General features: G+C 50.4%; 2 protein-coding genes across 8 annotated transcripts in view; one reads left to right on the forward strand and one right to left on the reverse strand.

The window, feature by feature from the left end:
* The first annotated feature begins 21014 nt into the window (after nt 1-21014).
* On the forward strand, nt 21015-60267 carry Dglucy (D-glutamate cyclase). Its single transcript, XM_048799528.1, is given in 12 exon segments — nt 21015-21218; nt 24381-24534; nt 28210-28408; nt 31412-31562; nt 32644-32766; nt 35174-35367; nt 44020-44347; nt 44688-44700; nt 46863-46903; nt 46906-46995; nt 47144-47244; nt 59758-60267. Coding segments are annotated over 12 exon segments (1743 nt in total). The 5' UTR covers nt 21015-21016; the 3' UTR covers nt 59905-60267.
* A 3872-nt stretch (nt 60268-64139) lies between these two features.
* The window catches only part of Gpr68 (G protein-coupled receptor 68), a 21076-nt gene continuing 14205 nt past the window's right edge, over nt 64140-71010 (reverse strand). For 5 of the 7 annotated variants that reach the window (XM_048799202.1, XM_048799200.1, XM_048799201.1 and 2 more), the window contains exon 2: nt 64140-67954. In XM_048799202.1, the coding sequence (XP_048655159.1) occupies nt 66726-67853 (1128 nt within the window). In that variant the 5' untranslated portion in view covers nt 67854-67954 and the 3' untranslated portion in view covers nt 64140-66725. Of the gene's footprint in view, nt 67955-70869 lie in introns of all 7 variants that reach the window. The other 2 variants (XM_015494771.2, XM_048799204.1) reach the window with 2 other exon arrangements.

Raw genomic sequence — 71010 nt, forward strand, 5'->3', positions numbered from 1 at the left:
TCTTTTCTATTATCTTCTAAAAGTTTCTAATTTTGGAGCTGGGGTTGTGGCTCAGTGGGAGAGCACTTGCCTAGCATGTGTGAGGCACTGAGTTCGATCTTCAGCACCACAAATAAATAAATAAAAGTCCACAAATAACAAAAACAACAAAATTTCTAATTTTGTCCTTCATATCTAAATATTTAATCTTTCATGTTTAAGTATCTAATCAACCTATATTTGATTTTTGTGACTGTTGTAATTGGCTTCCAATTTTTACTTTTTCACTCACCTGCAATGTATTCTCTATCAGATATCAAGTTTTAATACGCTAGTTTGGAGACTTTTTTCCTGAGCTCTCAAATTTTCTGTGATTTTTCCCAAAATCCATTGTAGACCAAAATTTTTGTAAAAGCAACAAAAATTACTTGGAAAATAAAATGAAAAAAAAAAAGATACCCAAAGGCCCTAGTATTTTGTTAGATTCCATAATAGTAGAACAGACATAAACTGACTCTGTCAAGTTGCTTTCAAAGTTCCTAAAAGCTTTACCTTGACTGCTATACTTATGGTGTTTTTTTGTTTGTTTGTTTTGTTTTAAATTTTTTTTTAGTTGTACATGGACACAATACCTTTGTTTTATTTATTCACTTTTATATGGTGCTGAGGATCAAACCCAGGGCCTCACATGCACTAGGCGAGCACTCTACCTCTAGCCACAACCCCAGCCCCTTATGGTGGGTTCTTGACAAACAATTTAAAGATGGCACCAGAGTATGGGCCACGCCATGGATCTATACTGCTCTGCTGATAAGATTGTGGTAAAATATAAATAACATAAAATTTACCACGTTAGCCATTTGGTGGTGTGAAGTTCAGTGGCATTGAATACATGCTTATTGTTTTGCAACCCTTACTACCACTCACCGCTGGAACATTTTTATTATCCCCAAATGAAGCTTTCTACCCATCCCCAGCACCTGGTAACCACCATTCTCCATCTTTATGAACTTCACTATTCCAGGTACTTCATACAAATGCAATCATACAGTATGTGTCTTTCTGTGTCTGGCTTCTTTGACTTACAGTGTTTCTCCTCGTGTCTTTGGGGTACATCCACATTGAGCATGGATCATCATTTTATTACTGTTTTTTTTCAGTACTGGGGATGGAAGCCAGGCGTGATTTACTGGGCTAATCCCCAGGCTTTTTATTTTATTTTGAGATAGGGTCTTGCTTAGTTGTCCACGTTGGACTCAAACTTGTGATTCTCCTGCCTCAGGTTCCCACACCTGACTGAATTCCATTACTTTTTACATCTGAACATTCCATTGTATGTGTATACAAAATGTGTTTATTCATCAATCAGGGGACAGTTGGGCTGTTTCCACCTCTTGGCTATTGTGAAAAACGCGGCTTCCTCCGCTTGTGTACACAGATCTGTTCAAATCTCTGCTTTCCATTCCTTTGGGCACCTGCCCAGAAGTAGCATTGCTGAGTCATCTGGTTGTTTAGTTCTTTAAGGAAGTGCCATTCTGTCTCAGCTGGGACTGTACCATTTTACGTTCGCAGCAGCAACGCATGAAAGTTTCAACTTCTCCACATCCTGGCTGACGCTCATTTTCTGATTTGTTTGGGGTTTGATAATAGATATCCTCCTGTGTGTCCAGGGGTGGTTCACTGTGACTTCGACCTGCGTTTCTGTGATGGCTTGTAACCTCCATCACCCTTTTGCGTGCTTACTGGTCCTTTGCAGGTCTACTTTGGAGAAAGGTCTGTTCAAGTTCTTTGCCCATTTTTTCGTTGTTTCTGGTGTTGAGAGTTTAGCTTCACCCCTTCCTGATCTCTATGGCTCTGTGTCTTGAATCTGGCAGAGGATATGCCCGCCTTCCAATACACACCCTTTTTGTCTGTTGTTTTTCATTAAAAGGGATCTGGCGTCATTGGCCCTTTATTCTTCCCTATCAATTCTGGAATCAGCTTGTTGAGTTTCATTTTTTAAAAACCCTGGTTGGGTCTGGGGTTGGGGCTCAGTGACAGCACTTGCCTAGCACAGGGGAGGCTCTGGGTTCAATCCTCGGCACCACATAACAATAAATAAGACATTGTGTCCATCTACAACTAAAATAACACTAATAATAATAAACCCTTATTAGGATTTTTTTGGAATATCTGTATCAATTTGGAGAGAACTGAGATCTGTATGACGTTGACTCCTTCTGTTATGAACCTACTGTCTCTACATTTATTAGTTCTTTAACATCTTCCAATAAAGTTCTCCATGAAGGGATTTCATGTGTTTTGTTAGATTTTCTTCTGGGTATTTAATATTTGCTCAGGCTTTTATAGACTATATATTTTAGAATTATATTTTCTGGAACTGGTGAATAGAAATTCAATTGACTTTTTCTTTTCTTTCTATTTTTTTTTTCTTTTTTTGGTTACCAGGCATTGAACCCAGGGGTGCTTAACCACTGAGCCACATCCCCAGCCTTTTAAAAAATATTTTATTAGAGACAGGGTCTTGCTGAGTTGCTCAGGACCTTGCTAAGTTGCTGAGGCTGGCTTTGAACTTGTGATCCTCCTGCTTCAGCCTTCCAAGTTGCTGGGATTACAGACATGCAGCACTGTGCCCGGCCGGCTCAATGGACTTTTAAATATTGTTATTAAGGAAATGCCATTCTGTCTCAAAGAAAACTTCCTGAACTCTACTGCTAATTTTAATTAATTATTTGTTGATGGTGTTGTGTTGGGGTTTTCATAGAATCATAACATTTTTCTTTTTCTTGGTGAACTGTTCAGGCTGGTATAATGTGGGGATAATAGGAATTTTTAGGCCTTGCTCTTAAAGGGAAGGCTTTCAACATTTCACCAATAAGTATGGTATAGATTTTTGTTCTTTTTGTTTTTTTCTTAATATATGTCCTTTATCCAGTTCTAGTTCAAATTAATTAAGAGTTTTGTTAATAGATGTTAAATACTATATATATATATACATATATATATATATATATATATATATACACACACACACACACACACATATATATATGGGCATCCTGTGACCCAGTCAAGTTGATTTTATATATGTATATGCTTATATATACATATATATGTATATATATATTTATATGTATATACCTTTTTGCCTTTAGTCAGGTAATACGATGAATTATTGTATTGCCTTTTTCTTGTTGAACCTGTCTTTGATTCCTGAGATGATCATAGCTTGTTCATGATATATTATTTTTTTATATACACAGCTGGATTCAGTTTGCGAATGTTCTGGGATTTTTGCAGCAATGATCATGAAATTGATTGGCCTGTCAACCTTCCTGTCTTTTTCTGTCCTTTTATTTTGGTCTCAGAGGTTTATTTTGACTGACTAAATCTTCCCCGAACTAAGGCAGCTTCTGCTGTCAGACTGAGCGCAGCAAGCCTGTGGCATTTGGTAATAAAAAGGCAAATGAACCTTCTTGTTTATTTGTTGGTTGGTTGGGTGCTTGGTGTTTTGTGGGGAACAGGGTCTCACTATAGTGTTGAGGCTGGTTTCAAACTCTTGGAATCAAACAATCCTCCCACTTCAGCCTCCTGAGAACTGGCACCGTAGATGCACGCACCGTGCCCGGCTTGCAAATGAACACTCCAACAGGGAATGGACTTGATGTAGAGACCGTGTGCTAAGTGAACAGCCAGTTCTGTGTAGTCTGGACGAGGACTCAGCAAACTTTTATGTAAAGCACAAGATTCATATGGGCTATGTGTGTCTCTGTTTATATCAGTCCCTGCACTCCTGAGAAATAGTAACAACGGAAGATAAATATACTGAGAGTTATCATTAGGATTTTGGGGAGCTGAGAAGTTGCAGGCCCTCAACAAATTGGAGGATGCCCACCCACACTGGGGAGAACAATCTACTTTATTCAATCTACGGATGCAAATTCGAATCTAATCTCATCCAAAACACCATTGTAGACACACCCATAAATAATGTTTAACTCACATATCTGGGCATCTTGTGACCCAGTCAAGTTGATTTTTAAAAATTAGCCATCACACATATTATATACCCTCTCTTTCTCCCTCTCCTTCTCTTCCTCTTCATACTTTTTCTTCTTCACAACTCTTTAAAAATGTAAAATCTATTCTTTATACAGGCCATACAAAAAAATTCTGCCAACTGCTGGTTTATATTATCTCTCAGTGTCTATATCTCAATGAATTTTTGTTGTTTCCTACAATACAGTTGATACCCGAAATGGGAACTTTTGATCCAACAGTGGTAACAGCAAACTCTGAGTCAAGGCAGAGATTTAATCAGGGGGAAAAGTGGGGAAAGAGATTTCATCTCCAGACGCAGGGGACAGCACTGATTGAAAGAGAAGTCAAAACTGTCTGTGAACAAAAGAAGGGCCCGAACTTTTATTGAGTGGCCTGGGGAGTGGGTCTGCTGTCTTTATGATAATTTCTTTAAGAAGTTTCTTTCTTGTGGAAGAGGCTCTTCTAGTATCTCTGACTTCATCCTACACCTGATTTGATTCAGAATAGGAGGGTAAGAAAAGGCACATTTTATATATTCTAAGAGTGGAGGAGTTGAAAGACTTAGCAGGTCAAGTTTATGAATTACTGTTTGAGAGTGAAAGATTTTCAGCAGGCAATAAATTGTAATTTAAGGCCCAAGAACATATAATGTTGGGCTGGGGATGTGGCTCAAGCGGTAGCGCGCTCGCCTGGCATGCGTGCGGCCCGGGTTCGATCCTCAGCACCACATACAAAACGAAGATGTTGTATCCGCTGATAACTAAAAAATAAATATTAAAATTAAAAAAAAAAAAAACATATAATGTTTATTGGCTTCATCTTATACTGGGATTGTTTTTATCATTGTTGTTGTTGTTTTAAGAATAGGAGGTTAAGAAAAGGCACATTGCATACTTTGTAAGAGTGGGGGAGTAGGAAGACTTTTAGCAACAGATAGTGAATTAAAGGCTGAGAATTTATCTGTCCCTGTTCTTATCCCTGACTCCTTGAGATGCTTATATTATGCTAAAGTAAGTGTGAGAAATAGAAAATCCAGCCATCTATTTTCAGAATACAGTATTTAGCCTCAAATGTAAAATCAGGATGTAAGAAAGGTAGCCAGAGGGGAAATGGAGCAGAATGGAAAGTTACAGGCAGCTAACTCACACCATAGCGCTGTAGCCTGCAGATGTGGCAGATCCAAAGGCCATGCCCCTGACCAGCACCTTGACAAAGGAGGTGGGGGGGGGGCGTCTACCTGAGCGACAGAGATGGAAACCTCTCTGCTCAGAAATAGTAACTTAGGTAAAGAATGCATTCACCCCATGAAGGCTTCCCCACCACAAGAGAGCAAAGAGAGGTGGGGACAACTAAAGTAGATTCTTTAAATAACCCAATAGGACACAGCTAAACCTAGGTGATATTCAGGAAGACTGAGCACCCCATAGTACTCAGCCAATGAGGAGCCAGAGGAGGGACCTGGTGCAGTAGGGGATAAAATGCTGATTGTAACCATTCTGGGGACCCCTGACTACCAGGCACCCGATCTTGAAAGGCTGTTATTAAAGTCTTGCTTTTTTTTTTTTTTTCCTGTCCGTGGTGTCTCTGAGCCCATTCTTTGAGGCTGGTAGATGAGCATGTTTCTCACAGTGAATAATCCATACAAACCAAGAGGCTGACAAACAGCCACCACCCACTAGTAACCCATGCTGCCATACCTCTCTCCCCCAAGTTTGGAGTCTTTTGAAATGAGTGACAACCTGGACACACTGCAGCAATTGCCTACAACACCTGGGCCTCGGGATGAGAATAGCTGTGGCTATTCTCCTGCTGCCCTCTCTGGCTGGCCTACTGTTGAGGATCACATGTGAACCCTGGTGGAATTCGTATGGCTCATGAAACCTCAGTTCTGGTTGCTGGGTCTGTAAATTTGTCAAAATCTGTAGCAGTGGATAATACAGAAGAATCTTGGCGCTGGCCGCGATGGCCATGTTTATCAAGTATATCTTGTAGGGTCCTAAGATTTTTTTGAGCATAGGTGTTATATAAAAAGAAGAGTGATCATGTATTTATTGGGGCTCAGAAGGTGATAGCCCGAAAGTAGTCACCCTGGCATACTAAGTGTTTTGAACTAAAGAAGAGCCAAGCTGTCTCTGACCTTCTCCTGTGCCCCTGTTGTTTCAGAACAAGAGCCCACTGTGGAGCCAAGGCAACCGGGTGGTCCTGGGGTACTCGTTCTTGCAATCATGCTGGAAAGATTTCGGACATGTCACATAGAGTAGCAGCCATGAGTTAGTTAGAAGGTCTAGGAAAAGAGTGAAAGAGGACACTCTCAAAGGAAAGAGTAGATCCTCTCAGAGAGAAGAACAGTGGCATGCCCCTCCTGCCCTCCTGTTTTATTGGGGGTCCCAGAGAAGCTGCCACAGAGTCCCTCTCAGGTCCACCTCTTGACTTTGACTGACAGCAGGATTTCATCAGAATTTCAAGTCTCTGCTGCCTGTGGTCTTCTCCCATGGAAAGGAGACTATACTATTATAATGACATGCTAAAGATCCAAGCAACTCTAGGTCACTTTATCCCGTGCTAATCAGGTCTAATTGGAACTTGTTCTTACAGATTTTGTGGGTAGGGGGCTTTGCTTCTTCTAATTATCCTGTCTCCCTGACCCCTGGAGTCTGGTCTGTGTAAAGGTCACAAAGTCCACTCCTCAGGGTAGCTTGCATTCTTCTTATCAGCAGGGAGGAGACTTTAGTGACTGCATTTCTCCGGCAGATAATGTTCTGTTTGCTGAGGAATGTAACTTATCTATTGACTTAGGCCAGGCAGGGACCCAGGTAAATGTATTTTTAAAAGAAAGCTGGTAGGCGTCAGCCCAGTAGGCCTGGTTTATAGAATCATCCCCTCAACCCTAGGCTCCCACTGCTCACTTCTGTCTGTTCCCCGTCACTGTCTCTTGCCCCTCTGCTCCACAACCCCCTCCCCCGCTGCATTATGCAGGGAGAGACTTTCCCTAAGTTCCCTTATCTGCCCAAAGGAAGATCCTCCAAAAGGAACCCAGGAATCAAGGGAAGATTAATGCACCCAGGAGAAGGCTGAAGGTGGATGCCCAGACTTTGTCATGGGCCAGAGCCTAATGTGAGGGCTGCTTATCACTTGAGAGAAACTATCTCTTCCTATCAGGACACCATTTGTTCATCACGAACTTCTACCTTTCATCTCGCCCCCCGCCACTGAGCCACATCCCCAGCCCTGTTTTGTATTTTATTTATTTAGTTTTTTTTTTTTAATTATTTGTAGATGGACACAATACCTTTATTTTATTTTATTTATGTGTTGCAGAGGATTGAACCCAGTGCCTCACACATGCTAGGCGAGCCACACCCCAGCCCCCCCCTTTCCCTTTTGTAGTTCAGAACATTTATAATATTCCATCATCTGGCCGCTCTTTGAATCTCTTATTGTTGAGACTCCTATACATGTGCACATAATAAATTTGTGTATCTTTGCTCCTGTTAATCTGTCTGTTGTCAGTTTTATTGAGCCATTAGAGCATGGAGGGAAAGTTTTCTCCTTCCCCCGCACATTGAGCGTTGACTATGTGCCAAACGTTGCTGAACATTGATTTCATTTCTTCCTTATAACAAGCACACATGCTCCATATCCCTTGACTGCTCAGCATTCTCTTTGCACAGTTGATAAAATTGAGAGATTAAATAACCTGTCCCAAGTCTACAAGCAAAAGTAGCAGAGCTGGAGTCCGGAGTTCAATCCATACTTATCTAAGCTTGTAGGGTTTGTTTGTTTTGGTTTGGTTTTAGTTTTTTTGTGGTACTGGGGATTGGACCCAGGGCCTGGCACAGGTTAGACAAATGCTCTACCACTAAGCTACATCCCCAGACCATTTAATTTAATTTTGAGACAGAGTGAGTCTAAGTTGCCCAGGCTGGCCTTGAACTTGTGATCCTCCTGCCTAAGCCTTCTGAGTAGCTGGGATTACAAGCGTGCACCACCATATGCGGTTAAGATTCCCAATAATTTGCAGGCTACTTCAGCAGGAATGGGATGAAGGCAGAAATGAGGATTTTAAACATTTTAAACACTCTGGGATTCTGATTAAGGTGTCCTGGGGAGCCACACTTTGAGAACACCGCCTCTCAGCTTCCTGAAGAAGGATGAAACCAGTTAACAACAGAAACCTCACTCTGGGATGGAACCAAAAGCTGGGCTTACCCCCTTCTTGCAGAGGTGATTAGCAGGGGTGATTAGAAGAGGGCGATAAAATGCAAAGATATCTTATGTCTTCCTGCCCTTCAGGCCTCCCTGCCCCCACCTCAGTCTCAGAGAAGTACCGTTCAGTCAAATCTGTCGTTTTCCTTTTCTGACAGATCCCTGAGCAAATACATACTGATGATATGACAATACCCCAAATCTAGGGCAAATTTAGCTGTTCTGAGGAACAATTTCATACCTCAATTGAAAACGCATACTGAACCCTTGGAAAAATCCCTTTCCCTTTGTAAAATCAGTAAGACTTGATGCTCAGGCAGGCTGTCAGATCTACAAGTGCTCATGGTTGCTGGGCAGAGACAAAAGAGAAATGGTTTAGTCATAATCTAAACACAATGAATTTGCAATGAAACAATGTGGTCTGGGCTACAGTCGTTTCTTGGCATGCTCTGGCTTCCCAGCAGCAGATCTATGTTTGGCAAGGAATGGGATGGAAACTTCTTCCCATCTGGTGGCCAATGTTTTCTTGAACCTCTGTATCTTGCTTTGGTTCCTGGGAAGGGTTGGCCATCATCCACAGAGCAGGGGGGACGCATACTGCTCCTGTGAGGACCAGTCATGATCTTGCTCAGCAAAGGAGAAATATAGTGGACAAAGAGCAAGATGGCGCCAGGTTTTGTTCTGGGTTGTTTGAGTAACATGATGTACTCTCCCAACAACTCGGAGGTATTGGGACTGTATCTTTATTTGACAAAATTGAGATTAAAAAAAAAAACCATACACACACACAAAGGAACTTTCCCAAACTCCCAGGTAATAAGAGAATCAAGAGTTAACCCAAGGCCTTGCCCTTCCCACCCAGACACATGCTGCCCTCTGCGTTTGTTCCTCTGTATAGCTCCCCCACTCCCAATCCCAACAGGTTCCATTTGTAGGCTCTGGCAAAAAAGCCACTGGCCTTTGTAAGTACAATGAACCATTTTTGAAAAAGAGATTACATATTTCAAGTGCTTAGCCTGGTGCCTGGTGCTTCTTAAAGTACTCAGCAGAACTTTGAGCAGCTTCAGGCTCCTGGGACAGGATGTTTCTGGATGCAGGAAGTTCCATCTATCATTTAGGAACAAATGCTTATCAAGTAACTACCATGGGGGCTGAGGATGTGGCTCAGCGGTATAGTACTTGCCTCGCATGCGCAAGGCCCCAGGTTCAATCCCCAGCACTGAAAATAACAACAAAAGTAACTAGCATAGATGGCAAAATAGGAAGAAAAACCAGCCTCGTTCTGAAGAAATGCAATAACTTAATCCTTTAAGAGAAATCAAAGCTTATTAATCCCTTATATGTCAAAAGGGTCTGTTTTTCAGTTCTGACCTAGAGGAAATGATTTCCCACGTTTTGGGGTCTCAGTGTCCTCACTGGACAAATGGAGACACTACCAATCTCAGTGGGTTTTATTGTTAGGAAGAGGTTCACTCCATAAATGGCACATAGGGATTCTGAAGTACAGGAAGAAAGAATTAAGTGAAGGAACAGAAGTCCCTTCAAGAACTTAATACCGAAAGGCTGGTCCTTGTCCCTGGCTCCCATCCAAATAATGAGGACAAGATTTTTGAGAAAAAAAAGAAAATGAAGTTTTGGTTTGCTCGAAAATGAGAAGTAGAGGAAGGTCGCAAGGCTACTCTCCTGACTGCAAGGAGGAGCAAAGAGTTTTTTAAAGAGAAATTCAGGGTCGAGGTTCTGAGGGCACCGATCAGGAGACATCATTCATGTCCAGATGGTGTCCTTGAGATAGTTCAGTCCTCAAACCCATTGGCACCAGCTCCCAGGTCTGGATTTCTTCATTCTCATGCTCAGGGTGCCCAAGGACACAATAGCTCTGCCTAGGAGGGGAAAATGTTACTCCTGCTTCCCCAGCTTGGCTGTCCTGCAGCCAGAGAAGGAGAGGAAGAAAAAGGAGGAAACATATAGGATTTAAGTTAAGCAAGGATCCGACTCAAAGCATGAGTGCACCCCGTTACAAACTGACCTTGGGATTGAGCTTGAAGGTGGTGAAGACTCTCAACCTGCAGAGAGGAAGCAGCGTTCCAGCCACTGCCAACCTGACTTTACAGAAAAGCCAACTTAAATCCATTTAAACAGAAATAGAATCTGTTGATTCATAGAACTAAGAAAATCAGAGGTAGGGCAAGTTTGGGCTGTGGTCCTGTCCAGACGTTCAGAATGCCACCACAGCCCCAGCTGAGTTCTTTCAGCTGAGGCTCCTCTGTGTGCCGGTTTATGGCGCTGGCTTTGCTCATCACGGTAAGATAGCTGGACCAGCCCCAGGCTCGTCTCTCATCCCCCACGACTGGGAAGAGTCCCGAGAGTCATTCGGATTGGAACACCTCAGGTCACATCTGTCAATCCCCGTGTGCAGAGCAACAGAATTAGCTACCTGGCTTAGATTAAGTCATAACACCTGTGCAGGGCTGTTCTTTGAGTGGAGTTCGGTCCCTTGGGAGCACAGGGATCTCCCTGTGGAGGTGGGAGTTCTGATGGGAGCAGGGCCAGGCGGGGAGACAGCCGTGATGACCTCAACAGCGAAGGTGTGAGCTATGGATGAGAGCAGCCCACCGATTGTGTGGCATGAGAGTGAGAAATGGAGCCTGTGAGAGGGCCCTGGGGACACTGAAGAGGCCGTCCTGGCTCTGGGCCTGGCTTGGTGTGACCCTGGGAGTTTAATGCCCGTTCAGGAGATGGGCCTGTCTCCTCCTGTTAGCGAGGCTAATCTTCATCACGTGGAGCCTTCGCTCTGCCTTCTGCTGCGGTGGTGGGGACTAGATGAGCCTGCAGTCCTGAGAGCCCCGTGTGCGGCTGCGCGAGAGAACCTCTCTCCCAGGTTCCCTTCCAGCTCCGACCAGCCATTCGCCCCGCTTCACGGGGAAGGAAAAAGAAGTCAAGTGACTTGTTCAGAGCCACATGACAAGTAGGCAGAGGGAGGACAGAGCCCTCAGTCAGAGCTGTTGACTCCAAAGCCACAGGCAGGTCACCATGTTGGGATTTTCCCCAGGACATGTCCTTTGTCCTCTGGGTCACTCAAGTGCTTAGGCTGATGACCCTTCCCACGGAATCACCCACTTCAAAGCCTTATGCCCAGGGACACCCATGAGTGTGAGAGTCCGAAGGCAGGGGGCTACTTGTACACTAGGCCCCGTGTCACTGCCACCCCAAGACGGAGGACAGGAAGTCAGGCCTGGGGGAACATGACCGGCAGCCCCTGAGCACCCTGTGGGCCCAGCTGTCACTGCTGTCCTCCTCACAGCCGAGTCTCCAGCAGTTACTGAGCATTTGCCACATCCCAGGGGCTTCGTGTGTCTTCCCTCCTGATGCCACCGCAGAGCCACCACCAGAGACAGCTGCTATTATTATCTCTGTTTTATAGATGAGAAAACCAAGGGAGGACCAGGAAGGCCGAGGTCACAGGAAGCAGCGTGACCCCGGGAGGGGCGCACCCTTTGGCTCTCGAGGGCCCCACAGATCTCACGTGGCGAGCGAGTGGCCAAGTCGGGATTGAAGTCAAGTTCTGTCTGACTGTGGAGACGAGCTGAGTGCTTTATTAGGAAGCATAGTTGATAATTTCAGGAAGACTTTCAGGGAAGGGATTTGGCCTGTGGATCTCTCTGGGGAGTGAGTTTCCAGTGTTTTCCCAGGAAAACTCCCGACCCTCCTTGGTGAATCAGCACAGGCCTTTTCTTGAGTCATCTGTGCCCGTGGACACCACGGTCCCTCTCCTTCACTCCCTACTTCTTCCCTGTCCCCAAATCGCCTGACGTGGGGCCCTGAACAAGCCACTTCCTGTGTGAGCTCATTTGAGAAACGTCTCCCTGCAGCAAATCCAGTGGGAACTTTCTGGAACCTAAGCCACCTCACCATCACAGTGGCGCTGATGTGAATAGTGAACCCCTTGTTTTTTAAGGTCACAGACAGCAAAAACATGGACCCTCCGAACGGAAAAGGCCGGCGTGAGCAATCACAAGGTATGAGAACCACTGCCGAAGGTGACTGCAGGGAGTGTTGTCCCCCTCTTCTTCGCGTTCTGTTTTTAGCTGTGTTTTTCAGAGCAAGTAGGTGCCATGGTGATAGGAGCCATAGAAATAGATGCAGCACACCTCCCAGCCCGCCGTTCCCATGGCAACGCTCAGGGAGAGCCCAGGGACTCTGCTCCTCCTCCTGCCAGCTGCACACAGGGAAGAAGGCCCTAGAAGGCCCTGGCGGCTTCTCCCCATCTCTCTGGGATGGTCCCAGGTGCCCGAGCATGCACCTTCCTTCCTTGGCTCCTCAGACCTCCTCTCTGAGTCCTCCCGGGGAACTTGCTTAAGAAATTTTGCTTTTGCCCAGCATAGCCATCCTCTCAGCCAGTGGGGACCCTCAGACTAACCCTGCCAGTCCTCCTGTGCCCACAGTTGGAAGCATGCAGTCCCTATTGTGCCTGGATGTGGCACTGTCGCTTTGAGTGCCATGGGCAATAAAGAATTTGTGGGGCAGGGACTGAGTCCTGAACACTTGGTGCTCAAGGATGATACCTATTAAATGAAATCTCAGAAGGTCTAAGACAGGGAACCAGGTGAGGGGCTGTGGCAAACTCCCGCCTGATGGCGCAGTTTACAGTCTGTGAAGCCTCGGGCAGAACAGGTGAGGCCCAGCCTCCCTTTCTTGTGGATCAGGTTTCCTGGATTGAAAGACCTTTGGAAAGTACAAGTGCGTTGTGTGTGCGCGATCCACAGGGCCCGTGGTGCTTACGTGACACCTCTGCAGGGCTGGTGATGGCTGTATAAACGAACCTCATCAGGGCTTGCTTATTTTTATTTGGATTTATTTTGTCTTCTGAAATGCAATCCATACGTACACACACCCTTTCCATCCAATTGTCTTACGTTAGACTAAGCATGAGAGGATGAGGGTCAAGGGCTTATAATTATCACGTCTGTCCCATGGTACTGCTTCTGTAACAGTTCTGTTTTATATGTGTGTTTCCATACAGGTGTGCTCTCAGGTGGGATCGCTTCCAGGGCAGGGCAAATGCAATTCTGGACTAATGTATGGTTCTGAGACCAATAGATGTAAGCACTGGCCCATTGAAATTAGTTTTGTTTGTTTGTTTGTTGTTTTGTTTGTTTGACACCAGGGATTGAACTCAAGGGCACCCAACCACTGAGCCACATCCCCAGCCCTATTTTGTATTTTATTTAGAGACAGGTCTCACTGAGTTGCTTAGGGCCTTGCTAAGTTGCTGAGGCTGGCTTTGAACTCGCTATCCTCCTGCCTCAGCCTCCAGACCTGCTGGCATGTACCACCAAGCTGGGCTAAATTAGTTTTACTCTCAATTAATGAAACACACACACACACAACCCTAATCATGAGAGCATTCACCTTGCTGTCAGCTCGGCATGTCCTCTATGGACGCAGGCGATATCTTCAGGTCAAGCTTTCTTCTATAGACTGGGGACGCCTGGAGCTTCCAACCTCCACAATCAGGATGTGGTGCACATGATGACCTTGAAGTAGGCATGTGGGTCACTGGGAAGAGTGAAACTGGCTAGATGTCACTACAGCAACCTCCAGGGTTTATCCTAGGACTCACCCAGGGAGCCACGTGACTCAGCATCTATTGCTGGCAACCTCTACCCTCAAATACTGTGCGGATTCCCGGGTCGTATTTCGTGGTTACAGGAATTTGGCCCGACGGAAACTCTGTTAAATAAGCAAACACATGTGCTCTCGTTTCACAGGCCAAGCCAGGGATGGAACAGCCCGGTCGGCCTCCCCTGCCCACAGCAGTCATAGCCTGGAGTTTTGCCACCTGGTTGGGTTGCTTTACTTGGCTGTGGAACTAAACGCAGACTCACTTTGAAGAATGAGGCTCTCAAATATTCTAGAACTCTAAGAATGCACACTCACAGGCGTGCTGGGCAGACAAGAATAACTGCCAGACTTTCAGAGTCATAAAGTGAATGTTTGGCCCTGTGGAGCGCACACACAACGCCCCTTCCCCAGGACAGGCTCCGTCTTGTGGAGCTGGCCCAGAAACACCGGGATCAAGCACTTTTGCTCTGCCGGTCAAGTCACGCGCTGAGTCCGATGGCACTTTCACACCTATGACTTGAAACTAAACATTTTTTGTTGTTGTTGTTGTTGTTCCTTTTAGTTATACATGACAGTAGAATCTGTTTTGATATAAATATACAAGCATGAAATGTATCTTGTTCTAATTAGGAACCCATTCTTGTGGATACACGTGATGGTAGGATTCACTGTGGTGTTTTCATATATGTACACATAGGAAAATTAGGTCAGATTCATTCCACTGACTTTCTTTTCCCATCCCTCTCCCTTCCCTCCATTCACGTTGTTAATCTTCTGAATTGCTAGTCTTCCCCTCCCCGCCTGTGGATTAGCTTCCACATATCAATGAAAACATTTGATCTTTGGTTTGGGGGGATTGGCTTATTTGATTTAGCATGATAATCTCCAGATCCATCCAGTTCCTGGCATATGCCATAATCTCACTCTTCTTAATGGCTGAGTAATCTCCATTGTGTATATATACCACATTTTCTTTACCTATTCATCTGTTGAAGGGCACCTAGGCCAGCTCCATAGCTTAGCTATTGTGAATTGAGCTGCTATAAACATTAACGTGGATGTGTCACTGTAGATGCCGATTTTAAATCCTTTGGGTATATGCCGAGGAGTGGGATAACTGGGTCAAATGGTGGTTCCACTCCTAGGTATTTGAGGAATCACCATCCTAGCTTCCAAAGTGTTTTCCCCAATTTGCAGTCTCACCAATAATGTATGGGTGAACCTTTCCCCGACATCCTCACATTTATTGTTACTTGTATTCTCAATAATTGTCATTCTGACTGGAGTGACATGAAATCTCAGTGTAGTTTTAATTTGCATTTCTCTAATTGCTAGAGATATTGAACATTTTTCCATATATTTGTTAACATTTGTATTTCTTCTTCTGTGAAGTGCCTGTTCGGTTCCTTTACCCACTTATTGATTGGGTGATTGTTTGTTGTTATTATTGTTGTTGTTGTTGTTATTATTATTATTTTGGTGTTAAGTTTTTTGAGTTCTTTGTATATCCTGAAAATTAACCCTCCTACCATCTGACTGAGGTGCAGATGTCAAAGATATTCTCTCATTCTGTAGACTCTCTCCATTCATGCACTTGATTGAAGAAGCTTTTTAGTTTGATACCACCCCATTTATTGATATTTTATTTTATTTCTAGTGCTTTGGAGTCTTGTTAAGGAAGTTGGTTCCTAAGCTGATATGTTGAAGTGTTGGCCCTACATTTTCTTCTAGAGTATACAGGGTTTCTTGCCTAATTCCTAAGTTTTTGATCCACTTTGAGTTGAGTTCTGTGCAAGGTGAGAGATAGGGGTTAGTTTTCATTCTACTACATATGGATTTCCAGTTTTCCCAGCACCATTTGTTGAAGAGGCTATCTTTTCTCCAATGCATTTTTTTTAGAATGAGGAACTTTTTTGAAAATAATTTTTAGTTGTAGTTGGACATGATATCTTTATTTTATTTATTCATTTATTTTTTATGTGGTGCTGAGGACCAAACCCAACACCAGCTCATGCTAGGTGAGTACTCTACTGCTGAGCCACAGCCCTAATCCCAATCCAATGTATGTTTTTGATGCCTTTGTCTACTATAAGGTAAGTGTATTTATGTGGTTTGTCTCTGTGTCTTCTGTTCTGTTCCATTGGTCTTCATGTCTGTTTGGGTGCCAGTACATGCTGTTTTTGTTACTATAGCTCTGTAGTATAGTTTAAAGGTGTGGTATTGTGATGCCTCCTGCTTCACTTTTCTCACTAAGGTTTGCTTTGGCTATTCTGGGCCTCTTATTTTTCCAAATGAATTTCATGACTGCTTTTTCTGTTTCGATGATAAACATCATTGGAATTTTGATGGGAATTGTACTGAATCTGTTTAGAGCTTTGGGTAGTATGGCCATTTTGACAATGTTAGTTCTGCCTATCCAAGGGCATTCGAGGTCTTTCCATCTTCTAAGGTCTTCCTCAATTTCTTTCTTTACTGTTCTGTCGTTTTCACTGTACAATCCTTCACCGCTTTTGTTAAAGTGAATCCACGTATTTTTTTTTTTTGAGGCTATTATGAATGGGATGGTTTTCTTAATCTATCTTTCAGCTGATTCATCATTGGAGCATAGGCAACTGATTTATGGGGGTTAATTTTGTATTCTGCTACTTTGCTGAATCATTTATGAGTTCCAGAAGTCTTCTGGTGGAGTTTTTTGTGTCTTCTAAATATAGAATCATGTCATCAGCAAACAGAGATAGTCTTAGCTCTTTTTACCTATTTATATCCCTTTCATTTCTTTCTTTCGCCTAATTTCTCTGGCTAGAGTTTCAAGAACTATGGTGAATAGAAGTGATGGAAGTGAACATCCCTGTCTCGGTCCTGTTCTTAGAGGGAATACTTTCATTTTTTTTTCCATTTAAAATGATGTTGGCCTTGGGTTTGTTTTATATAGTTTTTACAGTGTTGAGATATGTTTCTTTTATCCCTATTTTTTTTCTAGTGTGAAATTAAACATTCAAAGTGAATGTATCTTACTCACAATTTACATCTGGGATATTTTAATTTCTTGATTTTTTATTCCAGTAGACCGTCACCCATACATGTGGACACCTTCCCCACCCTCATTGGGATGGACCACCAGGGGCAGGATCATCTCTCCTGGGTAAGGCCTACTCATGCCACTTGGGCTCTGGCACCCTGCTTTGGGCCACCACAGCTTCCTCTCCCCTGTCCCCCACCATGGACCCCTGCCTCCCTCTGTGCCTCCTAATAGTGTTAGGACTGCGTTGTTTACAAACGGGAAGGAGAAGGAGCCTCCACTTGTCTTGATTGAAAGTAGCCATCTGTTCACAACCCTTTGCATACCGAGTCCACTTGTATCTGACCTAGTCAATAAACAAACACTAATTATGACGGCCGACGTTCCCCCGATCTTTTGTCTCTGAGATTGTAATGACATTTTTTAATGAAATGTTTGCATAGCTAAATGCTTCCTTCCTTACAGCAACATTTATTTTGCAAATTTGCCGTTGTATTTAGCCTACCACCAGCAACTCTCTTGGCAAACACTGAGCAACTCCCACCACAAAAATTAATGAGTAGAGACAAGGACTCTACACCTACTCCTTCTGTTCCTCCCTTATCAAGTTGTAGGACTCTGGGGAAGTGATCCAGGGGACAGCCATGGAAACCAGAACTGGAGTTGTGGGACACCATGAGTTGTTCTCCCTGTGAATAATGTGCTCTTCTTGGCCAGATTCTGAGCTTGGAGAAAATGGACTGTGTCTCCAATTTTTTTTTTTTTTTGGTGCCCCTCAAGGTCTCAAATGCAATCCCATATATAAGATATAAGTATAAGGTGTCCCTTGTGCTTGTCAGCTGACAGGCCTGCGGTGGCTCCATCATGGTAGCAGAGGAAAAAGAACCTGGGTTACAAAGCCTACTGGGGGCCTTGGGGCTGTGTCCATCTTCACCCCTGTAGAACCTCTAACTCCTCTGAGAGACGCCTGCTGCCCCAGCCTCTGAGCCTGTGGTTCCCTCCTGCCTCCGAGGCGGCCTCGTCTCAGGAAGCTCTGTGCATTTGTCCATTTCCCCAACAGGGGACCTGGAGGGGGTGCTTTCCAAGTGCCAGGGACTGCTGAAGATTCACTGAGGGAACAGCAATGACTAAGACAGATCTCTAAAAAGTCCTGCCCCAGCGGAACCGAAAGGAAACAAGGACAATCTGTGTGTGTGTGTGTGTGTGTGTGTGTGTGTGAGAGAGAGAGAGAGAGAGAGAGAGAGAGAGAGAGAGAGATTCCTTGTCTCTGCTTCACAGAAACGACCTCCGCTGCTCCCCCAAGCCTGCCCAGCACTGTCTGGTCTTGCAGGACACACCCAGAGCTAAAGCCGGCTGTCCCCTGGCAGTCTGCTGGGTGGGAGGGAGGCTGCAGATGCTCATCTCTCAGGACCCCTGCTCAGCTGGCCTCTGCTTGCCCACCCGGCCCTCCTCCTGCCGCCTCCTACCTGCAGCACATGCTGGGAGGTCCCACGCCTCCTGCTGTCCCCTGCTCTGAGAGGGCCTTTCCCTTTGCTCCTCAGACCCCCTACTCATCCTTTTAGACTCAGCCCCTTCTCCTCCTCCACCCCTGTCCACAGGGCCCAGAGCATGCAGCGTGTGGAGTTAAAGTTCACTCCTGACTTTTCTGTCTTTGTCTGGGAGACAGACACGAGGGTCATTGTGTGTTTAATGTCTGTCTCCAGGGCTGGTAAACCCCTGTGAGTGTGGGCTGTGACTGGACTGCCTTATTAGCTGAGGGCCAGGCCAGGAGGGGTCCCAACCTGTTCGCCCTGGTCACAACTCAACGAGGCACCTCTATTGCTGGTCCTACTCTACAGATGAGGGATAAGCCTAGAGTGGCTAAAGATCTGTGCCTGAGTGTAGACCCAGGTTTAGAGCCAGACAGTCTGCTCGGAGCCTGCCCTGAGGCTCGTTGGATGGATGGATGGATGGATGGATGGATGGACAGACAGACAGACGTATGGATGAACTGTGCCTGGACACTAGTCAGGTTTCTGGATGTGACTTAGTAAGGCAGGAGAGTAGCTTGTTCATGAGGAGGAGCTTGGGAAAGCGGGACGGCTGGCTGGGGAAGAACACACAGATCTGTAGATACACAGACACAGACAGGTGCACACCAAGCAAGTGAGCATGACTTAGACCTGCGTTTGGACCTGGGCTCTACCTACCAGTCATGGGGCTTTGGGAAACTTCTTCAGCTCCCCTGAATCTCAGTTTCTTTTTCTATGTTGGTATTAATAGTGACTTTCTGGGGGACTGTGGGGAGGAACCAGCAGGTGGTATGTGGAAAGGCCCAACCTGGGTCCAACACATCATGGGGACCCATACATGGTGGCAGTTGTGTTTTTTATTACCTGGGCACTCTCTGCTTGGTGTGGTGAAGACTTGGGCAGGAGCCAAGTCTTACAGTCACCTCAAGCTTGACCCCTGCCTTGAGGGGTGACTGTAAGGCAGGGATTCTTGGCCTGTTACCCCTGTGGGCATGCGTCTTACAGGACAGGTTAATAGCTACAAGTTCAGGTCCAGAAATGAACCTGGAATTCACTTGCGATTATTCACTTACGATTTATTAAAACAATGAATAAATAAAGGAAAGACCACAACCCTAAACGTTTGTCTTCAGGGTATGATTTATCGGCCAAACAACCCCCTGCCTCCATCTGCTGCCTTCTAGAGTCTTAACAGGACAAGGGACTAGTGTGGGAGCCTCATTTTAGTGGATTTGGGTAAACTCTATGTCCTCCTCAGGTCCTAGGTGAGCACAATTACCAGAGGCTCCGACACTGTCCCCTCATAGTTTGGTTCTCTCTCTGAGCATCAGGCTGAGGTGCTAAATTCTCTGCCGTGACCCTGGGAACCACAGCATCTAGAACCTCAGATGGTGAGGGGCTGCTCAGCCAGGCCTGCAAGGCTCAGGCAGGCCGCCCTGGTCCAGCAGGCAAGCGTGGGCTTGACCTTAGTGCTGGCATCTTCCCCTGGGGTGTGGAATCCAACCTCGCCTGACCCTTCTGAGCCCCCCCACTCCCCCCAGGCGGGACTAACTGTTCCCTCTCTGTGTCACCTTTGTTCCTGCAGCTATAAAAGCACTCATGTCAGTTTTGAATACATCTCTTCCTCTGCCGGGGCAATCTTTTTGTTGTTCTGTTTGTTCCAGATTTTATGTAACCTCAAAGTCTTCATTAAAACGGACCCGGAGCGTACATGTCTTTCTATCTATGAGATTAGAATTGACAACATAAATTAGTGGTTTGGAATCCCAGTGGGTACTTCTTCTTAGATAGAAAGAGTTGTGGACAATCCGACTTATTCAGAACCCTAACTATGAAAACCACCCTTAAATCACATTCTCGCCCGTTCTGCAATCAGCCAGTCATTCACAAACACTGGCTGACTCCTGCATTTGTGTCTCTGTGCAAGACATGGGGTCTATTTGAATGAACAGGACACGGGCCACGTCTTAGAGGACAACCCAGTGTGATCTTGTGGCCTAGATTTTGCTATCACTTTGGGCCTACTCTCTATAGAGTATAAGAAGTCAACCTAGAAGATTCCTTTCTGAGCATAATTTCTCAGAGCTCTGAGACCCTCTGTATACTTAAAAAATGATTTTTTAAAAACTTTTAGCTGATATTAAAAATGCATTCTATTTTCCACTCTACATTATTTATTCACTCAACAAAAAATTCGATTAAATCACTGTTCCTAAAATAGGGTAGGGGAGCACAGGGAAGAAAACACAAAATTCCTGCCTTCAGGAACCTGACTCTAAGTCACAGGCGTCAGGAGCAGAGCGACAGTCAGCCTGTTAGTTCATCTGTGGTTGCGGGTGACATCCATTCACTCTCTCACTCCTTGAAAGTCTTTGGTGTGTGCTGTGTGCTTAGGATGGTACTCGGGGGCCTCGGGAAGAGGTCTAAGGTGGGTTCCTGCCTTCCAGGCCCAGGGGAGAGAAAGGAGTTCAGGGTCAAGTAGACTAGGAGGCCACTGAGACAGGGATTCTGAGTGCTTCTGAGGAAGGGAAAGGCCTTCAGAGAGGGAGGGAGGACATCCCAGGTCAGCCAGAGTCACCCCAAAACAGACCTGAGCAGGGGAAGAACATCACCCCAGATACCCAGGAGGAGGGAGCTAATGCTGCCGGGGCACCTCCTGGGGTGGAGGCTGTGCTTGCTAACCTGTTCCCCTCTTGCCTCCACCCAGAGTCCCCGTGGCCCAGTCACAGGAGGTTTGGCGTCCTTCATCCTCCTCCGGAGGCCCGACCTTCCCTCTGCCATAAGGAGCTTGATCCTACAGAGGAAAGCAAACATCAGAAATACATCCATCACGGCTGCGGGTAAGTGGCACCAGGTGCTTTTGAAAATTTCTGGATATTGGGGTTGTCATTATATAAATAGGCTGAATCAGAGCACGGAAGGACCAGCAAAAGCTGATGACCCCTTCTGTCACTTTGCCGTCACCCACAGGTCCGGGTCAATTTCTAGCAAGAAATATAGAAAATAGACCAATAGATTAATTAATTAACTTCCAAGGATACATGACATGAAGAGAATGAACTGAAAAGGAGTAAATAAGGGTAAATGAGGAGGACACGTAAAACATCTTCAAAGAGGTGACACCTGGCACTTGTTACAGATCCAAGCTATGGGATACGATGCAAAAGACCTGATTTTGGCTTTTAGAATATCATGATCGTTATGCACTGTATACATGTATCAAAATTTCACACTATTCCTCATAAAACTTGTGAAATTAAAATAATAATAAAATTCAAAGATATTTTAAAAATTTTCTGCAAATATCAACTGGGTAGGTTCTAGACCTCCCCCAGACTTAGAGCTTCTGCCTAGGAGCAGGATGTAAGAGCAGAGGGCGATTAGCCCTGGTCACTTCCTAGCTTCCCAGAGGTGAGGAAGCCTTGGGAGGGGTCTCAGGTCACCCACTGCTGCTTCCTCAGCTCAGCCCCAGAAGGAGAACTGCCCATGGGCTCCGATGACCAAGGGGCTGTCCCTTCTGGGAAGAGTACCCCAGGTTACACTGCAGTCCAATCAGATTTGATACAGACCAAGTCTCCCCACCTTTGACTAGCCTTATTCTCTGGGTAGCACCCATCTCCCTACCCTCTCCCAGGGGGACACCCACGGTCCTGAAGGACCCTGCAAGAGAGAACACATACCGAATTTGTCACTGACCTAAGTCCCAGAAAAATTTCACAATAAAAGCAGATTTTCCTGGTAATGGTGCAAATACCAAAGAGAAAACAGTAACACTACTTAAAGAACTCGCTAGAACAGGCAGTCTTCCTTTTGTTTATCAACACGTTTGGCCTTTGTTTCTATTTGTGGGCTAACGGTTATGTATTATTGCCTGACAAAGCACCCCAAAGCGTCGTGACTTAAAACCGTAATTCCCACAACTCTACAACCAAGGCTGGGTTGGTGGAGGGATCCCTCTGTCCATACTGTATCTGCTGGAGATGGACCAGCCAAATGGCTTCCCCCTTACGTGTCTGGTATCCACTGGGAAGGCTGGAACAGCCAGCTTCTGGCTATGAAGCCTCTCCAACAAGAGTGGCCAAACTTCTCTCCGTAGTAGCCCAGGACTCCAAGAGACAGTACTCCGTGAGGGTGAGCCCTAATGTCCTCGCAAACATCAACCCCTCGCAATCACTGACTCACATCCTGTTCCCTAAAGCAAATCTCATGGCCAAGGCCAGGGTCCACTGCAAAAGAGCTGGGAAGCATCATTTACAGAGAGCCATAGTCATTTATGCAATCAGCAAACCCTACCTTAAACCAGCTTGCAGGGGCCTCGGGGTGCCCTGGGGTGGAAGAGCTGGGCCTTAGACCCCCAGATCAGACATTGTGGTGTGGACCCCAGCTTTGCCCCTACTGGTCGAGGAGATGTGGGGGAACTGTGTGACCTCTCCAAGCCTCCTCTTCCAAAATGAAGGTAGCAATAGAATCCCCCATGTTACCTTCGGGAGGGAGATCTGCCTGAGCTAAGGTAAGTAGGGCACTCCGTTCACGTCACCTGTTGGGAAATCCTGAGGGGCCAGAGAAGCTCACCGTACCCAATGGCTGGAAAACTCCAGCCTGGACTTCTCCCTGGGGCTTTAAATCAGACGAGGATGTAAAGATGAGTTCCTCTCCGTCACTCTTATTAAGTTTTAAAATATTGATTTTTAGGTAAAAGACTCAGAGAAATCACTTCATTTCTCTCCTCAAAGACAAAGTCAGGTGGAGCCTGGGAGACCCGGGTTGCAGGGATCACACCAGGCAGGAAAGAGCCCTCACCAAACAGTGAGGCCTCTGTTCTACTTGTCACTAAGGGGGACAACTGGGGACTTTTATATTCATCTCCAGCAGGGGGGAAAAACACAAAACCTAAACATAGTACCCCCCGAAGTACATTTAATTAAAAGGGAACAAAGAAGCTTTGTGCATCTGAAGTCTCCCTGATTTGTTGTATTAAAAATCCAATTTATCCTCACAATAGGCTCGGGAGGGAAGAAGCAGTGGGTAGAGTAGGGAGACTCTGAGCTGACTGTCACCCCTCCCGCGTTGCTCCAGGTCATTTTCGTAGTCCTGAAGAGCACGGCAGCTTCCTTGGCCTTTCGGCAGCTGGTTGTCCCACACAAGACCCAACAGATTCCTTCCCCAAAAGATCAACCAATGGCCGAGGCCACAGGTGAAAAGGCACCAAGCCACACCAGGGCAATGCGTGTGACAACCACAGGGTGGCGCCACTCCGCAGCCGCCAGAATGGCAAACATGGAAGGCAGGAAGGCAGGCAATGCCAAGGACTGGGGACCAGCATGCCTTTGGCAGCAGATGGCCAGGGCCACCGTGGGAAGCTGACTATATCTATCCCACAAACCCAGGTACCTGCCAAATAGCCGCGCACACACGAACTCCCAAATGCATATGCTAAAGTGTTCACGGGGGGCACAGTGTCTAGCACCCCCAACCTGGAAACTCCTCAAATGTCCATTAGCAACAGGCCCGAATTACATACATATGCTCATCAGTAAGGGGGACGGACAGCTTTAACACAATGATATTCAAGATCGTCCCAAGTGTATTGTGGAGTGAAAGAAGTTAGACTCGGAACGCACCTAGTGTGTGGTTTCACTGCATGAAGTCCAAGAAAGGCCAAAGGAGTGTGTGGTGTGAGGAGTCAGGGGAGTGGTCACCCTGGCAGGGGGCGGTGGCTGGAGGGCAGGAGCAGGTCTTTCAGGGGTGCCGATAATGTCTGTCTCTTGATCTGGATGCTGGTTACACGCTATGTTCATTTTGTGAAAATTCACCAAGCTGGACACCTTCGGGCACCCTTCCCGATGTCTATAATGTTGTAATCAGAAGTAAAGTAAAGAGCACTGCCCAGCATGCCCAAGGCCCTGGGTTCAACCCCCAGCACTGGGGAAAAAAGTGAAATTTAAAAGCGTCTGCCAGGCAGCGACTCAGTGGGCCCTCGTCCCTCCTCCCATCCAACCCAGGGTTCCGGCCAGCCAGCTTGGTGGTCCTGCACAGGTCCCTGGTGCCAGCCTTCGAGAGGTTCTGCCAGGCCAACAGTGGTCCTCTGCCCCTGCTGGGCCAAAGTGAGCCAGAGTAGTGGATGTGGCCCACCCTGGGTGCTGTCCCAGGCATCAGGTAAAAGCCAGGGTTCCTGGGAGTCAAAGCTTGGGAGTGGCCACATGTGTCGTCCAGAGCCCTCTGTCCAGCCCTGAGGACCCCACAGTGCCTGGCACAGGGCCTCGCTCATGACTGTTGCCCAGACGGAGCTGCCCTCCCTACTGTTCCCACTTATCCCCTGTCCCTTGATCCCATCCCTTGCCTCTACATCAGGGTAAAATTTTGGGATTTCTAAGAAAGTCCAGGCCAGGAGAGATCCCTTGGGCACTGCCATCTGTCACTTCATCACTCACTCCAGAAAGCTGCCTGGGCAGGGTTAAGAAGAAAAGGATCACACCTCGCTCACTAACCTCCAGAGGCCGACATCACCCGCGTTGTGTGATTCCGCCCAGACTTTTCAACTACAGCAGTCCCCCCTCATCCAGGGTCTCAGTGTCCACGGCTTCTGTTGTCCACAGTCAACTGAGGTCTAAAATACGAGGTATAAATAAGTAAATTTATTAAAACTTTGAAATAAATAATTTTGAAAATAAATAATTCAAAGTTTTAAGCGACTGTTATTAACAGTGTGAGTTAGCTTTTCATAGTGATGACCAAAATACCTGTTAAGAACAACTTAAGGAAAGATTTGTTTGGGCTCTTAGTTTCAGAGACAGTCCATGGGTGGCTGGCTCCAAGGCCGAAACATCATGGCGGAAGGACAGAGGAAAGCTGGTCAGCTCATGGCAGCCAGAAAGCAGAGAGAGGCAGAGAGAGAGAGAGAGAGAGGAAGCGGCCAGAGACAGAGTCCCTGAACCCACGCTCCAGTGACTTCTTCCCCTAACCGTGCCCCACCTGCCTATAGGTACCACCCAGGAGTCCATTCAAATTATTAATCCATCGAACAAATTGATCCTCTGATGAGGTCTGAGCTCCCACAATCCACTCTTTTCACCACTGAACAGCACCGCAGTGCTAACTCATGAGCTTTTGGGGGAGCATTTCGAATTCAAACCACGACACAGCTAATTATTATAATTGTTCTATTTTGTTATTAGTTATTATTGTTAATCTCTTACTGTGCCTAATTGATAAATTAAACTTTATCCTAGGGGTGTGTTATGGTTTGAAACTAAAGGTTCCCCAAATCTCATGTATTGAAGGCTTGGTCCTCGGTACAGCAGTGTTTAGAAGTGGGGCTGTTGGGGTATGATTGGATCATGAGAGCTCTGACTTTATCAATGGATTAATCCATCAGTGGATGAACCCATACTGGAATGGGTTTTGAAAGAAGGGGTTTGCCACAGTCTGGCTGGGCACAAATGCCGCAGTCTGGCTGGGCACACAATCACGAGCCACCACACAGCTTGTAGATTCAAACAGCAACTCTTTATTCCCGAACTCACACCAGCCGTCTACAATCACGTTCTGGGGAAATCCACGTTCTCTACCCAAATCCACATTCTCTGGGCTTCTATCTCCAAAATATACTGTCTGAATCCCGTGAGAACTCAAGGGGAACTCAGGCAGCAGGATACGCCCTATTCCCAGCAGGAATAATCTTAAACCTTAAACCTGGAACCTAAACCGGGAATGCCCTAATCCGCCTTGGTCCTTGAGCAAGGTCACCTACATTCAATGTCACTGCAACATGGGGTACGCTGGCAAGGAAATTGTCATACCTACTTGGCTAATGGCTCCCAGCAGGGGTTTGTTATAAAAGCAAGAACTCTTTCTGCTTCCTTGCCACCATGAGGTGAGCAGCTCTGCTCTATCATGTGCTCTCCGCCATGATGTTCTGCCTCACCACAGGTGGCCCACAGCAATGGGGACAAGCCACCAAGAGCTGAAACCTCTGACACCATAAACCGGTATAAATCTTCCTCTTTGTAAGTTGATTCTCTCAGGTGTTTTGTCACAGTGACTGAAAGCTGACTAACACGGTGTATATATTTAAGAAAAAACAGCATACACACAGCTTGGTACTAGCTAGTTATAACACGTCTATGGCCTGGGGATTCTAATGGCCCTGGGGATTCTACTTCCATCATGCCTCTCCAGTGAGTCCTCATCCCCCACCTGGCTAACTGTGGCTCACATCTGCCCTCGCCTAGACCAACAGACCTCGTAACTGCCTTCCTTGCCCTAGTCTCACCTTCTCCTCCCCTTCCCATCTTCTACTCTCGCCTTTTCTAAATCTAAATATGATCACATGACTTTCCTGTTTAGAAGCTCTCCTGGTCCAATCACACCCCCACAGCCCCACTTGTAAACACTTTCTTCAGTGCCTTCCTGTGGCCCGCACCGTAGCCAGTCTCAGGACCCACGGTGATCCAGCCCCAGCTGAACTGCTCTGACCCAGATACTCTCGTCATCCCCAATCCTCTCTCCAGACAGACAGCACCCCAGGGACTTCCTGTCATTATCATTTTGTGAACTCCAGGGATGGAGACCCCAGGGCTGAGGTTGCTCCTTGAGCTTGCTCTCCTGATTCCTGCTGTACCACCAACTCAGAGACTCCTGGAGCACAGCCCCCAGTGGGCCACAGTGCTGGATGCCCCCACACTTTCCACATCCTGTTCCCTCTGCCTCCATGTGCCTTCCTCCTGTGTGACTGGAAAATTCCTATTTATGCCTAAACACCCAGCACCAACTCCTTCATGGTTACATGCTTGGCTTTCCTTTACTGTAACAAAATGCCTGACATAAACAACTTACAAGGAGGAAAGGCTTATTTGGACTTGTGGTTTCAGACCATGACTGGTGCTGTTGCTTTTGAGCCTATAGTGAGGCAGAACACGGTGGCAGAGGGTGCATGTTGGGCCAGAGCTGCTCACCTCACGGTGCCTGGAAGCAGGGGGCAGGGGAAGGGGCAGGGGTCAAATATCCTTTTAAAGGTCACACCTCCAATGACCTAACTTCCTTCTACGGGGCCACACATCCTAAAGGTTCCTCTATGTCCCAGTAGCACACAGGCTGGCAACCAAGTCTTCAATGCATGGATTTGGGGGGACAATCCAGTTCCAAATTATTATGATAAGAAAGAGTGGGTTTCTCCCTTACCTGAGTCACTCCTCTGCCTGACCTGTCAGCACTTCCTGCTGTGTATCGCAAGCACCTGTTTCCAATGCATTCTCATTGAATGACCAGCGTAGGATCAGGAGCTACTTAGGGACTGGGATGGTGTCCTGTCTATTGCTACAGCTTTGTCACCCAGCGTTGTCTAGCAAGGAGCAACAGCGTGGTGATTTGGGAGTGAGTGAAGAACAGGCTCGGGACTATAGAAGGCTCCTGATCCTACAGAGGAGTTTCTGTAAGGAGAGAGAAAGGACTCATACTCTGCCAGTTCTGAAAGCTTCCTGGAGATATTGTCCTCTGTCCTGTGTGGTCTGCTGGCCCCACCTCCATGGCAGAGAGAGCACCACTGTTTTTTCTTGCTGGCTTGGCTGGTCTTGGGTGGGGTTATAGGAAATATAATGGGTGGTGGGGGCTACTTGATATGCATGCCAATTTAGTCACCTCCAATCTGGTCATGTTTCCAGGGTGCCAACCAAGGCCTCTGCTGAAAACCGCTTTCTTGACCTTGCCACCAAGAAAGTGGGCCCAAAAATTCAACCCTGGACGACCCTTGCTCACCCCAGTCCTTTTAAAAAATCCATTGCCCAGGACCATATGGAGGGTCTGGGGCCTATGAGCTTTGCCCTGTGTCCCCAGGACAGTCTGTCCCCAGTTCCAGAAATATGAATGTGGTGACTGCGCGGGCTCCCTGATCTCGCTGGGGGAGTACTTGGAGCAGCTGAAGGACATGGTGATCTTCGTCTTAGACTGCAGCTTCTCCCTGGAAAGGGCCTTGGAGAAGGTGGGGCTCCCCGGAAGAGACCCAAAAGGTCTCAGCCACGCAGGAGCATACCAGGTAGGCACACAACCCACCAGCAGAGAGAGGCCTTGTTGTAGGGACAGGCGAGGCAAGGCACCAAAGACAGCAGGAAACAGTTTTATTTGGCTGCATCCAGGTTCAGAGGGCACAGCGTTTGCTGTAATCAATCAATCCCCCGAACCCCGAGTTCAGGGAGCTTCAGAGTTTTACACCCAGCATGTAAGGGAGGGGCTCAGAAGTTCACAGTCTGCAGAAGTTCACATAGAAGCAGCTTTTTCTTTCACTGGTTTGGGCAAGTTAACCCTTCAAGGGCAACACCTGAGAAGGGGGGAGCTTCTTCTCCCCTTTCTCTCCTCCCCCTGCCAGCTGTTACCATGGAACCCAATTGGTAACTTCTCTTATCTTAGGAATGTGGACATCTCTGTGAAGCCCAGCTCCAGGCCAGAGGCCTTGTTTGCACATTTCTTCAAAGTCCTATACTGGATACATTTGTGAACAACTAGTAAGGGGGTGTCCAGCACCTGGAGTGCTGGTATCTTCTCAGCCAGTGGCCAAGTAAACAGGGCGACACGAAAATAGGAAGTTTATCTACAATGGACTCTTTTGCAGAGACTCTTTTCCTGACAGTTCTAAAATCAGCCATGGAGAAGATTCCTGGAGAGGCCCAGTTAAGTCTTTTCTGTGGAGAAAAGGGGTGCTACTTCAGCCTGAAAATGTGGGTCAGCTTGCATTTTCCTGTGGTGGGGAGAACATTGGCACAGAAGGCAGAAAATCTAAGTTCTGTCCCCAACTCAGCCACTTTTGCAACCCAGGAAAAGTCGTTCACCTCTGAGCCAACCTCTCGCCCACCCACCTCCAGTACTGCCGTGACATCCAATGTGGTCCTTCTTGGCAGGGCATTGCGACCGTGTCCACCAAACCTGTCTGGAATGTGTCTGGGTCTTTTAATTTAGGGCCCCTCGGTGAGGTTTTTCAAACACCTCCCTGGTTCAGGTGCACATCTCTTCAAGGAAAATGTGGCTGGCTATGCTAATGCCCGGGGATTTGTGGCAGGGCCTCTGCCAGCGGCTAGCTGCTATGTTATGTCTGCACCAGGAAAACCTGGTCTTGTTCTTGGCTGGAGGTGACTGCACTGCAGTTGGCTCCCCCTGGGCTGAGCCTCTGATAGATGTTGTAACCCTTCCCTGTGCCTCTGGGCTTTCCTTCCAGCCATCACCTATCCTATCTGTGGGAGAGGATTAGCCCGGCATTCCACAGACCTCTTCCTGGACAGGAATGTCTGAGCATTCTCGCTGCTAGGTCAGTGCAGATGGTGACGTTGCAGGTTTCCTTATTCATGCAGGACTCAGATCGGAGATTTCACCCTGAGCCTGCAACGTTTATTAAAATGTCTGGTTTGGGCTCCTGCCAGAGAGGCCTGAGCTGCCTCTGGTCAGAAACAAGGGTGTCCACAGTCTGTGCTGCCATTCACAGGGAGCCATGTGCCCGACAGGTTTTCTTGAACTAGGGAAGGGCAGGGATGGTGCTGTGGCTGCTGGCTGGGCCCCAGAGCAGGGCCCAGCCCTGGAACTTACTAGCATTGGAGTAGGTGAGGGCTGGGAGGGCCTATGGCTCATCACACACAAAATCTCATTTGAGATGAGGAAACTGAGGCAGAGAGAGACAGATAGACAAACAGACACTTGCTCAAGTCCCAAAGCCAACTGGAACCTGGAACCCCTGTCTCCCATCTATATTATGTCAACGAGGCAGGTGTGATCATTGAGGGACGCCTCGCGGAGGTGCAAGTGTGTCCACATCATGTGCTTCACGTGGCCGTGGTTGCACTTGTACCATAACTCACTGTCCCCGAGGCCTGACAGCGACCCCTCTGCTCCTGGGTCCTGGGACAGGTGGTCAGGCAGCCATCTTGGATCCTGTTGTCAGCCAGGAGGAAAAGCCACCTCCAGACAGAGGCCCCTTGGCCTTGGGGAGTGCTCCTGGCTCTGCCAGTGGCCCTGGAATGGAACCTGTCCCTCTCCCAGGGCCGTTCCGCAGACACCGGGCTGACAGGCACACCCAAGTTCATCCTGCGGCTGCCAGAGTGGGAACAGCAAGCCCTTGAGGTGACGGCCAAGGCTTTCCCAGGGGATGACAGTTCTGGCCGCATCCTAAATCTTCCATAAGCCCCACTGCAGGGACCAGAAACCATTGAGGAGGGAGAATACACACACCCCGGCAGTGAAAGGCACCGGTCACCCTGGACGACTTCTATTGAGACAGGGGTGAGGCAGGGCCCCGGGAGCTCTGGACGACTCTTTCCAATGTGGAATGTGGGGTTGGAACAACAGCAGCTCCTCGTGGGATATTCTGCTCCCTTGCGTCTCTCCACCTGTGATTCTCTCAGAAGTTCCTTGTCTGTGGTCCACGGGTCCCTTGGGACCCACGGAGAAAATTCAGAGGGTCCATGAAATTGGATGGGAAAAAAATACCTTTTTTATTTTTATAACCTCAAATTGAAGCACAGGGTTTCCTTTAGTTATGAAATTACCAGCAGACCTGATGGCCAAAAGAAATCGCAGATATCTTCATCACAGCCCTTCCTGGAACGTCAAAAGTATCCCACACGGATCACTCTTCAGACTCACAGTGGTTGTAGATCGCCATTTGGTTCCTGAAGCTGTTGACGGGAAAGCACACGTACTGTGGCCTCACATTTTTTCAAGAACTAGTAACTTCATGTTGCAATAAAGCTGGTTGCCACTGGAATCCTATGAATTTTTTTTTAAGTGGTTAACAGCATGACTTTTAACCACAGGGCGTCCGTAGCTGCAGCAGGCCCCCAAAGGAATCCATAGCACATAAAAAGTTAGGATTTGCTGTTTTAAACCAGTGGTTATCAGCAAACATGCCCATCTCTATGTCACCTCCAAGTAGAGGGCGGATTTTTATAACAGCTCCTGGGACCTCCCTCTTCATTCAGCTGCCTTGAACTCTGGGTGCTCAGGGCTTGGATCTGGGCTGAGACGGTTTTCTAACATTTTTTACTTGATTTGACAGACAACAGTGCCTGGTGCCCCTGTTGCTGGTTTCTGCTGCCCTCTGGTGGCCACAATGAGGACTGTTCCCAAAGACAAGCTGGAAAGGCTGCTGCAGGCCCCTTGCTCCATGGGAGGTGACCAAGGACAACCCTTTCACATCGGTGACCCAGGTCAGTGCCCAGACTTGTTCATGATTCTCACAGTGCCTTGGAGGACTCAGGAACTTGCCTGGTTCCCAGGGCCTGGGGGGAGGGGTGGGGATTGCAGGGCCTGGAGGAGGCCCAGAGGGTCCTGGAGCGGCCCCAGGGCTGAGTGCACAGAGGCCCCCGGGTTTAAAGCTGCTGCCCTTGGCGGGTTCGCCAGCCTCACTCACTGGGATCTTTGATTATGGTGAAGCCCCTGTGAACTTCAAATGAAACTGGGGGAAGCAGAGGGTGGCAGCAGGACTCTTTGTCCCAAGATTTGAGCTCAAAGCCACCTCTAATCTGGTCAGTGGCATATGTGGGCGGAGAAGCTCTGTTCCCGATTTTCCCTGGGGCTGAAACCCACTGCTTCCCAGAGTATGAGCTCAATCTGAAAGTGAGTAAAAGGATCCAGGGGTGAAGGACTGTAGTTGGGAAGCTGCCCGGGCCTCTTGGAGCTGGCAGAAGGCCTGATAAGAGTCTGGTGTTGGCCCTGGGTGAGACCAACGTACAGAGCTTGCCCAGCTGTGTACCAAAAAGATTTTTAAAAATCATGCAAACCTTGGCTTCTGTGAAAACACAATCAGCATTTGCTGCCTTCCTCATGTAAAGACAGCTAGGACCACCCACCAGGAGGGGGTCTGCTGAGCAGGCCTAGCATCCATCTTCCCTGTCCTTGTCCACCATGATGGCCACTCAGGTTGGAGGTGCTATTGGTGGTAAGCAACAGAGGTTCTGTGAAACATGACTCAGTCTGTGTCGAGAAAAACTGGAAAACGCTGGCTTCGTTACCATCTGCAATGAAAGTAGAGCATTGGGCTCAATGCCTTCCGGAAATCACATCATGGAGTTTGAGTTTCCGGTTTCTGGAACCCTATCAGCCAAGATGGGCCACAAGTTATGGGGTATCCTGAGTTGGAAAGTCTCCTAGTCCCCTTCTCCTCCTCCTCAAATACCATTTGAGATAAACCTGAGACTAGGGTTCCTTTTGGAGAAAGAACCATACGCTACTCAATGTGGAGGGTACCTGCCAGGGGAGTGACCAATTTTTTTCTCTCTCTACCTGGAGAACTGTTGGGAATCAAAGCACTCTCTAGGCCTGACTATGGGGAGCCCGTGGAGTGGCGGCCAGGGGACATCCCAGTGTTCTGGCCTTCTCCACTGACCAGCCTCGAAGCTGTCAGCAGCTGCAGTATGTTGGGGGCACAAGGGGGCACCTACTTCTGACCTAGGGCAGAGCCAGTGGCCTGAGTTCTTGAAAGCAGAGGCTTAGAGGGCAACGATTTCCAGACCAAAGCCCGAAACAAGACTCTCTGCGTCCTTAACCCCAGGGTGGGTCTCCTCGCCAGAGCAGCTCAGAGCTCAAATACATTTCATCTCTAAAGACTCACAGCTCATCCCGACAGGAGGACTAATCTTTAGCTTCACTTTTCGAGACATCTTGGAGGTTGGTAGGGCCCTGAACACAAGATGCAAAACCAAGAAACACAACGAACCAAACCATTTCACATTGTCCAGGCATCCTTCCGTATCCATGGGAACTGACTCCAGGAAACGCCCCCATACAGGATACTAGAATCCATGGGTTCTCAAGTTCCTTATAAGTGACAATATTTTCATATCACCTGCACACACACACCCGTATACTTTGTCATCTCTAAATTGCCTCTATGAACTAATATAATGTAAATACTTACATAGTTGAACACTGTATTGTTTAGGGAATAATGACAAGAAAAAATGTCCGTACATGGTCAGTACAGACACAGTTTTTTTCCCTTTAGACTATTTTCAATTCACAATTGAAATACAGAGGCCAATTGTATTTAACCAGGTAATTGAAAACACCGTCAGTACATTTTTTCAAAGAGCACGAGTGATATTACAATGAAGAGACACTTGAGGGCACCCTCAGCAGTTCACAGCAAAATTGGAACATTACAGAAACAATAAAAATAATAATTGTTGCAACCCATTGTCTTAGAGCCAGGAAAATTCTGGCCTGGTCAGCCACACTTGCTCTAGAAGAAATAGAACTTAGTGTTACTTTAGCTTATTTTGGAAGCATTCACGAGAGTTTGGCTATCAGTACTTGTAACAAGAAAAGATTCTCTGTAATAAGGTGAAAAGATACGCCAAGATTCCCCAGGATGCTATTTATTCATTTATTTAACATGCGTTCATTGAACACCTACTAGGTTCCAGGCCTGACCCAGATCCTGGGAATATAAAGCTGCATGAGACCAGATGGAGCCCTCGGAGAGCTTGTGATCATTTGGGGGTGGGGTTTGAGGGAGCTGTGTACACAACCTCACACATGCAGTACTTGTGCCTGAGCACAGCAGTCTCTGGTCCCCTGCCATCAGACACCAGGATACCCTGCAGAACTCACCGCCACGGGCCTCCCCATACACTCCAACCCTTTGGCTCCGGTGATAATTGTGTATCTGATTGCAAATGAGAACAAACAACATCATCAGTCAGGACAAACTTGAATCATTCTTCAGCTTCGACCTTTAAACTCTGATTAGCAATTGACTGTTCTGATGGGTGATGGCTCTGGAGTGGCCATGTTCGGTGCTATCTAAAATACAGAGAAACAACGACAGCACCCTGCAGACCCGGTGGTCCTTCCCTGTATGCGTCACATCTGGAAGGTGTGTACCTAGCAGTAGGTTTTCCTTTTGAAACATGGGCTGGCTCTGACTTTCTTCACATCTAAGAAATTCTACTGTTACGTGAATCCGAGACATTGTTATTTACTCAATTCATCTCTATGTTTTTTGAACACCTATTATGTGCAAGGAATTCTGAGATGAATAAGCAATGGTTCCTCCTCCTGAGGAGCCCAGCTGGGTGAAAGCAGCCTGCCCAAGGACAATAGTAACCACTGAAGGCAGAAAGGACCAAGTAAGGACCAAGCAGCCAGGAGCCAGGAGCAAGGAGAGAAGCTGAGATACCGTGTCTGGTGCAGTAACGCCAACCAGCATTTACTGAGGGCTGACTCTGTGGCAGGCACTTGGCTAAGCACTTTTATGTGCATTTTCCAATTTAGTACTGACAACGACCCCCGGAGGTATTATCATCGTTCTATAATCGAGGAAATAAGTGTAGAGAGGAGAGAGTCACATCTCAAACTCGAGTGTGTCTGCCACGCTGAAGCTGCTCCTTGGTAACTATGCTGCAGCACCTCGCACGGCTGCGATCTAGTAGGGGAGAGTTTTCTTAAAGAACAAAATTAGCATAAGCTGAAGCAAAATATAAGTGCTACGAGAAAAATAGAAACCACGTTCCCAGTGTTCGCAGCCAATCTAACATTCCCTGGAAAGCAGACGGAGATGCCGAGATGCTCTGTAAACACTTGGTGGTCTCCATGGCTTCAGCGCTGGCCCCAGCTGTGACTGTACCTCCCTTCTTTTGTCACCCTCGACTATCTCTGCTTTCCTAGAACTCGGAAGCAGCTGTCTAAATGGGCCTTCGGTCCTAAGCTCTGGTCTTGGTGCCGCACAGGCCAAGTTGGGGCGTGGGTGCCATCTTGCCATCCACAGTGGGCAAAGGTGAGAGTGGCCGGGCCCAGTCCTTCCTGTCGAGTGTTGCAGAGGCTCCAGTGGCTTTCACCAGCACTCCAGGACGCACGGTAATGACCGCCCTGAAGGATACAAAGACTCGGACCAGCTGTCTCAGCCCTGAGGCGACCCCAGAGGTCCATCACGTTTCCCCACACCCTCTGCACTGTAGCATTGCATCAGCTTCCGCTGTTCAGAAGATCAGAGAACTGGAGGCGACATCTCCATAGACCCAGGTAAGACAGAGCAGTCACACCCAGTGACCTGGAGAGACTCATTCCCTGCTGCAGTGCTCAGGGAGAAGGGCAGGACCTGGGCGGGCTGCAGCTCGATGGTGGAACGCTTCACCATCAAGAGGCATGAGGCCTGGGTTCTATCCCCCTGCCCCCCCCCCCGTCCCCCGCACACACACACAAACTCTGCAAACTGGGTCCACAGCATGAGTTTTTTAAATGCTCATCCTGCATGTGAATCCCAAGGAGGCTGGAGGTCAATGCACCCAGACGCTAACGTTGGCCATCTCTCTAGGCGGTGGGCGGTGGGTGATCTTTTTTCTTTATGACTTTTCGCTGCTGTTCTAAATGTCAGCACTGAACACAGGAAGGGAGCCTGAGGGGAGAGAGTGCCCGCTGGGCACCTTGCTACCCAGAACCTAATGGGCCAGGCAGAAGAGAAAGAAAGGGAGAGTGGCTTTTAGGGGCAACTGCCCCCATTTAAAAGAGGCTCCCCACGTATTCATTAAGGTGCCCAATTCCCCCCTCCCCCCCCCCCCCACCCCCGTTAGTGCCGTTGCCCTGGGTTGGACACAGATTGGACTTTTACACTGGGCAGAAGGTGGAGGTGGGGGCTGGATGGCTCCCCCTTGAGGTCTGGGTGGGCTACAGCCTCACCAGCTTCCAGCCAACCTGCAGAGTGTACATGTGCCTCAGGGAAGGGACGGCAGGGACGGCTCCCCTGCGGTCTGTGAGTCATGGGCGCGGGACAGGCTCTAGGATCCTCCAGGCGGCTGCTGATTCCAAGGAGGAAGAGGTTGGCTGCGGGCCTTTGGGGGCTGTGAACTTCCCCTCCACCTACCTCCAGGAGCGGAACCCCGGACGGCCAGCAGAGGGCGCTGTTTCGCCCGCTGTCTGGGAAGGGCAGACTGGGTTCCCGGGGTCTGTGTTCTCAAGAGCGACCTACCTGAGTCAGTGGACAGGACTTCCAGCAATCGTGCTTCCCTCCTGGGCTTGGGGAAGATTCCTGGGCGTCACTCTGTGCCGAGCATCATGCTGAAAGCACTACTTGTCCCATCTTATTAAATTCTGCCAGTGCCTGCGAGACAGCTATCGTTAACTTCACTTAACACACGAGGAAACCGAGGCACACGAGTTTAGGAAACTCGTCTAAGTCCACATAACCTCCCAGTTGGTCCAGCGGAGTTTGAACCCATGTCCACCGACTCCAGTGCCCATGATTTATCCATGTTGGCTAAATTGGAGTCTGAGTCCACCTGGTACGTCACGGCATCACCTGGGCAGGTAAAGGGAGGTTCCGTCACCCCCTGGCTCACAGTCCACTCCTTCATCTGCACCTTCGTTTCCCAAGGGATTCCTGGATCAGATCCATGGTGGGCGGCCCCCACGGAGCACAGAGGGGTGAGGCCAGTCTGGGGCAGTGAATTCTTGGGCCAGACTCTCAGGACCCAGACAAAGCTGTTTCCGGTGACAGTGTAAGACGACAGCTCCTGGCAGGGCCGTGGAGCAGACAGCCTGGGACCCTGTCCCCTGCTGGCCGCACTGTAGCCCGGAATCTGACAGAGCAGACCAGCCTTAGAAATGGCGGCTTTTGTCCCCTGGGGCTGGGAGCAGAGATCATGCAGTCATGAAGCTTCCCACTGAACCACCGGGCCCAGCTGCCCGCCTAATCTCTGGTCTGCTCATTCCTTTATTCCTCCTGTAGGGGATGTGGCTTCCTTTGCGTGCAACACATGTAAGTTCAGCCCACCACAGGCAGAGCCAGGACCCTCCCATGCGGCGGGCAGGTGTGCATGGTCTCTTGGTGGATCGTGGATGGATTGTGTGTGTGTGTGTGTGTGTGTTGCTGGGGCTGGAACCCAGGGTCTAGCCCACATGCTGGGCCAGTGCTGTGCCTCTGAGCTACATCCCCAGCCCCTGGGTGGATATTTTCTAAACTTTGCACGTATTTTCTTCCACACACACATTCTTGCCCACGCTGTTGGCTCTCCCACTTAGCACAGGCTCATGAGGAAGAGGAATTATTAACTCAGCCATTCACTTAAAATTTTAAAAAAAATTAAAAGGAACTGGGAAGGGTACTGACCACAGAGGGGATGAATCCTTTGCTTAATAAGGGTGATGCGAGAGGTCAAGCCCAGCGCCGCCTGGCAGTGCCCTGGCAGACTGTGCGTGTTGGGAAAAGGAGGCTCGGAGGCAGATTAATGGCTGTCTGGACATATTGATTTCATCTTCTAAGGACCATCTTAAATCCTCAAGAACAATAGATGATTTTGATTGCCACTATATTAAATAGGCACACAGGAGATTTATGACAGCGTCCAGGGCACTCAGAATTATTCAGCAGGCATGAGAGTCACATGGTGTTTTTTTAAAAGGATCTTGCACACGAGGTCCCTGGAGAATCTGAAGGAATACCAGGGATATAGGGGGACAGTAATGATTTTTGCACTGATAATAAAATCATCATAAATGGATGCAGGGATTTTGGTTGACCAAACACCCCCCCCCCTTAGTGCTCACCATGCCCTATGGAATACAGTACTTCCTGATTGTTTCCTTTAAAAAGCTGTATTCTTCTCCCCTCTTATCAACAGTACTTCATGCTCATTATAGAAGCATCAAAAAATATATGAAAGTTAAAAAAAGCACTAAAATTTATCAGAACCACATTGCAATTAGCCAATATTGACAGTAATTTTTTTCTTCACTCTCAAACCTCTGCAGGCATGCATATGGACTAGAATTCTAGTACACTACTTTATAACTTGCTCTTTGCACTTTTGAATATATAGTAAACGTTTTCTATATCACAGTCTTCCACAACGTCCTTCTTAATGTTTGCCTAGAATTCCATTATATTTCTATGGAATGTTATCTATTTATAGAAATGTTCTGCCTTTGATTAATATCCCAGTACTTAACCCCATAAATAATACCATAGTGAACATCCTTATCACTAAATTTGTCTACACACTTGTGATTTCTTTACTAGGTATGCTGCAGACTAGAAGTGGGTAGCTGTCTCTGTGGAATGTACAAATCTAAGATATAGACAAAACTGTTTTAGTTCCCACTTGGAAAACTGAGGCTCAGAGAGGTCAAGAGGTGTGGCTAAGAACACACAGAAGTGACTTGCTAGCACCTGCACAGATCCAGCCTCTGGATCATAAGTTCAGGGCCAGGCTGGGCAACGGAGCTAGACCCTGTCTCCAAATTATGGGTGTGGTTCAGTGGTAGAGTGTCCCTGGGTTCAATCCCCAGATTCATAAAAGAAAAAAAAAAAGAAAAGAATCCGGGTCCTGGGACAGCAACATGGTGCAGGTGCTCTGTAGAGCAGTATGGCAGCTGCTTAAAACATTAAAAATAGGATTCCCCTCCATCCAGCACTAATCACAGGTGTGGTAAGAAACACATAACATAGTTGTCAAAAAATGGAAAAAACCCAATTCTCTGCAGATGAATGGATGGACACGCAAAATGTGGTGTAGACGCACAGCGGAATATTACTCAGCCTTGAAAAGGGAGGAGATTCTGACACAAGTCACAACATGTACGAACCTTGAGGACACTTTGCTAAGTAAAATAAGCCAGTCATGAGAGGACAGATACTGTATGATTCCACCTATAAAGGAGGGACCTAGAGTTGTCCAGTTCACGGTGATGGAAAGTGGAATTTGTGTTGCCAGGGGCTTGGTGGAGGGAACATGAGGGCTTGGTGTTGAATGGGTCAGAGTTTCAATTTAGGAAGATGAGAGTCCTTGAGATGGGTGGTGGTGACAGTCACACAAGGTGAACGCACTTAGTACCACCAAATTAAAAACGGTTCAGATGATGGATTTTATATCTTGTGCATTTTTCCACAGTTTTCTTATGGAGTGCAGGCTTAAAGCATGCACCTTGGGAGGCGGACATGCAGGTGAGCGCCTAGAGCTGCCTGCGCCACCAGGATGCCTTAGAGAGCCGTTGACACCCTGGGAGCCGCGGTGAAGACACTGGGGAAGTCCAGGGAATAAGTAAAGATGGAGCAAAGGACCCGGTTACCCCCAGGGACCCCTCCAGGGAAGAGGAGCAGGAGGGAGGGAGAGCAGCCAGCAGGGAGAGCAGAAGGAGCCCATGTGTGGCCATGGGCAGAGAGGGTCTCGGGGGCAGGGGATGGCCCAGGTCTGGTGCTGCTCGCGGCCAGCTCCGTTTCCGTGGGACCCTGCGCTGGAGGGCATTTTTTTTTTTTTTTTTTTTTTTTTAGCAGCGGCTCCCCCAGGAGCTGGGCTGGGCAGCTGCTCTGTGGCTGCGACTTAGAGCTGGGGATGGTTCTACTGGATTCTGCAGAACTTTCATTACATTTGAATGAAGAAAAGAATCAATCTGGCCTTTTGATGACAGTGATTTCAGTCCTTTGGTGACTGAGGCCCAGGACACATCCCAGAGGAGGAAAGGCGGGAGGCCGCCCTGTCCTGGAGACCTTCCCTGCAGCCCAGAGGGGCCGCACCTTCCCCCCTTCCTTTCAGAGGTCCCCACGTGTCCTTCCTCAGGTGCCAGCCCCTCTGGGATGCCCATGTTCTCTGCCCTGTTGGTCCCCTGGGCCCCCTGACGGGTACCTACACCCTTGATCCCCTTCTGAGGACGTGAGAAAGAGCCGCCTGTGCTTAGTGCCCCCTTTGTGCCAGGCAGTTGGCGGGCGCCACCTCAGGGAGCCATCACGGCCGTCCTGGTAGGTGGGCGTGACTTGGCAGAGGGGGACACCCAGGGCTTGGGTGGCTGGTAGGAAGTGGACGAGATTCCCACCTGCAGCCCAGGGAGGGGCTGGGGCTCTCAGCCTGTGTGACTTCCTGTCCCCTGTCCCCAGTCCCCCAGTTATGGCCCATCACTTCACAGGTGGACCTTCCTGACCAGCCTTCCCCGATGACCACCTCGTGCCTGCCCCTCAGACGGGGCGGCAGCCAGGCCCGCAGCAGGGCCTCTCGCGGTGACCCTGGTCCTCACCTCAGCCTGCCCCGCGGGCCCTCGGGGATGGCCCAGCGGCTCGCAGAGGGCCCGGGGCAGCTGAGGGATGGAGAGCCTGAAGGAGTCCCTGCCCTGAGGCTGCATTTGTGACACAAGCGTGTGGCCTTAATGTAGAGAGTAGGGAGCGAGAAGTGGCCTTACCCTTACGTGACAGTGTAGGAGCCAGTGATGGGGATTATGGAGATGGCCGAATCACCTCCAAAATACCTCCTGGTGCCCCTCCAGGAGCCCTGCAGACCCAGGAGGCCTGCAGTGTCATGCGGGAGACCCCTGCCCCCGGCTCTGTCCCCATCCAGCTCGACATGAAGAAGCCTTCATCCTGGGCCCACGAATAAACCAGATTCCACCCCAGACGGCTGTGAGATAGGCGGGCGAAAGCTGGGTTTGTGTATATTTTGCTCATGTTCTACCACAGTCGGTTTTATTTTTATAATTAGAGCAAGTGGGGTTTTTTTTCTTTTTTTCAAGACCCAAATTCATCTTGGAGATCACTCCCAAATAAGTACCTAACCCAAGGCTCGGTCTCTGGGGCTTTCTTGAATTTCCCTGAAGGTATGCAGTTGGTGGGGGGGGAGGTGGGAACTTGGGGTGAGAACTGGAGTCCTGACACTGACCCCAATACTTGGCGTTGCCCAAGCTGTTCAGTAGCTCTGAGCCTTGGTTTTCCTCTTCTATAAAATGGGAATAACAATGGTATTTATTCCACAGAACTGTGAAAGTTAAGTGAGAGTGTGACGTCCAGTGCCCAGTGGAGGGCCGCACACTGTCACCGTGGGCACGTAACTGTGTGCCCAGCGCTCTCCCTGGCTGGCACAGGCTTGGTCCGTGTGGGGTTCTGGGCGTCTTACATGCAGCGTATGTGCTTGTCCACGCTGGCCTGACTCCACGCTCCTCCGTGCCAACCTAGAGCTTCCTTAGCACCCTGTGTCCTGGCCTGGACTGACTGAACAGCGTCCTGCAGGAGGACATTGTTCCAGAGTGGTCTTGACGACCCTCCAAAGGAGCCCTTGGGGAGTGAACTTGAACTTCCAAAACCTAACACCAGGCCTGATGTGTCCACCCTTTGCCGTTTTCTTCAAGGTGCTCTGAAGACACCGATCCCAATGTTAATTACCAAGGTGAGAAGACGCTCGCAGGTCCTGTGCAGAGACGGGGACCCAAGTCACCCAGGTATGTGTGTCCGGTCCCAGATCAAGTGCCCGATGGGAAACACCCACGTGCTCCTCACTCCCCGCAAAGCCTCTGCACAGCCCCGGAAGGTGGTCTGCAGGGCCCCTCTGTCACAAGAGGCGGGGAGCTGGGGCTGTGCCAGGGCTCCGCAGAACTTCTGGAAACAGCCGGTGTGTGGCAGCAGGGAGAAGCGGCTTGTCTTCTGACAAAGGAGGGGAATAGGAGGATTTTTAAAAAATTATTAGCAGTTTCAAACCACAGGTCAGGACTCATTAGATAGAAAATCCTTTCAGCTGGGGGACCCTGGCTCCTTTGGGTAGTGGAATGATGGTGGCATTGTAAAGCTGGCATGTTAATATTGAGTCAAGCTCCTCCCTCCCCAGTCGTCTGCTTCCCAGTGGGGGCTGTGGAGTACATTCTGAGGCCGCCTTGGTGGCCCACCCCCTCAAGGCACAGGGGATGTTTGACATTCCAGCACAATCAAAGGACAGGGACAGGCATGGAGATTTTTTTTTTTTTTTAAACATTTACAGTGCGCAATGGTGCGCACCTGTCATCCCAGTGGCTCTGGAGGCTGGGGCAGGAGGATCGCAAGTTCAAAGCCAACCTCAGCAATTTAGAGAAGCCTTAAGCAACTTAGAGAGACTCTGTCTCTAGATAAAATATTTTTAAAAGGGTAGAGATGTGGCTCAGTGATTAAATGCCCCTTTTGGGTGCTGGGTTCAATCCCAGTACCAAAAGAAAAAAAAAAAGAAAAAACTTTTACAGGAAAAGGTTTTTATGTTGTGGTAAAATACAGATAACAAAAACTGTGTTGCCATATCACCCCCAGAGCCTCATGCAAGCTGCACATACAATGCTCACCACTGAGCGCCAGCCTGTTTCCCATTTCCCTCATTCTTTTTTTTTTTTTTTTTTAAGGTACTGGGATTGAACTCGGGGGCCCTCAACCACTGAGCCACACCCCCAGCTCTCTTTTGTACTTTGTTTAGAGACAGGGTCTCAGTGAGTTGCTTAGTGCCTCATTGTTGCTGAGGCTGACTTTGAACTGGGGATCCTCCTGCCTCAGCCTCCCAAGCCACTGGGATGACAGGTGAGTGCTGCTTCCTCCATTCTTCAGTGTACAGTTCCCAGTGTTCAATGCATCCACAGGTTGTGCAGTCACCACCTCATCCATCGCCAGAGCTCTGTTCCTCTCCTCAAGCTGAAGCTCTGGACAGGTTCTACACCAACTGCCATCCCCCTCCTCCCAGCCCCTGGGCACCACCATTCTACCTTCTGTCTGTATGATTTTGACTCCTCAAGAGGCCTCATAGAAGGGGGTCTTGCCTTTTTGTGAGTTGCTTGTTTCACTTAGCAAAGTGTCCAAGACTCTCCCAGGTTGCGGCATGTCTCTGAATTCCCTTCCTTTTCAAGGCTGAATAATATTCCCATGTGCGGTTAGCTGTTCATATATCAGTGGCCCATGGGCAGCCTCTCCCTGTGCCTATTGTGAGTTATGCTGCTAGGAACATAACATGGGTGGGTGTGAACCTCTTCAAGTCCCTGCTTTCAGTTGTCTTGGGTACATACCCAGACGTGGGATTGCTGGATATGATGGTAATTCTATCTTTAATTTTTTGAGGAACATCCATACTGTTTTCCATGGCAGAGTTGAGATTTTGAAGAACTGCATCGTGAGGGGACTTAGATGTAAAAACACCATCTATGTGCTTCAACTGTATGATGGGATCATCAAAACCATATTCCTGCGGTGTACTCCTGTCATCCCAGTGACTCAGGAGGCTAAGCAGGAGAATCACAAGTTCAAAGCCAGCCTCAGCAACTTAACGAGGCCCCGATCGACTCAGCGAGACCCTGTGTCTAAATCAGATACAAAAAAGGGCTGGGGCTGGGGCTCAGTGGTTGAGTGCCCCTGGGTTCAATCCCCGGCACCGAAAAAGAAAAAAAAAAAACATATTCCTGCTAAAAATACAACCAACAGCAGCAACAGCTGGCACTTACGCCTGTAGGTGTGGGGCTCTGTGCCAAGACCCTCCTGTGCCCCTCCTTGTCTAACCCTCTCGGTGCTGTGTCGGGTGGCTCTCCCACATGCTGGAGGCTGGGAAGGCCCGTGACACGCGGACCCGGCAGGGGACTCAGTGTGGCTCTGCCGGCCACGCCATCCAGGCCCCTCCTTCCCCCCCGCCCCCTCTCTCTCTCTGGAAGTTCATCTAGTGTTTGATTCTTTCGTTTTCTGTTTCAAATTCTGTTTTATTTCTGTAAAGTGAACAAGAACCTGGAAGGGGGACATGGTGGGCCACCTCTGGGTCAGGCGGCTCTGTCAGTGGCCCCCAGACATCCCAGTCACCATGACCTCCTGCTCTCGCAGCCTCCGGGTCTAGTAAGGAGATCGCTAAGGACCCCACGGGCATCTTAAGATCACGTGATGGCCTGGTCCCAGGAGAGGCCCCGCACAGAGCAGGATAACAGAGTCCAAAGACAGGACCCGGCCAGGCTGCCGCACTCCCCGGAAGCCCTCTGCCCTTGCTCCCTGGCAGATTTGACCACCTGGTGGCCACAGAGCGCCGGGAGGGCTGCCGATGGCAGGCGGGGAGGATGAAGATCAAGCACGTGGTCGATGCCACTGACCACCTTTTCCTCGCAGCACAGAGGATTCCTGGAGTCTCTCCAGCTGGTGAGTGGGCGGCGCTGAGGACTCCACCAAACCTCCTCTGGTCGGCCGGGAAGACAGTCTGGAAAGGGTTATGCGGGTGCAATGGCTCTCCACTCCAAAGACGCTCTGTTTATCACGGCCTGTGTAGACACTAACGATCCCACTGTTCAGGACATTCCTCCTCAGGGAAGGGGAGCCACACTTAACAGGACTTATTCCATTTGCCTGACTCTACAGTAAGGAAGACAGTAATAAAATAATAGTAATAGTAACCAAAGACGCTGGCATATTAGTTGGGTCCTATAGGATGGAATGTATCGTGTGTCATTCATGAAACATCGATTTTTAGTGTATCAGGTCGATGAAGAGAGTCTGACCACCCCTGACAATGTAACTCTGGTAATTAGTGTTTGCACAGAACTTGATTTTTTTCCAAGAGGATCTGCAGCCACTGTATAATTCAGACCTCTTAAGATCCCTGCAGGGGACGCATCGAGGTGCCTCATCAATTACTTTGGCTGGTAGAATTAGGAACAGGGGCCAGACTCTGGGTCCCTGAACTGGTTTGGAATCATGCTGCATTTATGAATTTCTGAAAGTTTTATTGTAACCCCCAGGAGACCAGCTCCTCTCCCCGCGGGGGTCCCGATGGGGCGGGGGCAGGCAGGCGCTTTAGGCCCTTGTCTGTCACTCTGTGTCTGGGTTCTCTCCATCCAAGCACTTGAGAGTGTCCCCGCCTCATTAGTCCCCTTTGACTTTTGAGGTTTTGAGGAGACAATGAAAGCCTTGTGGGCTCTTAGAGAGTTTCTGCAAACCTCCCGCCTTTCCCAGAAGAGGCCGGGTGTGGCCCTGCCATGGGGCTGGCCTGGCTGGCCTCAAGTTTCCTGTCACTCTGGGCAGTTCTGGGGGGGGAGGGTGGAGAAGAAAAATGTCTCCCATTTCCAAGGGACAATCAGCAACCCGGCTCTGGAGGAGCGGCTGGCATCCCTTCCCTTCCCACGGAAGGCACCCCAACCTGGACGAGGACACCCCCAGGTCCCTGGCGCTTCCTGGCTTGGTCTACCCCTCAGGAAACCCATGGTGCCGTGATTCTCCACCAGGCAACAGGCAGCCATGGTCTAGAACATTGTTCTGAGAAACTTTTTCAGGATGTGACTGGAAGACACGTGGTCATTCACAATGGTCTAGTTCTTCTGGCCGCATCTGGGAGTCGGGCTCGTGTCTCCAACATCCCCCAAAGAATTCCACACAGCCCAAGCCCTTTTAGAAGTGGACTCAGCGCAGCGTTAGCCCACTCTGCAGCGGGAGGAGGAATCTGGTCTGGCTCTGAGGCCCCGGACGCACACCAAGCATGAAAGGTTATCAAGACAGCTGTCACCGCGTGGCCCAGGCTGGTCCCAATCTCCTGCACTCCTCCTGCCTCAGCCCCGAGGACCTGGCACTGGGACTGTGGCACATGTCACGAGGCCCGGCTTAGCTGACCTAGTCCACAGCTGGCCTCCAGAAACACCTGGACACGGGATCAGTGTCCTGTGTCAGAACACCTCTCAAAGGATACAGGCTGCAGGGCTTGCTGGATTTCCAAAACTCTGGTTTCTTCAAGGATGGAGGTGTCCGCTAATTCTTTTTAGCAGGTTTTCCTATCTTGACCACCATAAAACTTGTTATGCAAGTTAACATACTAATTAAGAAATGGGGCTGGGGATGTGGCTCAAGCGGTAGCGCGCTCGCCTGGCACGCGTGCGGCCCGGGTTCAATCCTCAGCACCACATACAAACAAAGATGTTGTGTCTGCCGATAACTAAAAAATAAATGTTAAAAAATTCTCTCTCTCACTCTCTCTTTTTAAAAAAAAAAAAGAAAAAAAGAAATCCTCTGCCACCTTGAGTGTGTGTCCCTCCCCCAATTAGGGTATATCAGATGACAAGTAGACCTCCTATGGTGGCTCTGTCATGTTCTTTATTTGTGTTGTGTGTGTGTGTTGTTGGGGGGGGGATTGAACCCAGGGGCCTAACCATTGAGCCACATCCCCAGCCCTTTTTTATATTTTATTTAGAGACAAGTTCTTGTTAAATTGCTCAGGGCCTCACTAAGTTGCTGAGGCTGGCTTTGAACTTGGAATCCTCCTGCCTCAGCCACCTGAGCCACTGGGATTACAGGCATGTGCCACTGCACCTGGCCCCTTTCACATTCCTGAAGCAGAGACCTTTAGAATGGTTGTCCTCGGCCAGTGAGATGCCACCTAGTCACACTAGCAGAGCTCAGTGAGTGGAAGCCCCTCAAGGGGAGATCCTTGTCTTCACCATCTGCAGAGAGGGTGCTGCACCCATGGCTGGAGAGGGGACCCAAGAAGGGACATGCCCATGCTCTGGTGAGTTCCAGATTTGGACTCGTTTCTAAACAGAGAAGTTTCTAGAAGACCTGAAGGAAAAGCAATGTCTTTTCAGACAAGTTGTCAAAAAGTACATCCAGCCTGGGCAACTTGGTGAGCTCCTGTCTTAAAAGAAAGAAAAGCCGGGGTGTGGCTCAGGCTTCAATCCCCAGTGCCAGAGCCCACCGCGCAGCCCACCTCTCAGCCCTCCCAGAGGCAACCAGGCACTCGTGGGGGCTGCCCGGCCGCACAACCACCCCCCTCTCACCCTGGTCCTGTGCACCCCAGATCCCTGCCCCTCAGGAGTCGGGATGGAGGCGACCAGCTTGGGATGGCAGAGTGAAGGAGGCCGGGAAGAGGCACGTTCTCTGTGGAGAGGTCACCACCTGTGATGTGGGGGCAGACTTCGCTGTCACTGCTGGTAAGTATGTGGCTGGCTGTCCGGCGGGCCAGCTGCCCCCAGTGAGGGACCTGCAGTGGGCGGTCCAGGCCGTAAGCTCCTCTCTGCAAGGGGACTGGAGGGCACAGGGCAGGGGAGCCCCGGCTCTCAGCCCTGGCCTCTCATGCAGATTTCACCATTGACTGTGTGCCGGGCACCGCCGCAGGGGCTGGGTCCCAGCCGAGTGGATCCCACTCCACAGACCATGGCTCCAGGCTTGGGAGGCAGACGGTGAGGCCTGACAGACAGGTGTAACCGACGGGCAGTGGTCGAGCCGTGGGGGGCCGCAGGGCAGACCGTGAGCGAAAGGCAGGTTTGGCCACCAGGAAGCTGCCACCACGTGGTGGGCAGGAAGGAAACAACCTGGGAAGGTCCGCAGGAGGCCAAGGGCTTCCCATCTCCTCTTCCGCTGACTCCTGGCTCGGCTACCCGGCCCCTCCTGGCTGCTGCCCTTCTCCACGGGGACCAACCCTCCAGTGCCCAGTCCTTCAAGGCCTCTTCCCTGGCCTCCCCACGAGTCTCGGGATCTGCCAGATCCCTCCGAAGGCTCTTTCTGGCTTCCTTATCAAAATCAACCTGGAGGAGCAAAGGCCCCGGGGTCCAGCCCAGGGCAGGAAATCCTGAACCCTGATTGGGGAATTGCCTGAGGCTCGGTGGGCAAACGGGGGCGGGGGGGGGGGGGCTCAGAACTCTGGGGACCCCAGGCTTGGGGGAGTTTTACCTCTGGGAGCTCAACCAGCTGCTCCCACCAAATATCAGGGGATCCCCTCCTGCTGCTGGCCCGGGAGGAAGAAAGGATTGTTTTGAAATATACCAGAACATTCTGTTCTTCTTAACACAAGCTGCCTCAGGAGAAACCATCCCGCCACAATCAGCCCAGCCCCAGCCCCGGTGGTATTCTGCCCCATGTCAGGGGGATGGACAGACCGAGCAGCACTGGTAAGGGTCACGGTCCAGGGGCACCCGCTCCCTGCTGTGGTCTGCAGGGGTTTAACACCCAAGGCCCTAAAATAACTCTTAGGTCATAAATAGCATTTAGAGGGTGGAAACTTACTCCAACTATAATGTTTAGAGGTGGGCCTTCAAGAAGTGTTAGACTGGGCCATTAGGGATGAGCCCCTATGATTGAATCCTGGTGGCTTTTTAGGGAGACACACACACACACACACACACACACACTCTTGTCATGAAGTGATGGGGGCAAGGGTACTCACTAGAGCCTGAACCATCCTGTTGGGACTTCCAGCCTCTACGACCAACAGCCAAAAACTTTTTTCTTTATAAAGTAGTCTGCCTTGGGTATCTCATCATAGTAAAGAAAATGGCTAATACACTCACTGAAAGACTAAGATAGAATCACAAGGCTACAGAACACTTTCACTCCTACCACATCTTACGTCCACATTACCAAAGGCCCATTTACTGCAGTTCTTTTTTATTTATTGATTTATTTATTTGGTACTGAGGATTGAACCCAGGGGTGCTTAACCCACTGAGCCACATCCTGAGTCCTTTTAATTTTTTTATTTTGGGGACAGGGTCTTGCTAAGTTCTTAGGGCCTCACTAAGTTGCTAAGGCTGGCTTGAAACTAGCGATCCTCCTGACTCAGTGTCTCAACTCACTGGGATAACAGGTGTATGCCCCCCACCCAGCCCACTACAGTTCTTTTTACCAAGTACAGGATGTACACCTTTCAACAAACAATTACAAGGCACATAAAGACACAGTTTAAAGAGTTTGAACAAGCATCAGAACCGAAGTTGAGCATGTTGGAACTAGCAGATGAGGAGTTTTGTTTGGTTGTGTTGTTGTTTTTTGTAAATGTGGTTAATAGGCTAAAGGATTTAATGGAAAAAGTAGGTAACATGCAAAAACAGACGGATAGAAAAGGCACTGGGGAAAGATGCTGCTAAATGATATGGTTATGTTTTGTGAATACACATGTATGTAACCAGAAATCCCCCCGTTATGTACAACTATAGTGCACCAATTACAAATGTGGAGGAAAAAAACAGATGGAAAATGTAGGCAGATGGAAATTCTAAGAAAGAGTTTTAGAATGACAGAAATGGAAACACTGTGACAGAAATGAGGAATGCCTTTGACGGGCTCATCAGTAGACTGGACACGGATGAGGAAAGACTCTCTGAGCTTGAAAACAAGGCAATATAAACTTCCAAAATTGAAAACCAAAGACTGAAAAAGGTAAACGCAACAGGATATATAGGAACTATGGTTCAGCTACAAAAGGTGTAAGTTATGCTAATTGGGAGGCCAGAGGGAGAAGAAAGAAAGAAACCAAAGCAATATTTGAAGCAATAATGCCAAACCGTTCAGACCTAGAAGCTCAGAAAGCACTGATCAGGATAAATGCCTCAAGCCCTGCCCCTAGGCATTGCGTTCATACTTGAGAAAATCAAGGATAAAGGGAGGACTTGACAGGGGCTGACCATGGCCGGGTCGGGGTCCTGGCAGGTGGTGCACCTGGGAGGCAGGGAGGCCCCTCATCCCTCCCCCTGCGCCCCTTGCCCTGTGCATCTCTTCATCTGTAACATCCTTTACAAGGAAGGCAATGTGTGTCCCTGGGTGCTGCAAACCCATCGACACACCATGGAGCCCATGAGGGGTGTGGGAACCCAGATCTACAGCTGTCAGTCAGACAGCCTGGGGCCTGGAAAGGCATCTGAAGCGGAGGGGCGGGCTCATGGGTCTGTGGGGTCTGGTGCTGTTTCCAGGTGGGAAGTGTCAGAGCCGACCTGAATATGGGTACACCCAGCTAGCGTCCGCCACTTACCCACATCTTTGGAGATCACTGGAGTCTCCTCTGCTGCTTTTGTGGTGTGAACAAGAGGGGGAACGGCTTTTTTTTTTTTTATGTTAGGTGTTTCTTAACACAATTAAAATTTTTTTAATGATATTTTGTGGAGGGCACCAGGGATTGAACTCAGGGGCCCTCGGCCACTGAGCCACATCCCCAGCCCCATTGTGTATTGTATTTAGAGACAGGGTCTCACTGAGTTGCTTAGAGCCTCACTTTTGCTGAAGCCGGCTTTGAACTCTCAATCCTCATACTTCCCCATCCCGCAGCACTGTGATTGCAGGTGTGCGCCACTGCACCTGGCTTAAATGATTTTTTTAAAAAAGGGAAAAGAATACAGATTCTAGAGTAGCAGCCTGAGTCACATCCCAAGTCCACAACTTAATAGCTGTGTGACCGTCGGTAAGTCACTTAGCCCCTCTGTGCCTGTTTCCCAGGTATTCAACTGTGAATAATAATAATACTTTGACCTCACAGGTGTGTTGTGAGGACTCCAGGAGCTGATACACGTAAGGCCTTCACCACAGTACCACGGGTTGTAAATATCAATCAGTGCAAGGCACTCTCTCCCCTGGGGACAAGAACTGCCTAATTTGCACTAATGGAAGAAAACACAACAGGGACGACTGTGAGGTGATTGTAAGGCACTTGTCAATTTCAGAGATATGAAGGTCACAAACACACATCCTAGAATCAGGGAACATGGTGGCATTACTACCACGTGGTCCTTGCCCACCAGGTCTGCCTTGTGTTCCCGCCACATGCGTTGCACTCACTGGGGTACCAACCACGAGTCTGTGACCTGAAATACCCTCAGTCCAAATTCTGCCCAGCCTGTGAGGCCCACGCTAAATGGTCACTTTCTGTGAGTCATTGCTGAATGAGTCGGAATGGGCAGCCCCCTCAGTGCTCCCATAATCCTTTGCGGCCTCTTGTTGCCAGGTGCCCTCCGTCTGCGTGTGCCCCACGTCTCTCTCTGGGTCGGCTAAGATACAGCCCCAGACCTTTTCTTCTCTTATTTTGAGACAGGGTCTCACTAAGTTGCCCAGGTTGGCTTGGAACTTGCAATCCTCCTGCCTCGGCCCCCCGAGTCACTGGCACCCAGACGTGCTCTTTCATTTTGGATGTTCCAGCACCTAGAGCTTAGCAGGCTCCTCTTGTGTCCTTCTTCAACAGAATGGAGAACTCAAGCTGGTTTCGGACACACCCAGCAGGATGGTCCCCACACTGGGGAATTTCAGTGCTGGCTGATGGAGGGATGTGGGGAGCCCCCTGTCACCCCTGGCTGAGCTTGCTCCCCACCCTTGAGTGGTGGGGGTCTTGGTCTGGCACATCCGCGACAGCTGTGCAGGGCAAGTGCCCTTTCCCTCGCTCGGCAACGGGGCCTGCTTCAAGCCCTACCTGGGCGTCACCTGAGGGGGATGGGCAACCCCCTGAAGCCTGATCCCCCCCACCTAATTTGGATAGAACATTCCATCGAACCTCCTTTTGTGTGTCCCCCTATAAAAATAAAGATATCCGGGTGCTCGCTCTCTTGCTCCTTCCAGCGCTGGAGCTGACCTTTGGGTCCTGCCTTAGAAACTTAGGCTCGTGTGCTGCGTGGTTTCTTCACCGTTCTCTTAGGTATTGACACAGCCAGCTCCTTTGAACCTACTTCATATCGCCAGTCCAGCCAGCCGGCGGTAGAAGGATGCTTTGGGTGCTCTTCAAGCCCGTGATGGGTGACAGGGCTGTCCCCTACAGCCTCCGAGAAAGCAGGGCAGGCTTCCTGTAGCTGTGGGAGACCAGCCACTGGAGAGTTGCTTAACCTAGAAAGATCTGGAATGGGCTCCTAGGCTTCATACCTGAGCCTTTTTCTTGGCTGATCATTAACAGTCTGTAACCCAAATGGTCTGGAGCAGTGGTTCTCGGATTTTAGCTTGAATCAGACTCACCTGGAGGGCTCAGCAGAACTCCCCTGGCTGCCCTTCTGACCTGCCGCGTTCTGATTCACTAGGTATGAGCCCTGTCTCTAAGGTGACACCCCCAGCAGCCACGGGGTGAGATGAGCGCTAAGGCGTGGGGGCAGGTAAGGTGGGGAAAGAATCCTGGGGGCGGGGCTAGAAGGAATCACCTGGATGTGAAGGCTTAGGAGAGAGGAATGGAAGGCAGAGGCTGGGAGGCCAGGATGAGTCTAGTGCTGGTTTGGGCAGAGGGCTCTGGGCAGTGGGATGTGACGGGTGTCAGAGGAGGGCATTTCGTCCCAGATGCACAAGGAGGTGGTCCTGAGACACCAGCCTGGTTTTGAAAATTGTTCCTGTACATGCATTTTTCTGCTCAAGGATCCAAAGTTTTGTCCAATTCTCCAAGTACGCTGGGACCACTGAGAAGTCCTGCAAGAGGGATACCATGTTAGCCAGGTCCAAGAGAACCAGGCGTCCTCCCGGAGGGTTCCACCTGACAGGAAATAGGGAGCAGCTGCGGACTTTGAGCAGGAGGATTGGAACAGAGTCGCCCGCGTGCAGTTGTGGATGAGCCCTGCAGTCCAGGGCAGAGGCAGGTACGGCCACACGCAGGACTGACTTGCGTGGAATCTCCTCTGCAGGTGGGAGAACGCAAGAGGTGGCCAGCCCTGAAGGAGGTGCTGGCAGTGCTGTGCCAGGCCCGGGGCTGGACCTCAGTTCCATGGTCCTCCTGGGCGGGTCCTGCCGCCTGACCTTGATTCCAGAATCCAATTCCGTCCTCATGCCTCGCAGAGAGGAGTCCCGCCCGCCCGCCTGGAGAGACTCTGATGGGTCTGACTTACAGGATGAAGACCACGAGTCTGTCTCTATCGGGCAGCCACATAGGGAATGTGCAGGGGGATTTGGACCACGGGAAATTGGGGCCAAAGCCTGGGTCAGATGGGACTTCACCCGTGAGCTCCTGACAGGTGGGAGGGCCAGAACCATGAGAAAAAGTGGAGGGCACTGGGTGTTTGACCCGAAAGCAGAAGACTCGGGGGCCTCGCATACCCACAGACTTCCTGGGGGGGAGGACAGACAATGGCTCAGCCCCCTGAGAGACCAAGCAGGCCAAGAGGCAGAGGTCTCAAGAACAGATGCCCGTCCGACAAGGAAGAGCTCCTGGCCTTGGCCTGTGGCCTCGCCTGCCAGAAAGAGTCCTGTGACACAGGCCCCCGTCAGGAGTGTGGGGCTGTGTTCCCTGGGCCGGGCCGAGCCGCACTGCCCCTGAACTGCCGCACCTGTACTGTGCTTGTGGCTTCACTTCTCCAGGCTTGTCCCTTAAAAGGAAGAGATTAGGAAATGTCCAAAAATCCTGGAAGTCACCAGCAGGTCTCTATCTGCTTTCCCAACAATCAGCAGCGGGAAACCCAGGCAGGGGCTGGGGAAGCCTGGCTGATTCAGTGGGTGGGGCAGGGCTTCCATGGAGTTGCGGTGCCCAGCCTCTAGGAACAGAGCTGCCGAGGCCGGGCCTGCCCTCAGGGTTCCGAATTCAGGAGTCGGAGACGGACAGAGAACTTGCATGCCCCAGTCCCCAGGTGAGGTTGATGCTGCTCCTTCCACCACACGTGGGGCCCCCGGAGTAGGGGGGCTGTTTCCCAGGCCATGGGAGAGGATGGTCTGCAGAGGGGAAGGTGCTCCTGGAGCGTCCAGCCTGGGGAACAGCAGCTGAGATGGGAAGGGCGACTGTGACAGGTCTCCAGCCAGCCAGGGCCTGAGGCCATGCGCCCCTCACTTCTGACTGGCCCCTCATCCCAAAGATGGCTGTTGCCTCTTTTCTCGGCCATGCGCCCTCTCTGTTCCCTGTTTCCTCTGCCTGTGTCTCCCCACTGGTTCTGCCTCTTTCTCCTGCCTGTTTAATCCAGACGTCTCCTTGGACTTGGTGTTGTGGTGCCTGTTTTCCAGAGGAGGCACCCAGGGCTCCAAGGGGTGGAGTGGCTTCCCAGGACACCCGGCGAAGAGGCAGAGCTGAGATTAGAGGCCAGGTCTCTCTGACTTCAGACTAGATTAGAGGCCAGGTCTCTCTGACTTCAGACTCTGGGCTTTTTTGATGTGACTCAGACATTTTCCAGTTCCTGGGAATGCCAGGGGAGGGGTGGATGTGGGGCTCAGACAGATGGACTCACACTTGGAGGGAGGATGGTCTTCCACAGGGGCCCAGAGAACCTTCTGGGCTTTCTTTACACTTCCTGAATTGGAACTGGAAAAAAAGCAAAAAACAAAACCAAAACAACAAAACCGCACACACGCACACAGCCACTCAGGGGCTGCCTGCCACGTGATTCCTGATTCCACAAACACAAAGGCATAACCCCACCCGACAAAGTCGCACAGTCCACAATCGCCCTCCAGGGATGGAAAAGTCTCCGTTTGCATTTCTGCCCAGACCTTCATAAATACATTAACAATGCACCACTTTTTCAAAGGAAATAAAGGGCATGTTTTGCTAAAAGCAGAAGTGCGTTTGGTGAGCCCCTCCTGGGGCCTGGCCCAGGCTTGTTCTGGGAAAGAATAAGGAATCAGACGTGGCCCCTGGGGAGGGGACTCAGGGACCACAGAGGAGTGACGCACGGGAGCCAGGATGGCAGTGTGCACAGTGGTGGGGGCTCTGAGAGCACTTAGTGCCTTCAGAGGGTTCCGGGAAGGCAGCCTGGAGGAGGTGGCCCTGCTCTGGGTCGTGGCTGAGGAGGATATGAGGGAAGGAAGGGTGGGAAGGGCCTTTGGGCAGCAGGACCCATAAAAGCTAAGGTGCAGGGTCATGCAACTGGGCAGGGGCAGTGACGAGTGCTCTGCAGGTCACTCAGTAGGGCTCCCTGGCCATCCTGAGGTACCCACCAGGCAAAGCAGTGGCCTGAGCTGGTGGCAAAGCTTGATGGGTTGGGGCAGAGAAATGTCCCTTGCCTCTGCTCTGAGTTGCTTATAAGTAGGATCTCCTTCCTCGGGGACAGGTGTTCTCAGGGGTCTGGTGACTGTGGCAGGAGTGGGCGCTATGCTGAGGACCCGGGCAGGGGGCAGCCACTTTCAGGGCACACCTCACCCGCTCTGGCCCTCGGCCTAGGGGCCCTCCGAGTGAGGGCAGGCGGTGTCCTTGGGTTTTCCTTGAGGCAGGTGAGACACTGGAGAACGTTCCCACGCTGCCAGAGGCAGAGCCAACTGATGACACCTCACAGGAGGGACTGAGGCCAGGGACACGAGGACCCAGAGCCTGGGGACTAGAGAGCCAGGCACCCCTCATCTTGGGGGCCAGGGTGCTGTGGAGTGGCTGAGTGACAGAGCTCTGGGTGGGGAAGGACTGAAGGCTTCTGAGGTGAGACCTGGAGAGGACCCTGGATGGACACCCCCCTCAGCCCACTGAGGGCCTCAGAGGGAGCCAGCCAGGCCAGCCAGACCACTTTCTTGTGTGTGTTTTTTTTTAATTTTACTTTTTATTTTTTTAGTTGTAGTGGACACAAAACCTTTGTTTTATTTATCTATTTTTATGTGGTGCTGAGGATCAAACCCAGGGCCTCACACGTGCTAGGCGAGCGCTCTACCACTGAGCCACAGCCCCACACCTGGACCAATTTCTTCTCTGCACAGTGGTCCACAAGAGAATTGGTTCCAGGGCCCCCGTTGGATACCAAAATCTGCAGATGTCAACCCCTTGTATAAAATGTATGAATGTATAAAATGGTGTGATATTTTCCCGTCACCTCTGAGAGCCCTCCCGTGTACTTTAGATCACCTCTCGATTACTCATGATCCCTGCTGAGGGCTAAGTGCTGTGTAAGTAGCCGGTGCGCTGTACGGCTCAAGGAATAACAACCAGGAGGACGTCGGTCCTTGCTCCATCCAGATGCAATGTGAAAAGCACATGTTTTTGATCTGCAGTTGGTTGAATCCACATGGTCCGGGGAGGCAGGGTGTGGAGGCCTAGCTGTCTCCTGCAGTTGGTGGCCATCTTCTCTGTTTCTTGGGACTTAAGAGCATTTTGGAAATGTGAAGCTGCCCTAGGTGAGTGTCGTGGTGGCTCCTGGGCTCTGGGCTCAGTCTCACACACTCGCACAGGTCCCCTGTCCTCAGTGTGCTCGCCCTTCTAGGGGAAGGTGGAGATGGCGAGAGAGCTGACGTTGGGTCATTATGGAGTCCGGTGTGTGACCACTGAGCAGCGTCTGGCATGTAGTCAGTGTTTGATAAATGCCAGCCGTGGTCCTCATTATCATGAGAAGGTCCTTTCTATACCTCAGTCAGGCCAGGGAAGGTGTCAGGGGACCCTCAGCCAGGCTTGGTGGTGGCAGTAGGTGGCCTGTGCTGAGGAGAGTTTGAGCAGCCACAGCCAGTGGAGAGCGAAGGCCAAGAGGCCAAGTTGATCCAGAGCGTGGGTCAGCAGAGCTGGGCCTCCAGGAGCCATGTGGCAGCTTATGGGTGTGTCTCTTTCCTCTGTGTGGCCCCAGAGGCACGTGAGCTGCCTCCCCAGCCAGCATGGCCAGCTGGTTCTCCCCGGCCTCTCCACGCCCAGCCTGCTCCACGCCCAACCTGCTCCACGCCCAGCCTGCTCCACGCCCAGCCTGTTCCCACGGGCCCCATGGTGCCTTGTCTGTGCCAAAGGCAAGGGCTAAGGAGCACTTTGACCTTCAGACCTGCCTCACATCCTGGCCACTCTTGTGCCAGCCTTTTGCAAGAGAGCACAAGGAGGGGCCACTTCCTGGGCAGCAGAGTGGGGCTCTTGGGGTAAGCACCAGGGAAGGCTTCTTGGACTTCCCTCCTCAACCTGGCCAGGGGAGGGGAGCCCAGCACCAGGCCTCTTATAACACTAGCTGCACTGTGGGCACTGAGGGCCCACCCCTCCGTTCCCTCTTTGCTCCAGGTGTGTCACCGAGCATCCCTGGTGAGTGGGCACATGTGACACATCCCCTACATTTGCAGACCTCTATCAGCCCTGGACTGGGAACAGAGGAGGACCCTTCAGTCACACGTCATTCAGTGGCACAATGAGGGAACATGGCTCTCGGAGAAACAAAGGATGACATTTGTTCTACTTTAGAGCCTGACAGGGAAGATCCTTGGGAAATGAGAGATCTCGAACAAGTGCATGGGAGGGTGGGAGGAGAAAGGACGGACAGATGGGTGGTTGGATGGACGGATGGACGGATTGATGGATGAATGATGGATGGAGGGATGATGTAGAGACAGGAACATGGTGTCTGACCTCATCCTGGGCTCCTGTTCTTTTCCAGTACTTTCAAAGCACCGTCCTTATAACTTTGGTTTCTTTTATTGAGAAGGGTCTTGCTGTGTTACCCAGGCTGCCAACTCCTGGGCTCAGGCAAGCCTCCTACCTCAGACTCTAGGTGTGCACCTGGGCTTCCCACCCCGCAGCATCCGTCTGCCACGCTCCAGTGTGACTGAGCAGCGGTGCCACACACTCGGCCTGTTTACCCATCCATGTCAAGTGAGGCCCCAAGCCCTGTGCACCGGCCTCACTTTGGTCCTCTGTCCCCTCTCTGCTGCCCCACTGTCCTCAGTCTGGGCGTGCAGCAGCCTCAGAGGCTCTGCCTCCTGCTCCTACCACCATGCCTCCACTGGCCTCCTAGAAGATGGTGTGGGGTCTGGGCAATCCCTGGAAACTTGCAGGGAGACATTGTTGGCCTGGCTAGTCCTTGTGGCTCTCAGAAGCTGAGCACCAGCCGGTTCCTAACCTGTTGGCTGACCACAGGCACCTGGAGAACCCCAAGGCCCTCCCTGGGTCCCAGCGGGTGAGAGTGGAGAGGTCCGTCAGTGGGCTGGGAGGAAGTGGCCCCAGGGTCCCTGATGTATTCTCCACAAAGAGAGGATATGGCCAATGGGGAGAATGGGGAAAGCCCAAACAAAGAGCTTGCATGAGAAGGTGCAGATGTGGAAAGGCCTGCGGCCTCCCTCCCACAGGGAGACTCGGCCTTGGCCCCAGGCAGAAGGGAAATGCAGGCTCTCAGGGCAGACGTGAGAGACAGTTCCTCAGTGACATTTGCCAGCACCTCCTATTGTATGAGAGTGTCCTCAAGGGCCCTCCTCCTACTCTGCCATGACCTCTGGCCCTGCTTGTCCCGTGTCTTGTCAGCTCAGGCAGCTAAAGCAAAATACCATACGTTAGGGGGCTTGAACATCAGACCTTTAGCTCTCTCAGCTCTAGAGGCTGAGAAGTCTGACTTCAAGGTGCCACAGATTCAGTCCTGGGTGGGGGCTCTCTTCCTGGCTGCCTCCTCCCTGTGTCCTCATGTAGTGGAGAGAGAGCTCTGGTCCCTCTTCTTAGGAGGCTACTAATCCCATCACGGGGTCCCACCCTCGTAACCTCATTACCTCCCGAAGCCCCAATTTCAATACCAACACATGGAGTACTGGGGAATCAACATGAATCTGGGGAACCCAAGCATTCCGTTTCTAATACTCCTCCATAGAATCTCCCCTAAGCCACCCCCAAAAACTGGCTGGGTGTCCCTGCTCTGTGCTGTGACCCCCATGTACTGTGACTGCCGGTTACATTCACCTCCTCACCTCTTGGGGTCAGGGCCCGGCACCCAGGGGCTCACTCAAGCAGATGGATGGGGGAAGAATGAGCAATTGCCTGCACAGAAAGGGGAGCGCCCTGCTCACCTCTGCCCGCTCCCTGGGCTCGGCTCCTGGGGCTCCTCCTCTCGCCTCCCGTGTTTGTGGGGGATGCAGCAGGAAGGACATGTCCTGAGACCCATTTTCTGTTCGGCGGCGGACAGGAGTGTTAGTGGCTTAGACAAGTGGTTCTTTGGGACCTTATTTTTAGAGGGGAAAAGAAAGAGGGGGCTCAAACCTTAACCAGCCAGTGAGTCAAAGAAGAAAGCTCTGTGTTGAAGGCCCGTGGCCCTGGCCTCCCGTTAGTAATCATCCTCATTTTGTAAGCACCTACTCTGTGCCACGGCTGTGCTAGGAGCTTTCCTTCCACTAACTTGTTAAACCCTTAGGCAGCCTCTGCAGCAGGGGTCACTACCGCCATCAGCAGCAACAGCCCCATTTCACAGATGAGAACCCCGAGGCACAAAGAGCCTTGGACCTCCTGTCGGGAAAGACCCACATCAGATCCCTCTGATTCCAGAGCCACTGCCTGTGGGGCCCTGGGCTGCATTTTCTCGGCTCTCTCTCTGCTCTCTCCAGATCTCCCACATGCACCTGGGAAATGCCTAGAAGGCGGCGGCAGCAGGATTGGCACATGCCGCCCGCGAGACCAACAGTGGGTCTCAGGAGGAGTGGGGCCTGTTAGCACAATCAGGCCACTGGCTGGGCTGGCAGAAGGTAGTCCACCCTGCACCTGTAGAAGGAGAGCCTCTTTGTGTTTGTTAAGAAGGTGCACACATGCCTGTAATCCTAGCGACTCAGAGACTGAGGCGGAGGACCAAGTTCAAGGCCAGCCTGGGCAACCTAGTGAGACCCTGTCTCAAAATAAAAAATAGAAAGGGCTGGGGGTGTAGCCTAGAAGTAGAGCATCCCTGGGTTCAATCCCCAGCCCCGGTGGGGGGCTGGGGTGGATGATGCAGGCCTGTAAGAGCGTCGGATTTGGTTACCTGCAAGTAGCCAAGCGGTGGCTTCGGGGAGTGGGCTTGGGGACCAATGAGGCATGATGTAGGACACACTGTTTCACGGTGAGATTTCCAGTGGCATTGGTATTTTTTTTAATATTTTATTTTTTAGGTGTAGATGGACACAATATCTTTATTTTATTTTTATGTGGTGCTGAGGATCGAACCCAGGGCCTTGCACATGCTAGCCGAGGCTCTACCATGAGCCACAAACCCAGCCTGGCATTGGTATTTTTAACCAAAATCGTATCTTAGAAAAAGGCACCTGAAGTCAAAGGCCCTTCCTCCTCTTAGAGATCTATATATTTCTTTCTTCTCCCTCCCCTCTCCCCTCCCCCTCCACTACTTCTACTTCTGCCTCATTTTTTTTTCTTTTTCCAGGAAGCAAAAATGTTGGACATCCTGGTGCCGCCCAGAGTCTGGAGTGGAGGCTTGGGTGTCTTAGGCATGGAGGTGGACGGGCTCCCCTTCCACAGTGTCCACGGAGATGATCAGAAGCTGGTGGACACCACCAAAGCACATGTGTGATCCTTAATGTCACATGCATGCCAAGTTCCTCCCCAGTGGCCCAGCCTGCATCCAGAGTTCCCCGAGACCCCCAGCTTCTTCCCACGGCAGCCTTGCAAGTCAACACTGGTCCTGGGTGAGCCACAAGCTCACCACGGGCCCAGGAAGCTGCAAGTCTGCTTCCCAGGAGGGGATAGTACCAGGAGGGACATTTCTCTGGGCTCCCAGTCTCTGCTTTGGTTCCTGGGACCCTGGCACATTCTCTCAACCCTCCTCCACACCGGCTGCTCCAAGCTCCCATGCCAAGTCCACCCAGAGAAGCTTCTTGCCCGTCATTTAGGAGGACCCCAGTGAATGACTGACTGCTTTGGGGCTTTAGGGAAGGATTACTCACCACCCACCCAAATATTTATAATTTTAAAATGCTCTTTTTCAAATAGCATTTTGTTTACTCAGGCAAGAGATTCCTCCAGCCATCACCTCCCAGGTTGTCTTGTCCTCTTCACCCCTGACACTGCCACCTCCTACCCATCTCCTCATCCCCACCCTGAGCGGGGCCCCTTGGCCTCCCTGCACCATAGGGCAGTTCACCCCTGGAGCCCAAGGGTGCTCAGGGCCCAGGGTGCAGGCCTGTCAGAGTCCTCCTGGACAGCTCTGATCAGCCCACTCTACCCCTCTCTCAACTCCAGCTGCACATTTTCCAACAAAGTCAGAAACTGAGTCACCAACCATATCCCATTATACTCTCACATCTTGGACCAGGACAGCTTCTTGTGTGGGACCCTGCTGAGTGACACTGACTCATTCAGATTGCGGGGAGGGGCATCTGGCCACCAGAGAGGCCTCCCAGTGTTTGTTGGGCCTGTTTAATTTCATTTTATTCAACATGCTGGTTTAATGTGCATTCATCGTGAAGAAGGAACTAGCCCTCCTTTTTTTTACAGACTTGACACTCCTGTAAAACACAGGTAGATAGGGAATGGGTCGGGGGTAACTTCCAGCTCTCTCTATACAGTGTATCTGGGCAGAATTAGTTGGGGTGGGGTCTCTGTCCAGACCTCCTTTGTCATTCTGCAGGGGTTCTACCTACAGGGTCTTGGCTCTTGCTGGTGTGGCATCAGGCGATGCACCCAGAATAGGCACTCAGTCCCCACCTGTGACCTCACAGCTCTCTGTGAACCCACACCAAATTCCCTGGCCACCTTTCCTCCAGTTATAATTTTTGTCCTTGATTTGGGACATAGAGTTCCATGTCATGAGGGGTGGGGTGGGAGGCTCTGATGAAGACGGTACCCTGACATTTTTGAAATCTTGATGGCTATAAGAGGAAAAGATGCCCATGTTCTTCGGAATCACATTTTGGGGGAAGACACGCGTGGGCCTTGGGTTTTGCAGTAGTAATGGAATTCTATTCCAACACGGAGCAGGCTGAGGCTTAACTATGGATTAGTTTATCCTCACTGTGGGCAGAAATTTGGGAAAGAGGCTGAGACCTGGCTGAGTGAAGAGAAGACCAAGGAGTCTTAGACTCTGGGTGGGGCATCCCAATGTCCCCTGCAGGGAGAGGCAAGCCCAGGCTCTGCAGCAGGGGCTGAGATGCAAGGAGGGTCAGGAGGAGACCCCTTAGCAGGGTCAGCCCAAGGACCTCTGGAGCTCTGCTTTCCAAGATGCAGTTTTAAGACTTTCCCATTCCACAATATGATTCCTGCTCAGATCTTTAGTAAAGTTTCGCTTGCTTTTACTCAAACGTGTCCTAGTCTTGTCTCTACTTGAGGGAAGGCTGGTATCTATGTCTCTAATGGCAAGACAAGCATGGCCGCAGCCTGGAGAGACAGGTGACGGGGACAAGAGGCGACCTACAGGGAATGGTCTTGTAGGGTTAGAGATGGTGCCACCCAGATTTGACTTTGGGACATCTGAGCATCACTGGGCATTTCCAGGAGTGTCGTGAGGAGGGAATCCTGGTGATTGGTACACAGGATGCGCTGGATGTTCAAAGGCAAGCTGGGGACCTGGGGACCTTGAGATAGTGCATCCCATACAGCCCCTGCAGGAAGTGGGACTTGCAGGCAAGTGAGCCCTCTAAGGGCTTGGGGGTCTTTGGTCCTCTTGATGTTGTCTGACCAAGTGATGCCCAGTGCTCAGCTGGGAAAGGCATTCCTCTGGGGTCCCTTCTTGCCTCCTTGCATGGGTCCTTCTCACTGCCAGCCTTGGTCCAGCTCATTGCATTTGCTACTCCTGCTCATACAGGTGGCTTCTGCTGGCCCCACAATAACGTTCGCTGCTCTCTAGGCAGGGTGGTGAAGATGTGGCTTACCCGTAATTTGCATGAACTCAACAGACATCGGCCACGTGGAATGCTGTCAAAAGTAAAGAAACGGAACCTGGTCCTTTCCTCCTCTGGGCAGGTCAGACTCACCTGGTCTCTCTTCAGATCTGGGGGTCATATTTGAAGAAGTGGATTTTGTTCAAATGAAGGAACAGAAAAGTAAGAGCTCAAAGCCTGTTAAGTGGCAGTGACTTGAAGAGAGTTGTCTGTCCAAGACTGGCCAGATTCTCACCAATTCTGCCTTCTCTTCCTCCAATGCACAGGAGAACTACCTGTCCTGGGCTCCCTTGAAGTTCAGTTAACCTGGGGCCATGCGACTGGGATCTGGCCAGTGGAACGTGAGTAACTGGATTTGACACTCCTGTAAAACACAGGTAGATAGGGAATGGGTCTGGGGTAACTTCCAGTTCTCTCTATACAGTGTACCTGGGGGAAGTAGTTGGGGTGGGGTCTCTGTCCAGAGTCTTAGCTCTTGCTGGTGTGGCATCTTCTAGACTTGGATATGAACCTCTGTGAGGGATTTCCTTGGTGTCTTTTCTCCTGTGTGGATGGGAATAGAAAACCCCAAGAAGATGGAACCACTTCACGGAAGGATCCTAAATCACTGTGATCACTTGGGGAAAGACTTGCCTCTCATGGGACTTTGCGTGAACAAGAGATAAACTTTGTTTTGAAGCTGGGCCTTGGGCTTGCTCAGCACACCTCTAGCACTGAGCTATACCCCATGATCGTGCCCCATTGTTTTGAGGCATGGCGATGGGGCGGGTGGTTTGTGGATGCAATATACCCCAGCCCTGCCTAATACCAGCTTGGAAGGTTTGACACTGAGAGTAGGATATGAGAATTGTCTTCAAATCCCAGTATCCAAAAGACCACATGGCTTCAGCAGCCACAGTCAAGGCCAGTGGATACTCTGGCTCATTAGGATCTAATATTTCTGCCAAACCCTGGAGTTACTTGTCTTGGATACTAGTGAGTTGTCATTGGTGGTGTCCGTGGAGAGACTGAACCATGATTTTGGAGGGATGTGGAGGGGATGCTTAACAATGAAGGAGCCGGAATGTCCTGACCTGTTACCTCACAGCACTGGCATCTAATGTCTAATCCAGCAATATTCTGATGCCTGTTGAAGCAAATGGCATTGAAATCCCACCATTTCTCCAGAACGCTGGGCACCACATGACCCCAGGATGAATGCCATCAAAGGCCACTGTGTTGCCAGATGAATGCCAGGAATGGAGCTGCAGAATCACCAGCTGCCAGAAGTAGGTTTTTCAGAAAAGCGAGGAGCCAAGAGGGTCAGATTCTGGCTCTCTTTTGGTTGTACCAGCTGGAGGGAAGCCGCAGTGTATTGTGTGAAGGTTTCTCCCCACAGACGGGTTGTATAAACAGGAAGATGAGCCCCTGTCTTGCTAAGCAATACGAGTGAGTAAGAAAGGAATTTTAATGGCTTCTGCCACCTTCAGTCCAAACCAGATGGACTTTTTCTACCACCCCTTCTTGGGAGAGAAAAGAATCTTAATCCCCAATAAGGTTCTTACTTAAGTCTGTTTGGAAGAAGGATCCACTCTTCCGGAATACTCCAGGACTCCAGGAGCCTGATCCAGAGAAGTAAGTGGCCAAAATCAAAACATATGTTTCCAAGGATAGCAGTTAATCCTTACTGATTGGAGTCCATGGAGTCCACCACTGCCTAGAGGATACTCCAGCCTGAAGAGGCCGGTCAACTGTGGGCCTCCCCAACAACATCGGTCGTTAAGGAAGTACCTTCACCACCTGTTGCGTGGTCAAGAGCAAATCCTCCAATTGCTCTAGCCTTTCTCTGAGAAGGTCAGTCCTGGAACTTCTTCTGCTTGGGTGCTTCAAGAACCCTCTAGATTCCTCTGGGGTTGGAAGACCCCCCTCCCCCATAAGGACTGCTGCCCACTCCTGGTTACTTGGCTTTATTTACAGACTGAATGCTACATAAATCCATCACACCATCCAACGCACATGTAATTGGCATAAAAGGGAGGATGATACAAAAATACAACTCTTGATGGTAAATGGAACAGCCCTCAGTCCATCCCAGTCCATGCCAGTGGACAAAGGGCCCAGGAGAGATCAACTGATGCCACTGCCCCAGAAAGATCCTGGGCTGGGCTCTTCCTGGCTGTGCAGGTATTTCTGTCACCATTAAACCTGGTCCCTTCCTCCTTCAGGAAGGGGAAGAGGACCTCCGGGGTCATTGGAGGTCCTCGAGAAGGAGCTGGAGCAGGGGCTGCCCAGTCAAAGCCAAGTGCAGCTCTGGGACCACAGTCACCACCTTTCCCTGGGGCACATCCATCACAGGCTATCTGCCTCTGGGTACCTCTGGTAGAAGGTGTTATGGTTTGAATACAAGGTGTCCCCCAAAGGCACCTGTAAATGCAGGAATATTCAGAGGGAAACTGATTAGATTATGAGGGCTAGACTCTAGTCAGTCCATCCTAGTTTGAATGGACTGACTGACCGCTAACTGGGGCGTAGGGCTCGGCTGGAGGAGGTGGGTCACTGGGGACATGTCCTGGAAGGGTGCATCGTCCCTGAGACTCCTTCCTCCTTGCTCTCTGTCTCTGCTTCCCGACTCCACCAAGAGGGGAGCAGCTTTCTGCTGCTGGGTCCTTCCCGCATGGTGTGCTCTTTGCCTTAGGCCCAGAGCCATGGAGTTGGCCGTCTATGGACTGAGACCTCATTAACTGGAAACCCCAGATAAGCTTTTCCTCCTCTAAGTTGCTCTTGTTGGTTATTCTAGTCACAGACACAAAAAAGCTGACTAACACAGAGGGTTAGGAAACACAGGGTAGAGGATCAACCTCTTGGAGTCTGGGGAGAAGAGGGAGGAAGATTGAGGATGGCATTTTCGCTGTCCTCCCCCACCCTGTAGTAGATTCCAGAAATAATCTACTGATTCTTCTGATTCCAGAAAACTTCTACCTACTTCCTGCCCGTCGTTCTAGTCCAGGATTCAGCCTACTGAGCCTCTTGGTTTCAAGGGATTCAAAGCCTATGCCCTGGGAAGGGAGAGCTGGTCCTGGACCCCCAACCCGCAGTGTAAAGGGCTGGCATCTCTGTAAGGGTGCAGGTCTCCTGGGGCAGCAAGTGGCTCTTCTGGCCCTTGGTTTGTTCACCTGGGCAGGGCTGTGCTTGGCACATTGTAGAAGCCGTGTCCCTGGGGTGAGGCTGGACATGGGACTCCTCCCAGATGTTCTCCAAAGACCTTTAATGATGGGGGGTGGGGCACTCAGGGAGCAGAAACTTTGCTGCAAAAGTTTCCAAAATGGCCAGTGTAAAGCTGCAGGAGAGATGAGCCCTATACCCAGCCCTCCAGGACAGAAAAGGACTATCAGTGCCCTGGGCTATGTAGTCCTGAGGGCCCACTATCCTCTCCAGGTAGATGAGATGGGACACCTGGGAGAGGATCAGGGATGGAGAACAGGTATGGTGAGCTCCAGGCCACCTCTCTTCCTGGTCGAAGGAGCCATTAAGACCAGAGTGGAGATGTGCCCCAGGCCTGTGGCTGAGAGGTGTGTGTGTGTGGTTGTTGTAGAACTCTGAGAGAATGCTGCCCACCTATCTGAGACTGCTGGACTCTCTACAGTATGTGTGGCAGGGAAGGGGACACCATTAGCAGTCCCATGAACCCAACCTCAGCTGTGTGTCTTGGCATATAACTGTCATGAAGACCCTGGCATTTTAACTCTTCTCTCTGCACCCTGGACTCCTGACCTGGCACTTCTGGGCAGATGGACACAGAAAGCTAATTAGGAGAAATGTGTGTCAGGAACTTGTTGAGGACGCTCTGGTTCAGGCCCAGCTCCCACACCCGAGCTTCGGTTCTGACTATTTGGAGGCCCCGGGCATCTCTCTGGGGAGCCCTGGAGTGTGTCCTGCAGGCCTGAGCAATCTGCTTGACCGTCCCTATAAAGGCGCGGGGTGGCTGGAGCTGGGGTTTCTCCCCTGCCTGTGACTCCACTACTGTCCCTATGTCCACCTCGCGGCCTCCGATGCCTCACCTTACGTCTCCCCTTCCAGACTTCCCTGCCCACCCCATTGTGCAGTGGGCCTTAAGTGTTAATGGTGACAATACAGCTTTGTGTGTCCTGTCATCAGGTAACAGCGGTACATTTGGACAGGTGTCGTCTGTGAAAACAGTGGCCCTGGAAGACCCAGGTCCCCACTGTCCCCTCCTAGGCCCTCACACTCCACACCCCCATGCCAACTGCTCTTGGCAAACCTGGAAGTGACCGTTCACTGTCTTGCTCCCTCCAGCAGCTCCAGCGAGGGGCAGAGGGGGCTTATTCCCACACTCAACAGGGCCCCTGGGCTCGGCCAGCTAGAGCAGGCTTCAGGGCTGCGGCCCAGGCCCACCATTCCCCCCAGCAGAAAGAGGCACCTGCATGTGGAAGCGGAGGCAGCCTGCGAGCAAGCTCAGGACCACAGTCCCCTGGGCTAAAGGCTCCGGGCTCATGTAGCCCCTACGTGGGTGACCCGGCTAGGCCAGCCCGCCCATCGGGGACCCTCCCACTCTGGGCAAGTTGGGGTTCTGAAAGGCCGAGTGGAGCTTGGTTAACAACTCGGGCTCCTCACCCTGGGCCCCGCTTTTCCCAGAGGCCTCCGGGGCGCCCAGCGGGTAGGCCTCCCTGGCCCGGCTGGCCCTGGAGCAGGTGAGGAAGGCCAGGCAGGCTCCGCGGAGGCGGGCCAGGTCCCTGTGGGTGGTCTCGCTGACGAAGCAGTACAGCACGGGGTCCGCCACGCAGTTGAAGCTGGTGAGGAGCAGGGAGAAGTGGTAGGCGTTGAAGATGCTCTTGGCGAACTCGCAGCTGGCCTCCCAGAGGCTGCGCACCAGCAGCAGCACGTGGTAGGGCAGGAAGCAGGCCAGGAAGATGACCACGGTGCTGAGCACCAGCCGCTGGATCTGGTCCTTGCGGCTCTTCTGGGTGCCGTGGCTCCGGCGCACGGCCCGCAGGATGCCCTGGTAGGAGGCCAAGAGCAGGCAGATGGGGAAGAGGAAGCCCACCAGGAAGCGGTAGTAGTTGATGCTGCGCTGCCAGGCCGCGATCGGGTAGTGCTCAAAGCAGACGCGGTGCCGGTCTTCGTCCTCGATCACCTCCTTGTGCATGAGGAAGTAGACGCTGGTCAGCAGCTCCTTGGCCCAGATGACCACGCTGACGCCCACGGCCGCCTTCAGCGTGCGAAACTGGTGGAAGCGGAAAGGGTGGGCCACGGCCAGGTAGCGGTCGATGGAGATGCAGCAGAGGAAGCCCACGCTGATGTAGATGTTCTCGTACAGGAGGATGCCGCACACCTGGCAGGACAGGTCCCCGTGCGACCAGTGGTCATGCTGCAGCACGTACTGCAGCCAGAAGGGGAGCGAGCAGATGTAGAAGAGGTCTGCCACCGTCAGGTTGCACAGGTACACGCCCAGCTCGTTCCGGGCCTTGATCTGCAGGTAGCCGAAGTAGAGGGACAGGCAGTTGGCCGGGAAGCCCACCACCAGCACCGTGATGTAGACCACCGGGGCCAGCGTCTGGTGGATGGTGTGGTCAATGGTGCAGCTCAGCGAGGAGTTATCCACAGTGATGTTTCTCATCTTTGGACCAGAAGGGGTCTCACCCCTCATGGGCTCAGGGACTAGGCCAGTTTCCCCACTGCCATCTTGTTGAGAGAAGGTGGGGCTCAAGTTACATCAAGGGCTGGGCATCACTGGTGGCCGGTGAGGTCCTGCAAGTCAAAGGTCGGAAAAGGCTTAGAATAATAGTAGCTATTTATAGAGTGCCTACTGTGTGTCAGGCACTGTTATACATGCTGTACTGATTTCATTTAGAAGAGGAACCAGCTGCCAGGTGTGGCGGCACATGCCTAGCAACCTGGGAGGCTGAGGCAGGAGGATTGCAAGTTTGAGGCCAGCCTCAGCAACTTAGCAAGGCCCTAAGTAACTTAATGAGACCCTATCTCAAAACAAAAAGTAAAAAGGGCTAGGGATGTGGTTCAGTGGTTAAGTACCCCTGGGTTCAATCCCTGATAGCAAAAGATGAAGAAGAGGAGGAGGTAACCAGCCAATCAACTTCAATGCAACTAGAATATCTGAATGGGTTACATGGCATATGGCTCCCCGTCCCCTTTTCTGTCTTTCCTTATTCTCTGTCCCTTTCTTATTTTCCCGGTCCCTCAGTGTATCAAGTGAGATCAGGAGATCCTTGGAGCAGGAGCCCATCCTGACCCCAGCTCTCCAAAGATCAATCACAACTTATATGCAAAAGTGAGGGTCCTTGTCTACAGCAATAAACGTCACTCTGGGAGTGTATTAATTAGGTCCATTAAGACTGAGGTCACACCTGGGTGTGGTGGCACACACCTGTAATCCCAGTGGCTCGGGAAGCTAAGACAGGAGGATCGTGAGTTCAAAGCCAGCCTCAGCAACTTAGCAAGGCACTAAGCAACTCAGTGAGACCCTGTCTCTAAATCAAATACAAAATAGGAATGAGGATGTGGCTCAGTAGTTGAGTGTCCCTGAGTTCAATTACTGGTACCATCCTCTCTCTAAAAAAAAAAAAAAAAAATGATTGAGGTCACAGACCCCAGGCCCTCTCCAGACAGCATCAGAAAAGGCTCAGCCTTGTCTACATACTAGTTTTCTCTGGTAAGAAACAGAAGCAGAGCTTCCCCAAGGTCACTGCCGGATTCCTGGGTGCTTCTCAGCAAAGAGTGCCAGGCCAGGCCAGCCACTGCCAGGTTGCGCCACATTTACCTTCTCTGAGCCTCAGTTTCCTCACCTGGAACATAGAGCTATGGACACCTGCCCTCAGGGGTCGGTGTCAGGACCATACCAAGTGATGGGAGGGAAATGCAGAGCACGACGGGGCTAGGACAGGAGTCAAAGGTGGTGACCCCTCTAGAACGAGTGGAAAACTGACATCGTGGAGAATTTCACAAAGAGGATGTTGGATACACACACTCACACACACAAAAAAAAAATGGAACAAGATAGAATAAAATGTTTTGTTGTAAGCCTACAATTAACATATCAAAGTGATAAAGGTCAGAATGACTCTATTGATTGAATACTACGCTCTCAGCTGAAAAAAATCTCATGGGGTCTCAATCAGCATTTTTTTCAACCTTTGTTCCCTATCACTCCTTGAAAGGGCCTTTGACATTTTATCGTCTAACCACCCTCCCCTGAAACCTCAATAGCAGATCCCCTGTGTTTCTCCTTATGTACTGTGTGCCTTTGCAGAGGGGTAAAGATTTTTTCGCTCCACCCTCAGCCGATAATTGATGTGGACCCCCAATGAGACGTTTCCACCTACAGGGCTGGAGATTCTCAACAGGTGGGGTCAGAACTAAGCAGCCCTCAGATATCAATCCTGCCCTCCTGCACTTCACAGTGAGGCTGAGACCCACGGGCCCTGGGGGAAAGCCCTCAGAGTCATGATCAAGCCTCAGGCCACTGGACTCCATCTCCCAGGTAGCTCTCTCCAGAGCCAAGCTCTCCTCCACTTGCCCCGCCCCCGCCTGCTGCCTCCCTCCACAGCCTCCTTCCTGCCAGCTCCTGCAGGGGGCGCTGCTGGGAAGGAAGGGGCTGGAGACCCATAGGACTTGGGAGTCTGTGGAGGAGGGAGGAGTTTCTCTGAAATCACGCTCCACCTAGTAACTATCCAAGCACAGTAGCCCCCTTATCCGTGGTTTCCATATCCCTGGTTTCTCTTACCCACAGTTGGCTGTGGTTAAGAAGATGGGTGAGCCCAGCACGGCTAGATAGTGAGAGAGACCTGCGTAACTTTGATTTCAGTAGAGCTATTACATTTCTATTTTGTTAGTAGTTATTGTTCTTCTCTTCCTGTGCCTAATCTATAAATTAAACTTTAAGGTACTTATGTATGTACGGGAAATACGTAGCGAATCCATGGCTCGGTACTATCTGTGACTTTAGGCATCCACCAGGGAGCGTACCCCTTGGATAAGGGGACACTACTGTATATTCCTTGTTCCTGGATAAAGGGACAGTAGCTTTCATAAGTGTTCATAAAATGAGCAAGAGATGGGTCTGGTCCAAAGCCACACCCTCTGTTACCTGCACCCCAATCCCTGCCTCTCCCTCCAGGGCCAAGCCCCCCTCCTCTTCCTCCCCAGCCCTCCACCCACATTGCCCCCACCATGAGCTCATTCCCTGAAGCTCACCCCCTCCCTCAGTGCTCCCCTTCCCCTCCAGCTCTGCGCCCACCTTGCCCACGCAGCCCCCCACTCATGGCAGCCACAGCGAGCCTTCTAAAACACAGGCCAGATCCCTGTGAGACAGCTCCTGTCACACCTGGAGGAAAACCCAACCCTCACCAGGTCTCCAAGGCCCACACCACCTGACTCCAGTTCCCACCACCTGACCTACCGCCCACACGCTGCAGCCATGGCTGGCCAGCTTTCTGTGCCTCAGCCACCTGCCGTGGTCACTGCACGTGCTGAGCCTCTTCCTGAGGTTCTCCCCACTCAACCCCCGCCACAGTGCCAGCACCTTTTCTGCCAGATCTGGGCTTCTGACCGCCCATCACCCTGTGGCTGCTCTGCGCAGCGCCTCTGGCCATCTTGTTTATTTATCTGCCGGTCACTGCTCCTTGTCTTCCGCTAGAGGCCTCACCCACCTGCTTGCTGCTGTCTCCCCATCGCTTGAATTGTGTAGCTTCTTCTAGAACCAGTCAATGAATGCCAGTTCCCACTTTCCAGGTGAGGAACCTGAGGTTCAAAAGAGGAAGTGACCTGCCCCAGCTAGCCTGAGGAAGGGA

The sequence above is a fragment of the Marmota marmota genome, unplaced genomic scaffold (genome assembly GCF_001458135.2).
Source record: "Marmota marmota marmota unplaced genomic scaffold, marMar, whole genome shotgun sequence".
NCBI classification, from domain to species: domain Eukaryota; kingdom Metazoa; phylum Chordata; class Mammalia; order Rodentia; family Sciuridae; genus Marmota; species Marmota marmota.